The sequence below is a fragment of the Wasmannia auropunctata genome, unplaced genomic scaffold (assembly GCF_000956235.1).
Source record: "Wasmannia auropunctata unplaced genomic scaffold, wasmannia.A_1.0 LD335888.1, whole genome shotgun sequence".
NCBI lineage: Eukaryota > Metazoa > Arthropoda > Insecta > Hymenoptera > Formicidae > Wasmannia > Wasmannia auropunctata.
In genome coordinates this window covers 1,075,700-1,147,788 of record NW_012027002.1, presented here as the reverse complement: position 1 = coordinate 1,147,788, position 72,089 = coordinate 1,075,700, and the positions used below count along the sequence as shown (strand labels likewise).

The window sequence follows — 72,089 nt, the reverse complement described above, 5'->3', positions numbered from 1 at the left end:
AAAGAGATTTCGGGACGTAACTATAACATTACGAAGTGTATTGTTACAATTACATTTACAATTTGCATTAACACAAGTTCGCGCGCGGCCACAGTAGAAGAACAAACACAGTTTTATTATTGCGTAGTATTATTTCCCATTATGTTGTACTGAGTAATAATTACGATTGTTATTACAGCTTATAATAAATGGTAAGATTGATTGTTGAAGTAATAATTATATATAATCAATCGCTTTTAAACGCCTTAAACAAAGTACGTCATTTTAAGAAGACATATTTTCGTATAAAAAACTTTAATTGTATAAGTATGGACTGATAGTAATTAACTTCATATATACGTGTTGCCAAGCTGGAAGATGTAAACTCCACCCCAGTCAGTAATTTTCTGCGCGGAAGGGGAAGGCTTCTGTGAAATCAGCGTATTTACGACGTGTAAAAAAAGGTGCTTAATCTGTTTTTAATCTCTTTCCATCGATTTGAGTTTTTTTCCGGCTTTCTATCAATTTTCAACATAATATTTTATACATTTTGACATATTTGACATTTTTTTACTAACTGGGGTGGAGCCTAACAATTGAAGTTCGATACTTCGACCAACTTCAGCTCGGCGACTCCGGGCATATGTCTTTTACATAGTAAAAGTGGAGGGACTAGCAGTCCATATTTATATAGTCAAAGATAAAAAGCACATATTGCGTATAAACGTGTAAATAAGTGTACAGTTAATAAAGTTAAAGCTAACCTAATGTCTTTAAAGTACACACACACACACACGCGCGCACATACACACACATGTATAATTTACCTCTTATTGTATATCTTCTCTATAACTTCACAATTAGTTATAGAGTACTTTGCGCTTCGAAGAATATATATGAACATTAAACATGTATTCGCATACATGTATTTTAACCTTCTTAGCACTTATGGTAGTATAAACATTACTGTGTTTCAAAATTCGCGGCTTAAATCATCAAAAAAGGTTTTTAAAAATGCATAAAAAGTCGTTGTGTAATTTCAATGATTGTATATGTATATTTCAATGATTGTATAGTAAATTTAAACTTCCAGTTTATAAAATTTTAATTAGAAATTAGAAGCCTAAGAAAGACAAAAAATGCGAGATATAAAAATAAAAATAATATGACAATAATAGAAAATTCTCAGAACCGATTAGACGAGATGACTTATAATTTTCATCTATTTTTAATCTAATAGTACATTCGCTACGATGATTAGCAGATAGATCACTACTATTGATAATACTACCGCGTCCGTTTCATTTTATGACAGCACTTGAATACTTTCTATAAGCGGCAATTGCGTCGTCATTTTGTACGCCGATCGAACTTTTTAGAAGAGTAAATTAAGTCTATAAACAGTTACGTAACAACTGAAAATATCTACCGTTGTTATCACATGCACATTTTTTTTCTATTCGTCGTGTCTACTTCTAGAAACTATTTTCTGATTACAATAAAATACCTCAGTGCTTTTCTTTATCGTAATCCAAGCTAATTATCAGTTGGACATTATAAATCAACCAAATTATAATTGGATTATATCCAAGCTGATTGATCAATGTTCCAATCTAACGAACTATACAGTAGTGTTCTAACATCCCGCTAGGACTAATTGCACCACATGATTGTATACTACACGTTCGTCTCTTGGGGCTCGGTACAGTCAGTGGGCTTGATCTCCAGCCACCAGTCATTGGGATAATGATACTTCTGCAATTCTATGCCTTCTCGCGGCACCGGCATCAGCCGGCCGCCGAATTGTTTCGCCGGTAGGGGTGGTATCACTAATTGCGGTGGAAAACACTGTAGACTCGGTGAGAATTCGCAATCCGGAGGCAGGACTCTTCTGGTCCAGCCGACTCTCCTGACCATCTGCGTCTGCAAGTGTCAACACCGTTGAACCTTTCTGAGACGTTGTAACGACGTTTGTATTTAATATCTCTACATTACTTTCTTCTGTTTTGAATAATTATTTTTAAGGATTTTCATCATAAATCAGATCTTTTTAAAGACGATACGATTCTCAGCGAAATCAAACTACTGATATGCTTCATAAATCCAAGAAATCTAAGATTTAGTACATATATATGACGTACTATTAAATAGCCTTGCCGGCGAATCCGGCAATTTACGGATCGTAATGCCTACAAATGAGGGGCAATAAAACGTCTGCATCGCTGGTTTATAGACAAACCGACGCTACCAAAGGAAGTCGTCTTCGTTTGTCCTACATACGGGATGCGCTGTTAAAGCGCACAGAAATCGTATATATTTCCTGCAGTTTCCTTCAGTGCTCCATAAAAGCGTAAAGCCAACAAGACACAAAGCGTCGAATTTGCATTTGCGTGCTGGATACATAAAACGCAAACCTTACTGAATACAAATACTGCTCTTGATATAAAAGCAAGGAAGAGCCGAAGTTATATCAGCAATTATAGAGTGACAATAAAACTGACATAAATGCGAAGCGTCTAAAGCAAATATTGACAAAACTGTGGTTTTATCTTCTTGATTTTTTACGTTTTACGGAAAAACATATTCTTTAAGAATTGTTATTTATTAAAACTTTACAGCTATGAATTTAAAAAAATTCTCGTTAATATAAAACCAATATAAATCCACTTTAAACATAATATTATTGTTTAAGAAACTTCTTACCACCGCGTCTTCCTCGAAAACAACCACCTCCACCTTGGGTGCGTCCTCGCCGACCTCGTGCTCCTGTATCCTGTAAATTCCCGCCGCGTGAAGATAGGTTGCACTCAAACCGACCTCCCGGAAGGCTTTCGTGATTAAGACATCGTCGCGGAGCGTGTCGACCAAGCATAGCTCCACTTTACGAGCCCACGGCAGTGCGCGGCCTATTCGAACTTGACCCCAAAGGCCGCCCAAGCAGAGAAAGTGAACAATGCCCAATTTAGTGAGAACCAAATGAGCCCTAGTAAAATTTATATATAATTATGTATGTTTTAATATAGTAAATGCTTTAATAATACATTAATAATAAAGCTTTACGTATTTAAAATTAAAGAGAGATATATCCTCTAAAATTTAACTTAAAACTAATAATTGAGAAAGCAACGTTTTATTAATTACATGTTTTTTTATAACTTAAAATCTAAAGCTTGTGATTGAGAGAAAAAATATCGAACATCTAATGTCTATTTAATTTTTATTAGAACGCTATTAAAATATCACGAACACTGACCTGTAAGCGAGATCATGTAATTTTTCGGTAAATTCTTCGGGCACGCTACACGGCTGCTGCGGAATTTCTTGCCGACTGAGGCTATACCAGAATAGCACCACCATCAGGAAGAATGCCGCCAGAGCTCGCATAGGAGTGATGCGAAAGCGTCTCCGTGGGCAGAGACTCATGCTGATATCCTGGAAATCAAGGAGCGATTTAGTGGGAAACCTTACTGGATGTTTTAGAGGTTAATCTTTATATAATTGCAGCGTATTCTCTTATTTCAAAACTTCAGGATATTTAATGTATTAAAAAAAAACAATGAAAAAATGTTAACTAAATTCTTCTAGATAGACCTGCAAAATTTTTATTTTTCGTTTTTTCTTCTGAAATTTTTATGAAATGTTTGCTTCTAATGATCATTGTATTCTAAATTTTCTTATTTATACCATTTTTGACATTTTTAAAGTATCATTTTAACTTAAACATCAATATTTTTTATCTTCAAAATCAATAGATATTTATTATCTTTATTTCTTCAGTTTTAAGTTTTCTTCAATGATTTAATTTTATCAGATTATTTTGAACTTTAATTCTTTAAACCTTTAAGTTTCGCTTTAATATGTTTTTTTAGCCTTAAATTTTAGCATAATAATAAAGTTCACTAAAAATGAAGTCCACATTTGTTACTTCACTGTTTAATTACAGTTATTTAAATATCCGTTAACTAATTTGTCTATGTTTAATGTAAATTCTAAAAAGTTCTCAGGAAAGACTCACATTCCCTGAGGAGCATGCATGACATTAACAACCCTCGTCTCTCGGACGACACTCCATCACATGCAACCCTGAGTATAATTAAGGAACGAAAAACTAACGACACTCGTGTTACGTACTCGCGATGTACGATGTAGTCATGACCCACGTGTAATCAAACTTTCCTGAATTTTTCCTTTGCTTTTTTCTCACCCCCCGCGACGAAAACCACTTTCCCATAAAGACTCTGACACTCAACCCTTGACATGTTCGACATGGCAACGTTGCATAATATTGATCTTTCTGCTCTACCGACAGTTTCCTCGGAGATGGTTTTTTGTCAAAATAAATATAAGATAAGAAGAAATAGATTATTTTATTAAATCTTATATTTCTTGTTTCTATTTATAACTATATATATATAGAATCGGTTTTTAATTCTTAATTCTTAATTTCTAAAATTAAAAAGTAATTATTTAAAAAAAACCTTGTAATATTGATTTTTTTACAATCTCATCAATATAGTTTTTTTAAGAATGTTCTTTTCAAGATAAGATTACTGATGATTCCGTAGATGATAAGAATAGATAAAAAAAAATTTACTTTTATTTAACATCTATTATAAGTTTACACATAATTGATAAAAATTGATTATCAATTATGAGGAATGATTAATATTTTACAATAAATACGATTTAACAATATCATTTACAGATTCCTATATTATTAACTATAGATTTCTCGTAGATGATAATATCCCTATTCGATATAATACGTTGCATTGATAAAATGTTAGCAGTTAAAATATTTATTTTTTATAATCAAAAGATGTTTTAATTTTTTATTATAATAGAAAGTTTATAAAAATCTAGCAATTAAAAGAATAAATTATATATTATATTGTGATACTAACCTGTCGTATCAATTTATGGTACAATGGTAATTCTAGTTATATAAATGCAATCGATTGTCAGTAGTAGTCAAATTTGCCAAAAAGTTTTAAAAAAACTTTAAAGGAATTCTAAATGGATATATTTATAAATCTATAAAAATAAAATTAAAAATGATACATATAATGGCTCATATGTTTTTTATATATTGTAATATTTCATTTTTATTATGAGTTAAGATAATAATTTTCCTGTTAACTCTGTGTTACATAAATTTGTTCTTGTTTGAGAAGTTCTGTTATCTATAATAAATTTCACTATACGACGAAATTATTATTGATATTAAATTTATATTTGAAAGAATCTTAGAATCTTAATTAATCTTCGAGTAAAAAAAATTGATATTGTTTATATAAATTTTACAATAAAGCTTCTTTCATTATAGATATAAATTAAAGATAAAAAAAACTACTAACAAATAAATAACTACTACGTAAAATACAATAAGTAAGCATGATAAATCAATATTGATAATATTAAATTAACAGAATAATTATAAATAGCATTATCAATCTATTATCAACAACTATTATCAACAAATTTTACAAAAGTTCTGCTACTTTATTTATTGTTATAAATCTTCCAAATTTAGATTAAACTTCTACACAAGGTTTATATTGTATTAATTATCGCAATGCTATGTCATTTTTTGTGATAGTAATATTTATTATTATAAGGAGAAATTTTTAAAGGAAAAAATTACGTGAACTTAAACAGATCTTGAGTTATTTTTTTCTTCAAGCTAATTCATAATAGGTAATATTGTCGTCATGACGGAAAAGATTATCCTGGAACACGAGAAGTATCCTGAGCTCAATTCGGGACCAGAAGGAACGTGTTAGATTATGAAAAGGGCGGGAGACAAACGAGCGACGGAAGCGAGACGTGAAATTAACGAGCAAAAATAAACGTTTCCTCGATAATCTCGGTCGCTCGCAGAATTCCCGGCCGGCGTACGCGCGCTTCTCCGTTTCCCGCTCTATTTACTTTTTCTCAGAGCCGAATGAGTTATCGCGTCGGAACCCCCTCGAGTTATCCTAATGAGCAGAAACGCCAATAAGCCAGTGCGTCTCGACGGGGATGGTGTGTTCTTACGTCTTATTTTTAAACGGGGTGCCTGTTGACGAATTTGCGGCCGCGCCGTAAATGAAACATCGGAAGCACCTTCGTCGGAAGCTCTTCTAGGGATGTTTAAATATAATAGAGCGTCGACATTCTTACTCGCCCGATGTCAACGATGATTAGATGTGTTTTCTTAAGGGCATCGATACATTAATATAGAAACGGATAGTTTGTCTGCAACAGTATAAAATAATCGGTATCTTTATATAAAAGATAACAAAGAGTTTATTACTTTAATTGATAACGCTTTTTATATAATTCTTTTACACAAATATCATATAAAAAAAATAAAAAAGATGTAGATATTTTCGAAGTATATTCTAACTTTACTTTATTATTGTAATAAATGCTTTATTTAAAAATAGAAACTGAAGAAAAATTAAAAAAAACTTATGATATACAATATACATGATAATTTATATTTTTCATTTAATATTTTTATTAAATATATATATTTAAGATATTACACACTTCATATTTATCGATTTCTTTATTTCACTTAAATCTTTGAATATTTAAGAATATTATCTCAATATCACAAGTAATCGCGTCGAGGCGGGCATTAATCTCTCGCCAGCGCGGGGTCGACAGGTCGCGAGCCTTCTCCGGAATAAAGGAACGCTTGGGCGAGGCACCAGAAACGGGGGGAGGACGAAGACGACGAAGAAGAGGAGGCAGCAAGAAAAATTGCGCTCGATGTCGTAGAAACGGGCGAAGCCGTAAAACAAACGGTCGGACGTCGCGCCTCTTTCTCCGCGTCTAATTCTGTCTTGTCGCCCTCCTCGCCGTTTCTTCGTCGTGTATTTTCGTAGCGCGTGTCACCTAAGTGCCTTATCTACGCGCACTTCAGATCGCTGGATCCTGAGATTTGTCCTCGAGTCACGTGCTACGTACCTGAACTTTCATACTTATTCGCCGTTCTTAACGGCACACACGTTCTAAGATAACAATAGAGTTGTATTGAATATAAAGATGATTTTTGAACCAATCAAAAGTTCATTGAATCAAAATTTTTTAAGTATATAATAAAATTAAATAAAAATGATTAATAGTTTACATAGTTATCATTTTCCTCGACAATATATCGTTGCGTTAATAGAAAAGTAACACATCTCAAAATTAGTGAGTTTTTAGTAGAGTATTTTTAAATTTAATTAAAAAAATTAATTAACTTAATTAGAACGTATATGTTCTAACTGGAGGGAGGGAGAGGAGGTAATAACAAATGTGCGTAATGAAAATATGCTTCCTATTACTTTCTGTTCACATAATATTTTCAATTATAAAGTATTTTTTAAAATTATGTCATGATGAGTTTTCAAAATTCAGACATTGCAAACTTAGTATAGTGTAAATTTCATCCCTTAACAGAGTTGTGATACTTTCCTTATAAGCAGTGAGTTATATTCTTTTAATATATTATTTTTCCATAAAAATATATATAAAATATATAATATATTATATCTTTAGACTCAATTTCCTTTTATTATCTCAAAAATGCTAATTTTCTATTTGTGCCACTTTTCTATCAAATGAAGCGATTTATTTTCAACGCAATTTATTACCCACGTAAAAGCTACCAGCGACAGTACTGCCAGTAGCTTTTCGGTATTCTTCGGTACTCTTCGGTATTAAAATCTATACTAAAATTTACTTTTTATCAAAAGTAATGCATCGAGTGTCAATATCGAAACGGTACCATTGCAATATTAAGAATTGATATTGATATTTGGTATAGCATAAATACTGTTATAGTATTCAAAATTAGTATCGGTATTTGATACTGTTGCAATACAGGGAATCAATATTAATATTTGGTACTATTGCAATATTCGGAATCGGTATCGATTTTTTACTGATTTTTGGTACTGTTTGATAATATAATTTCGTATCGTATATATGTATATAGTAGTATTGTATCTCAATTAGGTCTCGGCCCATTGCTATCATCCCAGTATTCCATTAGTACTGTATCAGTACTGGTATCCAGTATTGCATCGGTACTCAGTACTAAAAATTAGTACCGGGCCAGTATCTTACCGGTATAAAATTCTCACTTAGAAATTAATAAAATAAAATAATTTAATATTTATTTTAAAACTTTATTATGCGATTATTTTATTCAATACGACGACAAGCACTTTTTTATAGTAATTCTAATCGTCATATCAATTATTTTATATATTGATAAAGATTTGATTTGAGATCAAGATAACAGTTTAGGTTTTTATTTCGGACTTTCAATGCTGCAGACCACTATACACACAAATTATACCACAGAAGATTCTATTTTCTACATTCTAAATATCATAAATCATTCTAGATCCGTGGATTCCAAATAACTTTTGATCGTGCCCGGAGCCGAAAAGTCAACGCGATGATCCAAGCATTCCACAAGACTCGCTTGCTATCGCGAAAACACCGTCCGCCTTTGAGGCCCTTCCTCGCCGACGATCGCCATTGAGAGGGTTTTTACCCTCGTGGAATCCACGAAACGCTTTTACGTACGCGTTGGTCACATTGAAATGCAACTCGCGTTCTTCGATCTGGTCCATCAGCCCTTCGCGTCCTATCCTTCCTCCCCGCCCACTCCTCATCGCTAGATTGCCCTTCGATAAACCACCAATCTGCTCCCCCGATCGTCCCTCTCCACCACTTCCTCTACTTGCGATCAATCTTTGCTGGCTCTTCTCGTTTTGTAACGAATGTAAGCGGAAACGTTTACCGCGCACCAATGTGACAATAATCATTCCATGTCGAAATAGAAATCTGAAAAGGAACAAGCGGGATATTGAATGAAAGGCATCTAAATGGGGAACGAGAATAAGAGATTATAAAGTCTGCAAATCCAAATAATGTTGAGAACTTAGATTGTATCAGAGTACTTACTTAGATTCCATTCGAGCATTCAATACGGGTGTAATTAAATACATGGGAAGTGCATGGACATAATTTCCAATCGTGTCTACAATGCACGGAAACAGCGTTGTGAAAATATCGCGCGCATGTAGCTTCCGAGCAGAGGAGAGAAGCGATAACGACCGGCAGCGCGAACCACGTCGGATCGACTGTTGACAACGTAAAGGCGAACCATGTGGTCAATGCGCGTTAAACGTCTGCCGCGTAAACGTTTAACGTTCCGCCGGAATATATGGACATTCCGCGGTTATTTCGAATACGTTCCGCCGGCCGTTTTTACGTCGGCGTAAATCACGCCCGAGTTCAACTTCGCGCGCTCGCAAGCGCACGAGTCGCTCCGTGGACGCTCGATCTCTTCTCTCTTGGGGATCCTTTGATTCTGAACTACGATCCTAGAATAATTGGTCGTTTTTAAATTACATTATGTCAATTATGTCACTCTAGCAGAAAAAACTTACTAATAGCTGTATGACAAAATTGCATATCGTTACAAGGAAACTATCGGAATTATATCTATCACGCATTTTGATGTGGCTTTAGATTTGTAGATAGAACATTAGAAAATATTAGACCCATTTTTTATATTTGTTTATTTTAAGGAAACTGAATCAACCCATCGAAAATAATGGAATTTTTTATTTTCAGTGAATCTTCGAAACTATGAAGTATATGAAAAAATGTTTTTATATAAAAGTTTTATGGTATTTTATACACTTTGTAACGGTATGTATTCACATTTTTCGAAAATATCAAATTTTTCAATTTATATAGCTAACAATAAGATAAGAAATGCCAAATACAGTCAAAATTGGATCTTTTTAATTTACCCCTATTCCTTAAACTTTATTTCAATCCCTAAATCTTGAGATAAACAGATTAAAAAAAAATGTGTCTAATATCTTTTTAATGATATACTTATACATATAATATATTCAAAACACAGTCAAAATCGGAAAAAGACAGTTTTGACGGTTTGGCTTGTTATAAGTATTGTTCTTAATTAAAGTAAATTTAGAAAAGATAATAGAGATCAGAAATATCGTAATAGATGTCGGAATAAATTTATTCAGAGATATTTAAATTCGACGATTATACGCGAAGATACGTACATGGTATTACGTTACAACGTCGAATATTGAGGATAGAAGCCTCGACGGTTTTTGCACTACGAGTAATGGTACAGAGGTAAAAAGTTAATTTATGGTGAGTGCATTCTGTCGACGTGTCGCGCAGAAGGAGACAGCCTGCGCGCCGTCCACGTGTCGTTCGCCGCGCGGAAACCGCTGTGGAAACGATATTTAGTCAACTTCTTCGACGGGCCGGTGATCACCTGCCCGATCAGAGGCAGCGTGCGTTGCACGTTTGGCTGACTGCAGAACTGGAACTGTCAGCGAGTGTGAATCGCCGAAAAACGACGAGTGACGGTAATCTATGCGTACGTATGGCCATGTATCGGCCAGGAGACACCTGCGACATTCAGCCTGCGACGGGTACAAAGTGCATAACATTCGAGAAACTGATTATGCACACATGTAACTGATAACGATTACGTCTCTTTATTTTCTTACGCATCAAGAGCGTTAATTATTTCTTAAATATTTGTCGAGAGTGCTAATTATTTCCTAAATATTTGTCTTTCGCGAGCAACCAAGCCAAAAAATCGCGCAATTCCATTGCCATTGCAGAAAATGATAAATCGAGTTAAAAATAAAACATTTTCTTTATACGCACTTCAAGCTATAAAAGGTATACGCCATTTTATCTAGGAAACTCCTCTATTTTTGATAAACACTGAAACTTGATACTAAATAAATTACTTGATACTTGATACGAAATAAATTTAGTGTTTCTCCAGGAACACTTGTGTTAGAAAGCTGTGTTTATTACTTTACACACAATAAAGATTCTTCTATTAGCCTTCTTGCGATAAATAATCTGAGGTGTTTGAAAGAAGAGAAATATATTTTCGGAGATATTCACCTGAAGATTCATCTCATTATTGAGAGAGGGGGGAGGAGGGAAAGCACACAGAGGGAGAGGACGGGACGGAAACGTTCTCAGAAGGGGAAAATTTTTATTTGGCGTTTACGAGCCGATTCAGGGCTGCGGAAGGACCTTGCCCCAAGGAAGGACGCTTTAATATCCGCTTATGACGGCTATGTTTCACAGTCTGAGACACCCACTCGGCCCCATTCCGCCCCATCAACCCCCATAGTGCGTTTAATTTACGTGTTTTCGCGAGTTATTCGCCCTCCCCATCCCTACAGCGGCCCTCGTCGAAGAGGGTCGGTCGCCATGACGACGCCGGGCGTCCCGGCGCCCAATCGTAGGGCGCCTACACCGCGTCGACGTCGGCCCTACGAGGACGAGAAGGACGATAATAATTGATGGGGAAGGAAGGGTGCCCCTCGGGAGAGGAGGGGCGGGAGGGAGTCGAGCGCGGGGGTGTGCGAATAGGTGGTCGGCGGTTTTGAGGGGATGTAGCGGGAGGGCGGGGGGTTAAATCGACAATCGAAAAGCGCCGCGCTTCATCCGCCGCCGCCCGTCGCGCGCCGCTCGGAAGTTCATTGCGGGATAAAAATAAGAGGAAGGATTCGTCGGGAATACCCTTGCTTTCGGCAATACGAGGTCGCGAACTCGCGAGCACGCAGGAATGCGAAGGCGTGAGAAGATCGAAGCATTCAAACAATCCAAGGTGTAAAAATTTGGAAATTTAAATGCTTAAAAAATCAATAAATCTAAAGAGAGAGAAAGAGAGAAAGAAAAATACTTAAATTTTTATATTTCAAAAAATTTAGGAAAATATAAATATTAACGAATTAAAATTCTTAGTTGAAAACATGTAATTTTCTTTCTGACAGCTTCAGAATCTAGATTTAATATATTGTAAGATGTTTGTGCACATTTTATTGGAATTGATATAAGAGTGTCAACGTGCGGATTCTCTAATCTTTTATCCTCAGCGACGATAGTTGTCAGCGTCGATTTTTAAGTATGCGGATCTAAGTCTAGCGGGAAGTCCGAGGATTCACGGACGTCAGAATTCAGTTCGGAAAGAGACTCGCGGCTCGCGCGGTACCCCTGCTATGCGACGCTCAAATTCCGGTGACTTGTGGTGTCACTCGTTGAATTCCGCCGAGCCTAACGACAATTTCCTGTCCGCCGTGCCGGAGACGAAGAGTATTTCAGATACGTACGTACCAGGCGGCGTACAACACGGACCGCCACCCTGGACCATCATGCGGTTCGGCATTCGCGAGAGATGAGCGTTCAAACGAGCGTTCGTCTCCTCCGCCTCGCTTCTTGGTGGTTAATCCCGTAAGGATCGCTTCACATCGCAGGCATGGCTTCATTCATGCTCCAGTTACGAGTCACGACGAAGTATTCTATCGTGCGATAGCAGCGGCACGAAAACGAGAAGAAAAATACAAAAATTTATAGATTTAGAATTCTTTGCAGCGAATCTATAATTCGCTAATTAAAAAGGCCAACAATGAGCAATGTTAGGTTGTTAAAGAGTAATTTATTATATGTATGAATTACGAATACAAATAATACGACTATAAACGTTTCGACTCTCGGAGTCCTCATCAGTAGTCGGAAAAAAATGAAGTTACATGTTAATTATTACAATTGTTCCAATTATAAAGGCCAAGATCGTACAAACTCTCAACGGTCAACATTATATAAAGGTTGTATTATTTGTATTCATACATGTAATAAATTACTCTTTAACAACTTTTAACATTGTTCGTTGACCTCTTTAATTATTCTTACTCTCGCACAATACGAGCCAAAAACATCTTACTTACAATTCGCTAACTTTGACGCATCATCGATTAACGCAAAGTAAAACGATGTAATTAATTGCGATTCGTCGTGCAGCGTGAAGATGTAAACGCGATCGTGTATTGAGATCGTGGTCCGGCGCGGAGACAGCGCGGTACAAGCGAAGATTTTATCTCGGGCAGCTGATCACGACGCCGAAGAAGGAGCCTCCCCGAGGCTCCCCTCTTGCCGCCTCCTTTTTTTCTCCGAATCCTCGAGGTGCTACTGCGGATTTGCATAAGATCAGTTACCGATTAAGGCCGATAGGATCGCCATCGGCTTCGGCCTCGAATCGGGATTGCTGGCTTCCTGGATCTCTTTTTTTCTCAATCACTTAACTTGCGAAAAAAGTATACTGCAAATTCGCCAATAGTTTTCGAAATTCTTTCACTCTTCTTAATTTGTCCTCGTTGCCCGGTATTTTATTAGTCTCGTAAACAATTCGTTAAACTTTATAGAGAAGAAAAAGTAAGTCAACTTTGTGGGGATTATATTTATCACAAATGGAAAGAAAAACATTGATTGTTGATCGCAACTGCGTTTGCACAGTTGCTGTCATCGGTATAAATACGTCAAAATCCGAAGTAACGTCAGAATTGTTAATCACAGACTACTGACTGTTTGAGAGAACATCACAGTGATCATGTTGATTGTAAGTAACCGTCATTATGTTCTATAATTATAGTGTTTTTTTAAAATTGTGCATCGAAAAAGAAAATTTTTGAAAGAGAAAAAGCATTGTGTGCAAATTACAAAAAAAATTTTTTCAAATATAAAACATAAATTATAAAATATAAAATTCTGAAAAAATCTGAATTTTTAAAATTCAGAAAAATTTATTTACATGTATGATTTAAAATAGACCTAACTCTATAAAGATTCAAAAATTTGACATTTTCAATAACAATTTCAGGATTTATGAATTCTGGATCTTAAAATATGAAATATTTAAATATATATTAGATTTTTACAATTATAATGACAGAAAAAGAGGGATTACATATTATTTAAATATTAGTAGATTAAATAATCTTAAAAGTTTACTTTTCTCTTAACTTTACAGAAACCTTGGGCTTTTGTGCTAATTATTGCTGCCACGCTACTATGCGTAATAGCACAAAAAGAATCGATAATTGTTACTCATCGAAGAGGAAGAAACTTAGGATTACGTGGAAAAGGTCCCATCAAAATTTAGTTAAACCTGCCTTTGTCTCTTCAGTGATGCTCCAAGAAAGTAAAGTTGTGAAATTAAAAAATAATCAAAAGGTTTACAAAATATAATATATTATATTGTAACTTTCGAAAACAAAATTTTAAATACAAAGTATCACATAATGATGTTGTAAAAAAATCTTGTATTTTATTTCCATGCAACTTATTTTTACGCTTGATTGCATAAGTATAATATTTGTATCAATGTATATTATATAAATTCCACAGTACATTTTCGGAAATGTATTTTCTCAAATTTTTTCGGATCGCTATTAATATTATAGTTGAATGTTCTTTACTTACGTGGCTGGTTATCGGCTATCAAAGCGCGCAAATCAACGTCAACGCGAACTTATCCACTACACCGAAATTTCACAAAGGGACAAACATACGGCGATCGTGACATTGTATGCATATCAGACAGCTGGGCAATGTGGAAACTTGCATTTGTATCCACATGATTTATGCGCACTTCCGATGCATTTGTTAGACAAATTTCCGACTGTCGACTTCCTCAGTATATTAATAATTATATACATATATACGGTATAGAATATATTAGATTATATGAATATACATTTTTCTTGCGTATATCTCCATTTTATTTTATGCCAACATGTTTATAAAAAAATGTTATTTTACCTTCTAAAAATAATTATTATAAATTTTGACTAATAAATTACTATATTATGTAAATATACAAAATATCTTAATTAGTTCGCAGACTTATATGTACTGTTTTTATACGTAAATTTTGTCATAAGTACGTAAATTCATTTCGTACAGCTGTAACGGCAAATGAAGGATCCGGAAGTTGTTCAAAGGCCGCCGACGACGGCCTCAAGCTACCGCGGTTTCTCGTGAGACCCCCAAAATAAGGTGCGGGAGAGATAGAGAAGAAGGGGGAAAGAGCGAGCCGGCAAGTAGGACTAGTGAAATGCGTGAGAGGAAACGGAAAGAGAATCAGAGAAAGAAGAGAGAGAGAGAGAGAGAGAGAGAGAGAGAGAAAGAAAAGAGAGAAGAAAGAATCGATGATATCGATGAGAAGGAGGACGCCTTGTAGTCGCGTATTCGGGACATCGTACGTCAGAGGGGTCCCCGAGCCCGTGGGAACACAAGATGCCTGTGGGCCCGAGACGACGGGGCCCTGCCCGGAGCATCTCCTACCCCTCCTTGGACCCGTGCTGCAGGTAGATAACGAGAAGCTGCCTAGACGAGTCGCGCGGGCAAGAGAAGAGAACACAGATTTACAGAGGGAGAGACAAAACGAACGTACGAGCACACGTACACATGGAGACGTGAGAGGAAAGAGAGGGGCCAGAGTGGTGGAAGAGGGAGCGCATCGATCCTCTCTTCTCTGAGGTGACACCGCCGAAAAATGTCCGCCGACATTCCTAGAGATTTTTTCGGCCTTTGTCGAGCGCGCGACTGTATACGACTGTCGCGTCATCGATTGGAGGTTTGATCTTGTATCGTAACTCAATACAGGTTCGTATCGAACTTACACATCAGCATATTTTCTTATCAACCTGGAAGCCATGAAAATTTAAATTTAGATTTAAAAACGTAATTATTAATTTAATAACAAACATTGTTATTTATATCAAATATTAGGAGCTATTCAATAACGTAGTCGATTTCGCGCGAATCAACATGCACCTGCCTCCCCGCGGGGGGATTTTAATGGACGACGAACCCCAGCGCGACACGCTGAATGTGCCAAATGAGACGTGACTGGAACACGAGTAGGGATGCTTGGTACTTGCCCATAGTCGAACTCTTAAATGAAATCCACGTGCACCCTGACGATGCACCCGCGTGACTATTGTTATGCCGATGCGCTTTGAACAATCGTCGAAAAGATAAATCACTCTGATGCTCTAAATTTTTTTTTTAGATCAATAATAGCACTCAATGATATTTACCCTCAAACGATTTTTTATTCTCATTTTTATGAAACGTAAAAATTATACAGAATTAACTACGAATAATTCATTATAAGTTGCATTATGGTATTATAAGCGAATTAAATTTATTTGTATAAATATATAAGTATAAAATTTTGAAGAGCTGAAATTTGAATTTGCTTTTTTTACTTACAAATAAATATGCAGAAAAAGTGGAGATTAATAAAATTTCTGACGAAATAAAGTAAGATAATAAAGCTCCATGAATTTATTTAAAAGAAAAAAAACTTGTAAATTTATGCTGCCCTCGTTTAATAAAACAAAAGCGTCTTTTCCATATCTGTCGTTAGAACGATGGAAAGCGAAATTGAAGGAAACTATTCGCCGTGCGAATCTCGTTGATGTTCGACTCGTTCGACGCTCACCTCGTTGCGTTTTTGCTCTGCATAAATGATGAGCCTGAGTATTTTAATGAAGACATTCCGCAGCTGCTTTGCCGGCTCCTTGGCGCACGACGACGGGAGAAAGAGGAAGGACGACCTCCTTGACTTAGATTTTATTCCTCATCGCTTCAACGTCGTATCTCAATGACGCAGCGAACAATAGGATTGTGAGAGCTACTCTCGCAAATTGTCGATTAAGTTCAATTGTTTTCATAATCAGAAAAGAAAAGAAATGGACTAAATGTTAAAATTAAATTGATATCGACGAAGTCAGAAAGCAAATTAAACACGGAGAAAAAGTTAGGGTCGCTACAACAGAATAATAATGTTATTTTTTCTCATCTATACAAAATGATTATAGGAATCATAATACTCTGGAAGTAGATTATATTTGCCCCAATCTTATGTTAATGAGAATAGCTGTTGTATAGATGTTATTACAACCGTAATAATTCCTCTACCATTCCTGCAACCATAGTTATATACATGTTATCCTATTGTAAGCTTAAATGACACTTACAATCTTTATCTATATGAAAACCTATATCAAAATGAAGTTTAGTGGATTCAGTCTTGACTTTGACATATGTTATCAAGGTATCATGATCCTAAATAACATTCAAAAGGTTTTAGCCATCAGTCGTCCTAAAAAGTTATTAACAAGAAGATTTGTGATATAAGTGGTATAAATTTGCTTTATACAGCTAATTCCAAGTGATTTTTGACTGATCTTAATGTTTCACATAGGTTTTCAACTTTTCACGCGAAGCGAGATCTACCCACTCCCCCCCTCCCCTCCTGCTTCTGGGATGATACGAGTCTACAATTGTACTGTTTTTTCACTTTGCATAAAAAAAATACATCGGGCGGGAGGACGGAGGGAATAGACACGCTTCGCGGAAAAGTGGAAAGTCGAAAATCCATATGTCAAAATTAATCAAAAATTATATATGAAATTAGCTGTATAAAGTAAGAAATTTATCATTTATATTATACAAATATCATTTTTTGTTAATAACTTTTTAATGAATCATGACCGACGACTAAAAATAGATCACGGAAGGTCATCCGGACTGAATTCTCTAAACTTCATTTTTACCTGAAAACTATTATACATATTATGAATAGAATTATCTTTTTCTCTTGATAAGATATCTATAAAAATTTGAAAGTGTATCTGTTGGATATTCATAAAATTCAATTTGGAAAAGTGCGCTTCTCAGACAATTATCATAGTTGATCTCCGTTACTTTCTTACCACTTATTTCTCAAACAGCGAGCTATCTAATTGTAAGACAAGGACGTATATCTTAGATTGTTCAGTTACCAGTTGCTAAAGTGATTATAATGACGAAGAAAAGCGATAGACATTATCAAAGTCGACCGAAAAGTATACTTGATTTGAGCACTAATGTAGAAAGGGAAAGTAAAAAGAGAATAAAAAAAATATCAATTACAAAATGATAAATGATAGCTTTTTCCTATTAACATAAATAAATATATAAATATACACATATACATTAAAGAAATATGTTTTTATAGTTAATTTACTTACAAATCATGAGTTTGAACATGTTTGATATTACAAAATTAATGTTATATAAAGAAGTGGCAAAATGCTTAAAACAGAGAGTTTAAAAATCGTATCCACAGTAACAAGAATCGCAACATATACACACTTTATCTTATTCTTTGAGAGTAGAAGCAATATCGATAATACTGTTGCAATTGATCTGAACTCTCAGTGTTGTACCATGCAACTATATCCTGTAGATCTCTCAATACTATTCTCTCACACTATTTGTTCCTCAAACCATACAGTTAACAATAATCTTTCGGTTGAAGCAATCAATATATGAATGTATTCTATAAAATATTATTTATCCTAAAAATTACGATTGCGAAAACCGTACTGATAGGCATATCTTAACAGATAATCAATAATATCATAATATAAGTATAAATTAAATTCACATACATTTCTTTTCCAAACATAAAGAATATTGTTGTAACAACCGTAGCAATTTTTCCGTGAAAGTAAATCTTTTTCAACGGCTACGAATTTTCTTACTGAATAGTTTACTACGATTTGCTACAATTTCTTAGAATATATTCTCTTTGTTTATGTGTCTCTAATTTATTAATTGGCTTATCTGATATATTTTTATTTCGAGAAATTCGTATTTTCGTGAAATTCGTTGTAAGATAACTCTATCGTGGTGTGTAACATGCTTAATGAGGTACACCAGCGGCTTCCGGACTTCCGTCTTTGGAAAAGATGTCCCCGCCGATCGTAGTTGACCGGCGGCGGTCCATTCCTCCGAGGACCCGAGGATCGCGACACCGTGGAATGCTCGAATCATGCTCCCTAATTCCCCAATGATCCAAGCCGGCTGTACGAAGATCCACCGCGATCGTCTTCGATCTATCTTGAAGGGGCCTCCCGCGGGGCAGGTGGCCCCTTGCGCGAGAGCGGGAGGAGGAGGAGGAGGAGGAGAAGCGGAGAGACTTCTGTCAGCATGACCACGATTATATCTATGCGTTTATCTACGCCTATGTCAGCCACGAGAGATAGCCGAATGTTCCCTGTCTATTCTATGTACGAGAGGACATGCGGCTCGTTTATGTAATGGGGGATTCCTACCGTGGACAGCGCGCGCTGGTGGCAGGAGAATGAGGGAGGAAGGGAGGGGAGAAGCTTAGGACGACGAGAGTTCCTACTATTTCCCTGATCATAAATTTACCTCGTGGGAGACGACGCTAATATCACGTGGGGTCTAGGGTGAAGATGAAGGTATAATATTGTGGCCGATGGTAATTTTGGGTAAACCAGGAATTTCGATAAATTCGAAAGGAGACGCTTCCGATACTTTTTATTTCTTCATTCCCGTCCTCGCCACACGTGTGAATTCTTATTTACGTTCGACACATTTAATATACCTATGCAGACAAAAAATATTTAGAAAAATTCGCGTAACGCAAAAAGCTATTCAAAGGAAGAAAAGGAATTATATAAACGAAACTATTTCAAGATAATTAATTAAATGTAGAATTAGAATCAATTTGTGCAGCTGCCGGGAAATTCGGACGTTGACGCGTGACAAATGATCGAGAAATTCAAAAAGTACAATTAATATTCATATTCACGGTCGGGCTATTTATTGCGTTGGTGCAATATCCACTCGATCCTTTCCCCCATATCATCCCAGTAGGTTACGACAAAAGGGGGAGCCCGTGTATTCGGTATTTAATTACCGAGAACTGAGGGGTGATTCGCGCGCAAGTGTTTGATTATTTATTGCGCAAATATCTAATGCTCTTTCAATATTTCTATTATATAAAAGTTTAATTTAATTAAATTATTTCTACGCTACAATATTCACATTCAGATGTAAATTCTTCAACAAATATATACAGTATATTCAGTATAAATGTTTACGAGTAAAGGGACTGGATAGAGAAAGCCATTTTACATCTCCCGTTTTAATATTCTAATTTCTACGTTAATTGCGCTAATAAATTCGCAAATGCGATTTCATCACTGGCATAATGGGAACAGTGAATAAACTATCGACCAAACTTACCAAACAAAGGCCAGCTAATTACAACAGCATAATATATTTTAGAGACTGGCAATAAATTTCACTTCTCTCTCCTTCCCTTTTTCTATCTTTCTTTATAGCCTTCTCTTTCATATATACACGGTGTTTCTATGCTATTACTTTTATATTAAACTTTATAAAGAATATGACATCGGCATTCATTTCTATTATCAGAATTTGTGTTATAAGCAGTTTAAATATGCAGTTTAATCGATCGTAATCAATTTTTTAATTTTATTTTTGCTAATAAAGAATTAATTTTTATTTTGTGAAGAAAACAGTCACCTTATGTATCACCGTATGTCGGCTGTTTTCTTCTTATCCGAGAATCGAGAAATTCTAGACCCTCGGTTGCCGTACGAGAATTTATTTTATTATATACTGGATTTATTGGCGGCTACCGTTTATTGAAATAGGAACCCGATCGGAGATTATGAGGCAACAACGGAGCAACATTTTGCCGTTATTACCGAGGCACTTAATTACCGCTCATAAAGTAAGAGAAGCCCGACAAGACCGACACGTTACAAAGGATACTTCTTCGGCGGGCGAAAAGTTATCTCGCGCGCGATAGGCTCGGCGAAGTTTAAATGCATTCCGAAAATCACGTTTCGGAATTTAAACGCCACATAAATTCTGCACACACACACACACATACACATACACACACACACACACACACACACACGAGTAGATAAGGCTTATTATTGATCACAGCAAATTAAATGTTTTCTTGAACAGTATAGACTTAAATAATTTTTAATAATTTTAAACTAATTTCCATTAATGTGATGAATTAAATAAAAATTAAAAATATCATATTGCTATGTATATTAATAAAAAATTTAATGATTCTATATAGAAAATTTATTTTATACATTTAATAAAACAAATTAAAGGTTACTTTATTTAAAAGAATCTTTGATGTAGTAAAATTTTAATTTAATATTATTCTAGCCTTCTTTACCATTATAAAAATAAATATTTTTGGCTAAATAATATTTACAAAAAAAATGAAAACCAGGAAGCTCGCGGTATTTCGCCTTCACGTGGGTCTCACGTGGCTTCCTGCCGGTAGTTTTTCCGCGTCTAGCTGAGGCATATGCACGATTGCGTAAGAAAACACGGGGATCATACGAAACGGTAGAAGAAACGGAACAGACTGATTTATGTATGCTGCCGGGGCGAAGTCCCGACCAGAGTCGACAATGTTAAATTGCCGGATAAAACGCGATCCTTTACAGAATATTTATAACGCATAAGTTAACATCACTCTGCATCGTATATGTGCCAGTAAAAAAATCACGAGTTATTCGCTAGAAAATATTATTAATTGCATTTATGCATTCAAATCTCGATGTAGTGCGTTTAATACATTGCACAATAAAAATCGTGGAATTCTGATTTTTTTAATTTATTGCTTCTGTTGAAATAAGTACAATATATCTTACTTAAAACGTAGATAAAGAATTCCATTTTTCCTTTTCTTGGAGGACAAATCACTCATTTTTATGTTGAAGAAAAAAATGATTGATATATATTTTCTGGAAGGTTACGGTTGACTGGCTCTTTGTAGCAAAAGTTGCTGCCTGTTTTGACGCAATCTCATATCGCCGCGTCAAGTAATGCACGTTAAAAACTCGCGGCAGTAATAATAACTTACTAAACGCCATTTATCTTGGAGCCGACTACGACCAACATATGCTTTACACGTGATAACGCGCGCGTCGATCATCTGCGCGTTTCCTCCTCGGCCGAAGTGACGAAGTTAATTGCTCGTTTTCTCATCTCGTTAGCGTTACTTCCGCCTGCGTCCGGGAAAACAAATGCGCAAGTCCCACGTGTTACGAGCTCAAATTAATACCCGCAAGTTATTACGCTGTATGCAGAACATCAAGTTTTCTTGTAAAATCTCTGGCAAAGTGTCTCCTTGCATGTTCTCTGTTAATCAAACATTATTTCTTCATGGAATAGATGCAAAGTAGATGAGAAAAATGATAATTGATTCCCCGTGTCAAAATTTTAATGTAAAATATTTAATGTTATAATTTGCAACACTTCGCTTACCTGCATTTTTCAAAAGAAGAAACTTGGAAACTTGCGGTTAGACAGAAAGTAGATTAAACTTCCTGTTCTTATTACGTGCTCCATTAACTTTCTCATCTGAAGCACTACTAAATTTAACGATGTGTAATTAACTCGTGTGAACGTAACGAACCGTAGAAATATAAAATTTTCTATGATAAAAATTGCTTTTAAGAATTAATTGGTTTAAGCTGAAATTACAACTGTAAAAATAAGGTTAATTAAAAAGTGAGTAAATTTATAAATTAAAAAATATATCATTAATTAAAAAATATATGTATTACACTATATACATATAGATATTAAAATATATAATCAGAAAAATAATCAAATATCTCGCTTTTGTTTTATGTAACATTAATTCGCAGAAATAGAAAAATCAAGAAAATAAAAAATCCATAGAAATTCAAGGAGTGTGAAAAATTGGGACATCGATTACAATCGAAGAAAAATAAATATAAATATTGACGGTAAATAGAAAAAGCGAATGTGATATGCGAATTATTTATTTAACAATTAGACAGGCGATAACATGAGATGGATACGATGTGCTTAATGTAGGCAATACGATGGTGATTATACCGAACAGATACTAAACGGTGGAGTAGCAGGTGGAAAAGATTTGAGAGATGAAGAGATAAGATATGCGAGGGGTGCAGCCAGGGGTGCAAAGAATAATAGTTGACTCGTCGGATAATAACTATTTTAATTCGCTAACTCGGGAAGATTTCAGAATATTTGCGGCGCCTATTGTTTATGATACATTAATAATAATAATAATAATTAATAATAATAATATATTTATATATATGGCAAGATCATTGGTCAATAAATACTTCACTTAAGTCGGCAGCTAAATTTGCCAAATAATTATTTCCTAATTTTGATTAGCGATACACCGATATAAATTTTTAAAAAATTTTGCTCTTTGAATTCAAACTTGCTCCTAGCAAATTTTCGTAGATTGTTATTATTTAACCATTACATTTTTAATGAAATATCAAATTCACAGACTTAATGTTTTAGAGAGAAATAGAAAAAATCGGAGATACATGTTAATTATTTGGAAAATTTAGATGTGCCTTGACGGTCTAGATCGCGCTACGCTATTGTATCAGCTGAAGACAATTCTCGGTCGCATTCTCACGGCCAATTTCTCTCTTCGGCGCCAGACACAGCATGTCACTATAAAGGTAATAGTGCGCGCAAGTATTCGTCTAATACTATCTGTTTTACGCTAATAGTAGATCCTTAAAAGATGTAGGTAACATTATGTACATGACAACGACGGACATCTCAGTCGTTATTTTTCCTTAACAAAGTCCTCCGTTCCTGTCACATTCGCGTCTATCCACATCGTCAGATCGCATTATTAAATTTTCTTATTAATCGAAACACAATCCTTCAGTCGTCCTCTGAATTTAAGGAAACCGCATGCCTCCTGCCGATCTCCAACGCTCGATCCTAGAACCAGTAGAGGTCCTTGGAATCCTGAACTTGAGACTCGAGTCCTGCAACAGCGAAGAGTGAAATTGTTGAATATACAATTCATTGAATCCATATCAATATATTTCAGCTTTTTATTTAAAGTGTAAATTCTGTTATATATATTACATACAGAAAGATATTATACATATGGTTTTGCTAAATATTTAAAATTTTAATTAGATACAGATTTGAAAATAATTTTGTTTGGACCATCAAAATAATTATGTAGGACGCTCAAACTATAGTTGTTAAAATGTTAAACTTCTTGCAACATTGTCATCAACGTTTAAGCGTTCTACATAATTAGGTGTTTTGATGATTCAACAAAATTATTTTCAGAGATGTATCTAAATTTTTAGACACTTGAGCAAAACTGTTCTTTCCATGTATGTATATATTAAAGACTTTGCTACTTTTTTAAAACAGCTGCTATAAGTCTCGCGGTTGTCTGAAAGCAGTATTACCAAGTAAAACATCAATCTTATATACAAAAAGGCTTCTAGCACTCCAGTGAGAGATCTCTAAACGTTATACAAGCAATCAGCTGTTTCAAACTGCTTTTCGATCTGAAAGACGTCTCTTGTCATTGCTCAAAATTATTTATCGGTAGTAATAAAAGGAGAGACAACGTTATGACGGATGCGAGGGTGCAGAACTGGTGATGGCACCCGCTGAGCAACACGGACAAACCGACGGACGGACGAACGAATGGACAGATGGGGCCTGATGTCACGAGACCGACCAGTTAAGATCTCATGTCCCTTGTGGTCGAATTTATCTCATATCTCGTTATATACCGAAGAGTGAATCGACAGATCATTGTTGTCGATACAACATTCTTAAGTTTAGGAAGGCGCGATAATCTGCTGTATAATCGTCGAATAGTTCCGCAGGACGAATATTATTTCGTACTGTGACGACATCGGGTATCGTATAATATTGCATGGAAAAAATGATTTTGTTAAAAGATCTAAAATTTAGAGCTGGATACAGATCTAAAAATAATTTCTGTTGGACCGCCAAAAAATTATGTTAGAAACGCAAAATTATTAAAAATTTTTTGATATTTCAACATAATTTTTTTGATAGTCCAATATTTCCAAATCTGTACTAAAATTTTAGATCTTTCAGTAAAATTGTTCTTTCCGTGCACATATTATATATAATACTACATTATACATATATGTATAATACTACACGGAGAGAATTTTTTTTTAATTTACCCTGCAAATCATGTTAATTGTGGAACAATATAGTATTTAGGAAAATTTTATTGTGCACTACAATAAATTTGACAGTAGTAAAATACAGTAAAATTTCTTGTAGTGCACAGTAAAATTTGCCTAAATACTATATTGTTCCACAATTAACATGATTTGCAGGATAAATAAAAAAAAAAATTCTCTCCGTACGTATTATACGATATTCTATATAAAAAATTTCTGCATATAATTTAATAATTATTTCGGAAGATTAAATGAAACAAAAAATGATAAAAATGTCGTCGTTGTGAAACGCGTAACTGAATTAAATCACTACAACGATCAAAGGATATCTCTAAAACTGTAGATATCTCTTTTCAATATTTCTTCATCGGATCACGAGCGAGCCGCGCGTTCGATTATCGTGCAACAGATCGACGTTTCGACATCGTGAATTGCCAGCACCGATACGGGGGAGATTGAGTTTGTATCCATCGATACACACGTGTCGGCACGTGGACGTATCTACCTGCTTCAAAGTCAGCAACGTGCTATGGTGCGACCCATGATATACACGTCGCCATATTGGCGCACGCACGCATATATAGGTATATACGTGCGCGCGGGTGCGAACACAAAGGGCTCCGAGCGTGTGAGTGGCGTCGCGTGGAACGCAAAGTATTATTTGATCGAGAGAGTCACTGAACTGGAAAATGATCAAGGAAAGTGCCGGCGGATAGAAAGGAAAACACACTCTAAAAATTATCGTGACAGATCGATTACATCAGAAATGTATATGATGATGAATTACTTGAAATCAAAATTTTTTTATACAATCTATTATTGAATTAATTTATAAGTTATTTACACATTATTGAAAATTATTGTAAATTAACTGTTGCTCAATGTACTCGTGATGGTGAACATATCCAATTTGAAAGTACAGTATATAAAAAAAGAGCATTATATATAGGAAGAGTGTTAATTAACGATATTGGAGATACATAATGTTTTCAGCAATAAATCCGATAAAGTAAAATTATTTGCTTATTATTTTATACTCAATTAAAGTAATTACTTTCTATTCTATACATTATATTTATTATTCCTAGTTATTATATTCTAATTTATCTGCAAAAGAATAGTCGAGAATATAAGAGTCGGTTGTGATTGATTATACAATATAAGTTGAAAGCAGATATAATTTTTTCTAAAAACGGATGAAAGGTGAAAGTGCAAGAAATGTACGCTTTTTCCGCTTAAATTGTAGATTATTCGTGGCCTTGACTCCGTTAGTTTATTTAGAATGTTATGTTGCGTGATTGAAATTTTAAGTAAGCGTCGCGTAACGGAGAAATTCTTGGCAATTTCTGACAGAACGTTTCGTTTCGCCGCGCCGGTTTCCTTGGAGTTTGTATACGCCTCACTTCTTTGTCGGTAGGACTAAAAGGGAATTCCTTCGCGCGGGATCTCGCAGTGCTCTTTGATATCGCGATATTGAATGCTGGAACATTCATAACAGGTGCGTCCGTCTGTAACTTCGTATTCGCTGATCTGTGTGCGTTTGAGGTTTCAAACGGAAACATCCCGTTCTGCATTGCTTAAGAATATGATAAACGCGGCGCGCGATTCCTTCGCGAAACGCAATCTTTATCCCGAAGTTCATACGAAAATTGTCGATTACGCTAAATGGTATAAATTAATGTTACTTTAGCTTTTTATCGTACACTTGAAATTAATTTACTAATTACGTGTACATAAACAAAAATAATAATTCATAAGTAAATTACTAATAAATAAATAACATTAATAATTAATAAGTAAATCATTATTAATAAAATAATTAGATAAAACTGAGAATAATTATATCGATGTTGAATCAAATTTCTTTCAAAATCATAGCTCTTCCTCGCAATTATTTTACTACACGGAAAGAATGATTTTGTTGAAAGGTCTAAAAATATTGCTAAAAACAGATCTGAAAATAATTTTTCGTTGAATCATTAAAATAATTTGTTGGAATGTTGAAACTGATAAGCATTGCTATAAAACGTTTTGATATTTTAGCAATCATTTTGACTTTCGCACAAAATTATTTTGATTATTGAACACAAATTATTTTCAGATCTGGATTCAGCAAAATTGTTCTTTCCGTGTAATGATATAGAAACTTATTGAGAAATGCAATAATCTAGCATGGTCATCGTGGTAATCCTTGTAACGTCGTTAATCGTTCACACAGAAATCCCGAGCAGAAACGCCGACGTATAATCATCGTGGGAGGACATCCTAATTCAATATATCCAGCAACTACTGTGAATACCGAGTAATGCGCCATAAGTGTCACCGGCTGAGACGATTTATGCGAGTCGCGTATACATACGCATATTCGCCGTACGTATGCGAAACCGATATAGCCCATGCTAGCCCATACCAGGAAAATGGCGAGAGACAAGGGGCAGTTTGGTGAATAGTGTGTCGAATAACCCCGGACAATATTGCCCGATGTTTGCCATATTATCACGAAGTCACCCTCTGTGTTTGCGGCAAGAAGCGGCACGAGGAATGCCGCACGCAACTAATTCCAACAGGGTAAAATTTCAATGACCGAATGTGTGTCCGAAATATCAATTTCAGTCATACTTAATTATACTTACGTATAATCATCGAATTTTAGTCTCTCTCTTTTTCTCTCTCATCAAATAAATAGTTCTAATAAATTTTATTAAATCATCAAAAAATATATGTTAGAGTATCGACAAATTTTCATATTCTAGCAACCATTTTTTGTCAACATAATTTGTTTGATGATTCAACGAAATTTATTTTCTCAATTTTGTATTCAGCAAAATTTTAGATCTTTTAGAGCAAAATCGTTCTTTTTGTGGGCTTTTAAAATTTGATAATTAATATTCTTATACATATACTTCTATTATGATAAACAACGATCTCTTTTGATCTTGTCAGAATAAGATAAATATGAGATTTTGAACGCTCTAATCTTAGAAATTTTAAACAAATCTTTTGTCTTTATTATACAAGCGACTGGACGTTTGTTCTCGTGTAAGCTGATTTAGGGGAGGAAGAAGGCGCAGTTTCGACGTGTGCAATATTGCGTCCGACACACGTCGATGATCCTGGAGATTTGGGAGGTTTAATTTGTAATTAATAGTCGCTCATCGGTGCATACGAGTTCAAGAGGGGCGTCAGTCGACCAGGCTTACAACGAGTTCAAGTATATTGGATTCCGGACGGTGAGGGGTCTGACCCTTCCCCCCATTGATAAGGGTCATCACAATGCTTCGTCCCTTGCGCGCATCTCTCGCCGGTGAAGGGATAGTAAGGGTCGAGTCCTCACTTTTTGCAGAGCGAGGGTGTTCGATTTAATTTAATCTCGATGCCCTTGTTTCTGAACGTCGGGCGCGCTTTTCAAGCGGTCGCAGGTCGAAAGGTGATCATCTTCGTTTTACATTCTGTATAACGAGAGGCGCGAGGAGATCAAAGAACGCAAGAAGAAACTGATAATTTCGGGATACCCTAGTCTTGACGATTATAAACCATAAGAATTTTACGTTTCTTAATGTCAAAGCGCGAAGAGTTTTAAAGTTTTTAAGAGTTTTAAAGACATCTACTGTACGTATCGTACATAAAATAATAACTTCAATTTAGGAACTTGTATATCTCGTACGGTTCACACATTCTTCATACAGAAATATATGAAAAATAATGCAAAAGTATCGGGAATTCCAAGATTTCAGATTGAAAGATTAAAAAAAGATAAAGGACGGCTAAAAGGACGAAGAGGACACGATGAATCTCGCGTGTTCGCCAATGCGGCGACCTGTCTGGTTCGCTTCGTTCGTAGAGAAGCTAGCAGAGTTCCAGAGATCGATATAACCAGCAGCCGCTCGACCACTCCCTCCGTTCGCAGGCTGACCAATCGAGGATGACTGGCCATCCCCGGCTGGCCCGAGTCTCTCTTTCCCTTCTTCTGCAACGGTGAATTACGTGACGTCATTGTACGACGCCATTTTCGAGGCGCGTGCCAGAAAGCCCAGAAAGCGTACGGGAGCGCCGACGGATTACGCCGCGCGAGAATGTTCCATGAAGAATGTCTTAGATCCGAAAAGAAATTTATATGTATATACATTGTCTTGCACCCCAAGTTGGACCTTAAGTGTTTTCTGGATTCTAAATTAATTGGATTCTGGATTTCGTAGTGATCCTAGATTTTTTTTATTCCCGATTTCAAGTCCCTTAAATTCTGTATTAATTGGTGTTTATTTTGAATCCTACGTCAATTGTTTGTTTTTTTTAGATAAATATGCGATTTTTCTAGCTTGAAAAATCACTTTAAAACTGCCTGAATCCGGATTTTACAGTCTAGTTTTGATAAATCCATGATATTCTTTGAACTTGCATACCTTAGAATCTGGTATCTTAGTTGCTAAATGGTTTAAACCATAGCATCTTTAGATCCTGCCTCGGGTTCGCTGCATTCCGAACACAGTTCATTTATCAGAACGGTAAGAATGTTGAGCTTGTTTATCTAAAACCAGACACCACAGATTAAAATCGTACGCGTGTCTGTACAGCGAATAAATTATTCATTTCTTTATCGCATGTTCTCAAGCTAATCAGTAGCAACGCATGTTCAACACTATTTTTATTCAAAAAGGCAATTAATCTTTAGAGAAATTAATTTATTTAAAATAAAATTCTAAAGATTAAATTGCGTATGTAGGAGAATAAATAATTACGTCGATGGCTTATCGAATAATTGTCGATTTATTCTCTGAAAGTAAATTAATGTCTTCCCAGAAATCTCTTAAATTTAAATACAATGTTTAGATCCTTCCCTTAGATTTTCCAGACATAGATTTTTTCAAATTTATTTTAATTCAGTACAAGAGACAATATTTATTATAATCAATCAGACATGACATAATCCATTTTAGCAAGATTTTTCAAGACAAAACTTAAATCGCGCGTTTTTGAGACTAAACGATTCAAGTAATTTGCTTTACGATATCGACAACATCGAATCGTTTATGTTCTCCAATTGGCGAAGCTAACGTGACAGCTTCCCACGGGAAACAGCGGGCAAATCGCAAAATAAAAGCGGCATGATGCATGTGAGCGAAGACATCGCCATGTTAAGACGCGGACGCGCGACATCCGGTAATTGCGATTTATTTCTCTTAATCACAGCGTAAACGGCAGCCAATTTATGCGGTTCGAGTTAATTTTGCGCAATTATATAATTACCGAGAACGCGCGGCGGCCATCGCGCAGGCAGCGAACCTAATCGGTTTGCCGAGCCGAGCGCCGTAATGGCGGCACTTAAATTTAAAGATACTTCGGAGACTTTGCGCACCAATTCACCCTCTGCCGAACCCAGCGCTTGTTTCACCCTCTATTACTCTTTTGCGAGTCCCTTGATCAGAACACTAGTTTCCGTTAAGTTCTCCACAAACAAACTCACAGTCGTGAGTTTATTTCAACATATTAATAATTATGTTTTACACTTTTCACAATAAAATTTCATGTTTTATTTAATTTTCTTATATTTAATTGTTTCAATTAATTAATTCTAAGGAACCAACAATTGTAAAATTTAATTTATAAATATTAATGATAGAAAAAAGGACTTGGTAACACAAGTTTTTATTCTCTTGACTTACAAAATGTTGTATCTCTTATAAATTTTTTTCTTATATATGTAACTCTTCTCCTTTTACAGACACAGAACGTTAGATTCATGGTATTTATTTTTATCCCAAATGTTCCGCTGCTCGAATGAAAGGGAACTGTAAGAGGGATGGCAGAGGGTTGGGATTCATTTTGCGGCACGATGCTTGGTCTCGGCGTATAGCAAAGTGAGGGTACAAAATCGATACTAGACCTCCTCTCCCTTCTTGGGATGGATGTCACTGTTCCCGTGCCTGGCAGCCATGCCTTTCGTCTAAGGGAAACGGAATTCAAGCAGCCTAGGATCCTTGGCAGCCGTGGAAGTTAGATGGGATTCGGACGATCTAAGAATTTGTGCGAAATGCATTGTGTGTGCATAGATAGTGTGCACTTCCGGATTTCATTATAAGTAAAGTTCGCAGGAATGTAAAATTGGATCAGGAAGTTGAGAAGTTTAAAATTCGAAGAAACCGTGCACCACCGAGAAATGTGAAAACTGTAGGAACGTAAAGTCGAAATGAAGTAACGGAAGATATATTTAGACGCGGTATATACATATAATCCTAATTGGCAGTACGAAGCCGAAGAAGGTGGAAATATAGAGGAACAAAGTAATAAAAATAAAAGTGACGAGAATTCCAACACGTCGCTCGCAGAAGAGTGTGTCTCAGAAAATTCCGAAGACCATATGCGAAATTGTGCGACTGCATCGAGGTGAGGGGAAGGCGTGTATAAGCGTGCATCAGGGTGCAGACAGATGGGAGTGGTCTCTGTAATCACAATGGGCGTGGTTTTTCACGGTTTACTGCAGCTGCATCACATGGGGTACACAACTGTGCGCGGTCGGATTTTGTCGCTTTTACAGGGTGAAAATAAAATATTCGATTCGATTCAAAATAAGAAATCAAAACAAATATCTCTCCCTTTTCCCTCTTCTCTTCAAATATATTATAGAAAATACAAACGTTTTAATAACTACATCACATTCAGTTATTATTTAATTGTATTTAACGTATTTTAAACAAATTGCTCTTTAATTATTGTTGTCGTAATTTAAATTTATTTTTAAATTATCTGTTATTTACTTTTAGAATATCATACGTATTATTATCAATTCATTTTCAGAAAGTTTATAATTGCAAAAATAATTAACTTCTTATCTTAATAACGTATCAAATCTGTGCTGCGCACGCGAAGAACTGTAATTTCTTGGCGGCTTTTCCTCGCGAGAAAAACTAGATCGGAGATAGACAGAAGTACCATATTTTTCTATATGCCGCATAATTTAACGCTATTTTTCTGCCTCGCATAATTCACCGAGAGAGAAGCGGCGCCGTTCAAGGAACGAGGATACGAGCGACGGGGATCCTGGCGGCGCGGCAGAAGCGAGATGTTTTGCGGATGCGTCCGCGGCTTTTTGTCCTGCGGACGATTTTGGTGCAGGGTGAACGCCGAGCCGAAGGGGAGGAGATGCCGTATGGATCGCGGCTCCCATTAAGCCCTTATTAATTGCGAGCATCTGAGGGACCGACCGATCTTTCTTGCGATACCTGCGCGCACCATTCCGAGCAAAGCTCCATCCTGCTGTCGCTCGACACACAGTCAGGACACGGCAGGATCTTTGATACGCCGTCGATATGCCGACGATTCGTACGCGAGTATATCAGATGAAGCGATGGGAATCGCGACGGCGCGATAAATCAGGCACAAGTATCAGGAATCCGAGAGTAAGTGCTTAATAACAAAAGTCTTTCTCTTTTATATATATATACATATATATATATAATTTCATTAATTATTATATAGCTCCATTATAGATCCTAAATCATTACGATATTGAACCATAAATGTTATTTAAGGGAAATTTTGATTCGCAATATATTGTTTGAGCAATAACTCCATTGTAGACACTAAAAATAATTATGATATTGAACTATAAATGTTAAGGGAAATTTTGATTCGCAATGTATTGTTTCACATTTAATTTGATCATTTATAACTTGGCAAAGATTTTCTTTTTTCTTCTTCGTTAAAATTATAATATTAAAAATCCAAAGCTTTTTATTTTTATGAAACTAAAGGAAAACGCGATAATTAGCGATTAGCTTCACCAACGACGAACGTTACTGCTACTTATTAAAACTGCACAATATTTTCTTTCTGAATGAATTTCACAGAAGCGAAATTCACGTCTCACAATCAGATATTCACGATATTCCTATATACGATATGCATTCTCTCGAAAGAGAGTTTACCTCAATGTCCATTCGCCGTTGATGAAACCAAATCATGGAAAAGTCTACTTACTTACCGGAGAGGGGTGCGTAGTGGCCGTGAGGATAGGGTGGCGCCGAAGAAGCGTCGACGAGGGACTGCGACGGCGTCGTCGACGTCCACTCCTTGTAGGTCGCCGCGGCGTGCGCGTGATGCGCCGCGTGGTGAGACGTGTGGTGGCCGAGGCCGCGTGCACCACCCAGCAGAAGGCCACTGTAGCTCGCCGCCGCTGCCATATTGTGGTGATGGTACTCGTGCACGGCCCTAGAAAAAAGAAAACCACGGGAAAATTCGCGACGTGAGAATTGTGAAGAAAATGATTCGTGTCTACAAAATGGAATACGATTTTCGGATTAAATATGAATAAAATTAATTATTAACGTAGTGGCTACAAAATGCAATATGATTTTCGGATCAAATATATGAATAAAATTAATTATTAACGTATAGTGTTTTGGCGTACAGAGATACACAAAGATATATTGCGCCAAGCCAGCGCATAAAAATAGCATCACGGTTCTCAGTATGTCGACATTATCGCCTTGATTACAGTGTGTCGCGATCGATGAGACATAAAATAATACGTGTGTCATCAGTCCGATGCCAATCTTAAAGGGGTAAGGTAAAAGAGGAAAATAAAGAAGTGAAAGAGGGACAGCGACGTGGTTTTAAAAGCGAAAACGAAGAGGCATGTGAAAAATACTGAAAACCGTCGGGAGCAGGTAACTCCGAGATCTTTAGCACTGATTCGACTACACCTATAAATTACAAATCTGTCGTCGTTGCCGTAGAAAGGGGACAGAAGCTATATCGACTTTCTTTCCCTTTCGTTTTAATTTTCCTTGTTCCACTCCCATAACGCATGTAACGCATATAACTCTTTTGTGATTTCTTTTTCTTCAGTCTCTTTTATTTTAACGACAGCTGCCGCTCCAAAATCACATGTTACAGGGGAAATCTGTTTGTTCGATATCGAATTACATCTAATACGGTGATCATATTCACATAATAGTGATGACACTCAACGTATCGTGCTTTGAATGTATAGAACGGAAATACGAATCAACGCGCAGTTATGAGAAAGGAAGAAAGAAGAAATAACGAGAGTTATCGAATAGTTAATTCACCGTAAAGACCGCGTTTGGAAAATTCTCGTCTCACTAATTAACGAGCTATGTAGAATTTAATAGCGCGCTCACTGGGAAAAATTCCCAGCATGTTGCCCACGGTTTTACGTCTCTACGGTGTGATGAGATGCTGGAGTTACACGCAATTACTCGATGCGCGCGCGATCAAGAATCAATGGGACGTGGACGTACGGCGCCGATATTCCGTAGTGCAATATTGTAAAGAATGCCTATTAAAAAAACAGGAGAAAAAGGAAGCTGTGTCATTTATGTAAAACGGAGAAAAGATAGAAACGGAGATAGATGAAAAGAGAGAAAAGACAAGAAGAGATAGAAAAAATAGAGGACAACAACAACAGCGATCGGTAGCACTGACCTGTGATGGTACTGCGGGTAATGCGGATGCCACGGATCCGTCGGGTACTCGTAGACATCACTGGGATGCTGACTATTCCAAAAGGAAGGGGGAAAGTTCCTCATGGACATGGGGGAGATATTTTCTGCAATAAAAAAAGAAAACACAGTTTCACAAATGGCAGCGCTTTTAATGGCTTGCGCGAGAAAACGTCTATACGAAAAGATTCTCGAAGAGAAAAAAAAAGAGAGAAGGAGCGAAAGAAATCTTTAATTTTCTTATAAAACCTTCTTGTTTTGGCCCTATAGAAAATATCTAAGAGATCGATCGGAAGGTCCTACCGGTTGTTTATGTAATCCTTATCCGAGCGCGTGCTTCGTCTCGACGCCTCTCCGTCGGAATCTGATCGAGGAACATTCTCTATTCTGCGCTGCTAAATATCGCGCCATTCTTATTTTTCCCGTTTAGAAGCGCGAGTCGTACATTGTTGAGAGAAAAAAAAGAACGATTTTCAGGGCAGGCAACGCCATAAATATACATAGTACCAAAGCGATGATCCTTAAGTGATGAACACCACCGATAACTCGTTGTTTCTTTCACCGCGGGGGGAGAAAGTGTTCTGTCTCTCTCTCTCTCTCTTTCCCTCCCTCCCGGAAAAACGGGTTCCACAAGCGCTTCCACCAGAAACCACTTGTCCCAACTAGCGGGAATAAATAACGTCGCTGGCCGGCTAAATCATCGTAGTTTGTAACGGCGGAGTAAATTAGCAGCCGGTATGCCTCTCCTAGCAGATAATCGAAGCGACTTAGCCGGGAGATGAAATCGCGCGCGGGCGCGCGCGAGGGGGGGGAGGAATTAGAGGGCATAAATCGTGGACCGGCGCGGTCGACCTCGCGTTGGTCCACAACCTTCGGGCGCGCGTTCCGATTGGCCGGGGATGGATTAAAAACAAAAAAAAAGGAAGAGAAGGAAAGAAAGAGAGGAATCCAACGTGAGCGAGGACCGCGCGAGAGAGGATCGCGGGAGGATACACGACAAGCTTCTGGCTTCGGAGTGGCCGCTTGTAAAACAACCGAGCGGTGCCCTTCTGCCTTCCGCCGATTTGATCCCGTGGGATTCTGCCTGCCCGTTTAGCGAAGCCCTTCGAAATCCGTGGGAACGACACCGAATATATTTTAATAAAGCTCGGTCGAAAAGAATTGATCGACTATTATTATCATTATTACATTAATTATTCGCACAAAGTGATGCTAATATGTAATTAATAATAGTGTCACATAATATATATTAATAATGGTAAAAATAGTATCGAAATATGTTATAATTTACAGATATTACACATTATTGATTTAATTATTGTGTGCAATAAAAATTTCGATATGTTATTTATCATTAAATTACCGTTAAGAGAGAGAGAGAGACTAATCGTATATTTGTGGAATAATTTTTCATTAAAGAAATTCTCCGGCCTGATGTCGCGATACCTTGCATTTTTATGGATTACCGCGACGGATAAACAGACGAGTGGACATCTTTTATTATATAGATTTTGACACGAGAGAGCGACGTTTTACGACAACGGTGGCCTAACCGGTAAATCGACGTTGAAATACCGGGTCTTACATAAACGGTCATAACGCATGGTTACGATCCTCGATAGCGTGGTAATAACACCGTACGATTAATTAATCGCACGGGTCCGAAGTATCTACAAATGAGCTATAAATTAAATTGATTCCTGCTTGTCGATGAATTTCTATTAAGTATGTACGAATAGCGACAATCAGCATTGTATCTCGATCAATAGGCATAATCTTTTTTTTTTATACCTAGTACGACATTCATTTGAAAGAAATGAGAAAATTAAGCAAACTGCTACGCTATCAAAAATTCTACTTTCAAAATTAATAAGAAATTTTTAATTTTTGTGACTCAATTATAACACTGAAGATGATTGTTATTCAAGGTTGAAACTGTGAATTGTATTATGTGGCATTATTTAATATATTGATATATATTGGCTCAATAGTCCTTTTTCATTAACTTATAAATTGTTATTCTTACACAAAAAGAACAATTTTGTTGAGGTCTAAAAAATTTTGCTAAAAACAGATCTGAAAATAATTTTTTATTGAATTATCAAAATAATTTATTGAAATGTTAAAACTGATAAGCACTGCTATAAAACGTTTTGATATTCTATCATTCAATTATCATTTTGACTTTTGCGGAAAATTATTTTGATTATTGAACAAAAATTATTTTCAGATCTGGATTCAGCAAAATTGTTCTTTCCGTGTACGAGACGGACAAATCTCTGTTTTTAATTATTAATAAGAAAATTTTATTCAAAAATATTGAGAAAAATGTTTTATCGTAATGTGGAAAATCAAGTACCAATTAAATATAGAAACTTTAAGAATATTCGCCATTAACAGTTTAATATGTGCAGGACAATATGTTACGCATATGTTGTACATTTAATAAAGTATAATTAAAGAGCTAATTAAAAAAATATTATATTGCATTGTCATGTATTGTCACTACAAGTATGATCCTTTAATCCTCGAGATAGACAGGAATACGGCTGAAAACCTCGTGGGACCCGTTCGCGGCCCTTCTCTCTCCTTTCCCGTCTAGTATCTACCTCGGCCTCGGTCCGCCGACTGTCCTTTATTTATTAACGCAATTAAAGAAACAGAGTGTCGACCGTCTGCAGCCGGCTTTATTCTTTGCCGATGCCGCGACCGAAGAGAGAAAGGATATCGCTCTACGTGCATGAGAGCCGGGGGAAGGGGGAGGGGGGGAGAGAACCGGGTAGAAAGGGTTGTCGAAGCCTGGTTCGCCAATAAGTACCCGCGTGTTCCTCAGAACTTCAGAAAACGCCGACGTTTTAATCGACGACTTGCGAATCTCGATACCGCTTTCGCAATCGCGTGCACCCTTTCGTCCTTAAATAGCGAACGGCGAAATATTTTTAGAATAGTAATAATAATATATGTAATTGAGATATTACTTCTTATTACCAATCTATGATAAATTAATTAATTGTGCAATTTAATAAAATTTAATTTCTTTCTATATAATATAAAGAACGTTGATTCATGCTTTTATAATGACCTAAAAATTCAAGATTAGTATACTTTTGAAGTATTTTACTAGCACATTACATTTTTATAAATTAAATTTATTTAATCACTAGATAAGTATGTAAAATTTGTCTCATTTCGTATACACAGTCCCAAAAATAACTATCTTTCCACGCAACAAAACAATTTCTGTTTGTTTCAAACCGGAACCCTACCGTATTTTTTCAAGCCAATTACTCGAATTCCTTTTTAATTCCGAAAGTAACCCTTCTCCTCTTTGTATCTCTCTTCCTCCATTGAGCCATCCCTTCCTCCGGTTTCCTCTTTGTTTTCGCAGCGTGCGCGTTTAGGCTCAAAGTCGTTCGGTCCTTGTACGTACGTTACCCGGCATTCCGCGGCTAAAACTGTCTGCCGCGATGTCGCCTCTCCGCGCTCTCCACTCCCCTCGCCCCCCACCTTTCCCTCACAATGTCTTTCCTCAGCGCTCCTCCGCCACATCCCTCTTTTCCCGGAGCAGAAGCTCTTAATTTACCATTCGTACGAGCACGCGGTACGCGGGAAGTTAGCGGCGCGAGCAGAAGAGAGGGAACGACGAGAGTGAGGAAAGAGGGGACGAAAGAGAAAGAGGGAGGGAAGTGGTGAGGCGTAACAATTAGGTCGTGTTGTCTTGAATTCTAAGCAGGCTACTGAACTGATCCTCGGGAGCATCGTGGTCGGGGGATAAATGCGGCCTTAAACGACACCGATATAGACGAGCTTGCCGATCGCTTGCCAAACCCGCTCGCGTGCTGACAATCTTCCCTCCTGCCTCTCTTCGACCCCTGCGTTCTCTCTCTCTCGCGGCCGAGATGTTCCCTCTGCTCTTTTCTCCTCCACTGGCCCTACCCTGCCCTGCCCGCGTTTTAAGTCGGCGCGCGCGAGTACGAGCAGCGAGCTACAATTGTCACGAGGCTTGTTAGCCTTGTCGCCGCCTAATGGCGTACTTTATTATACCCGCTTCGGAAACGTTTCGACTTCATTGAGATCGGAAAGTGGATGGAGCCCAAAATTCAAACGTCATGACGATCGGTACAATGAACAAAGCGGATTTAAATCCATTTAGGGATTCGCAGAACAAAATTATATTCTTGAATATAATTGTATATATTTTTTAATTAAGTTATTTTTCTATAAATGTGTGTACGTGGAATAGAAAAGAAAGATAATTTTTTTAGCATCTTACCCTTTAACTTGTCGTGTGCGAGGGCCCTCTGAAAGTGTTCCTCCACCTCGGACGCCGCGTCGCCCCGATAATGCGTGAACACGACGCAATTCGCATTAACATACTGCGCTCTGCTCTCGCCGTCGTCGGAGTCCTCGGTCGTGCCGGCACCCACGCCTGCGAGCCGGTGTATTAATACGCAGGTGTTCACGTGACGAAACACACGTTGCTGTAAACCGAGACAATTAATCGTCTCACCGTCTGTCGATCTGTCGTCGTCCAACGTTCGCGAGGGTTGCGAGGTGGTGGTTGCGAGGGGCGGCCGCGATTGCGGCGTTGGCCTTGGGGACGCAGGACTCGGCGCGGACCCTACGGAACCCGCGCTGCTCGGCTGACCTTGAGGGACACTTCCGCCGGCGCCGCAAAGCTCGATACCGGCCGCTTCTAGGGACCTTTGGTGAACATTCAGCTGTAATGGTAAGCAATTAGTCTCGTATGCAACATCGTCTCGATTCTTAGAATCTTATTCTGTACAGATTTCAAAAGTCATAATCTATGATTCTGATAAATCTAGCAAATTTTCTTGATTTATACGTAAACCTACATATATAAAAAAAATTATTTTATGTCTAATAAAGATTCTGCCGAGATTCTTTAGGCAACGTGATTTAACAAATGATTAATTATTTTTGCAGTAAGAATAAACTAACCCTAAATATCGCAATAGCTCTTCGAGTACTGTTAAATATGTGATGCGTTGATAACGTTTACATTCTTAAATTTTTACAGTCTTGCTTTCAAATTTCTACTTCCTTATGGATGCGTAGATTGTTGTAAAATCTGTCGCGGTATTTCGATTAATAACTTTGATTTCACGCTGTAAACTAGTAGTGGCAGCTATCTCTTTGGTGAAATGTGCAACGGTCGACGACAAGAGTGAAATAAAAGTGACTGGTTAAGGTGAATGAGCCGCTGCGAGAGAGGTTTTTCGTTGGGAAGAATCGTAATTGCTTTTATGCGAACGTCGCACGCGATCGTGTTGTTTATCGGTTAACAGGTTAACGATGCCAGTTAACCGGTTGTTCGTTTAGCACTTGGCCAATTGTTAATGATCGCCGGTTAACCGGTTTAATTGATAGATTGATATATATACAGTTTGCATGGAGCACAATCGGTATGCGGGATCGTTATGACGAATCACGATGAATCGTCATGGCGAGCCGTACGAACGACAGTTAAAGAGCAAAAGCGGGGAAAAGCGCTGGGAAATCCCCGCAAATTCCAGATCTTGAATTCCGAGAAACTATAAAGACTGCTGTAGAATAGTGTAGAATATAATCTGTCATTTTCAATCTTTTCAAACGCTTCTTTAATTCTAATTTTAACTTTCGATTTCTCGATTAAGGGGTTTGCTGCAACAATTAAGGGCTACACATTTTGTAAAAAACGGAAACGATAAAATTAAATTCTAAAGTTAAAATGATAGGAAAGTATATGCATTTATTTCTACCAACACCACCATTTCTACCAATATTCGACTGTACATTGTACGTGTTATCTCATTGCTGCAAGCCCTTCAGTTATAAACACTTTTGAAATTTAATACATAATTTGATCTGTAAAAACATCGAGATCTCGAATTTCGATAGATAGGGTACGTTCATTCAACGAAACATTCTGTAATGTTTACTCGTGCGATCGTCGTTCTAGAATCTAGATTTTCATCGTGCGACTTCTCGATCATCCTCTGTCCTCTAGAACGTCGGGCACCCCGTCGTTGTCGTCGATCGACGAAATTCTCGAGCGGCAAATCGTGCGAGCCAAGGAGAAGCGTGGATCCCCGACGATCGCATTGCTCACGTGGCGCAGTGATCGTGATGATGGGACGACAAGAGAAATACGAGCGCGTAAATACCGGCGCGTTTTAACGGCGATAGCCGGGATTTTCCGCGTGACATCGGGGCCATGCGTTTTCTCGCGCGCGCTATAAAGAGAATGTCGACGACGGGAACGGAGCGGCGGACGGCCCATTGACTTTCACGTTGTCCGCGCGCCAGAATTCGACACCGTGGTGGCCCATTAATTCAACCCTTTCGGTAGTCGCACGCTCTTCAGAACATGCGAACATCATTCGTAACAATTATTATTAAATAATGGCATATAAAAATGATTCGATATTTCTCAAACAACTTTTGCTTAGCAAAAGTTTAATAATTTTAATTAGTAAAGACATTTATTATTAGAAGATAAAAAGCGAGTTAAACTCGAATGCTCAAATATATCATCGAAATCTCGTCTGTCATTTAATTTTACAATTAGTCATTGAATAACTTAAGCAAAAATGAATTATATTATTATTTAAAATAGCCCAACACAGTTATTTCATTAAAGACAGGTTTCCCAGTTAGTTCCTCGATTCTGCGGGAGCAAAAATGCGTGTCGATGTCCAACAAATCACTGCGAATCGTGCTTTCCCTGCTTGCCGGTCTGTCGGTGGGAGAACGACGAGCCGAGCGTTTCGTTTGCTACCCCGCCTAACCAATTACGTGCATGCATCAGCGGTGCACGGAAATAAGCTGACGGTGATGTATGCGCCGGCCGGCGGAAGGATGCGCGGGTATACGGAGGGCGGGAGGAAGAGGGGGGAGGGGGATACGATGAAGAGGAGAAAAAAGACGAACGACTACGCCCGCGAGAGATGCTATCGTTATCTACGCCAATAAACTCGGCCCCGGTCGTTTCACGGTGCAGTACATCACCGCCATGATGCACAAAGTGATGACGAGCGATGACCCGGTGGTAGGCGTCGTCGTCGAATGAAGGTATATCCGCTTGTCATCGCGGCCTTTGCGACTGCTGATTGGTAGGCGGTTCGCGATGAAAGCCGGGGGGAGAGCTTTAAGCTCTCGGCGCGTCGCATACGCGCCGTCTTGTAACGACTTGTGCAGTTTGCTTTGCGCGATTACGTCAGAAGTACCAGCTTGAGAACTATGTAGAGATCATGTATGTGGAGATTATGTATAGGGACTATAAACTACGTAAAGATACAAGTGTGCTTGTGTAATTATTAAAATAGCCCACAACGCGCGCACAAATAAAACGCGCTCCGTTTGGATTGACAGTACAGTACGTGGATGTGTGGAAGAATCTAGTATAATTGGGATCACTATTTAATCTATTGAAAATTTCAAAATTAACAGTTTTAAAATTATTAGTGGGTATTTCTACATTATTATACATTTAGAACTTTGCTTGATTCTGAAGAATTAACGTAAAAAAAACGGGAAAAAAGTTATAAAGGGCATAAGAATATCAGTAAGGAGGACATGTAGAAAAACCGAAAGATTATTATCTTCCGATAATTTATTGGAGGCTCTGTTTTTCTTTTTTTTTTTTTATTTAACACCCGTTCGATGCCCGTTCGATTGCGCCGCGCGAAATTCGCCGCTCGCGCGGTCGAGAGAGCGCGTAGGAGATTAAATCAAGGAGCAGCGGGTCTTCCATAGATTACCACGGTGGAACATCCAGCGCCGGTTGGCCGCACGACAATGTGGTAATTAATTGAAGCAAGACCGTCCCCGACAGCCTCTCTTCCTCTTTTGCTTTTTCTCCCCTACGCTCCGCGGCCAACGAGCAGCTCTAGCCGAGAGAGAGCTGCTCGCGGCCTTTCAAAGCATTCCAAAGCGCGAGTCCGCCCGTTCCTCTCCACGGCCACCGCTCGCTTCTTCTTCTTCTTTACCTCCTCCTTCTCCCGCCCGCCCGTCCGCCCGTCCGTCCGTCCGTCTCACCCTTCCTGCCGGTGTCGAGTCATTTCACGAAAGACCCGAGGCCGCATCTTTATTTCTTTCCCTTTTGTCTTATAGATCTCTACGAGGACTACAATATATCGTATGGATCGTAACTACCACAGATCGTAACTCCTGATTCTAGGCTTATTGGCTTCTATTGGATTAGACTCTATATTCGAAGTTCATTGAACTGAATTTGATAATGCGATAGTAAAGGAGAGTAACAAATTTACAGTAATTGTATTAAAATATGACATATGGCATTTTCTTCCATTATGAACGTAATCCAAGTAAAAGAAAGAAGAAAAGACAATATAAAAGTAAATATTTCAATTTAAAGAAGAAGAAATTTGTCGTACTGTGATTTATAGTATATATTCGGATCCTAAATTCTAAAAGTTCTTTAAACTTTAAGATTCTCCAAAATTTGATTCTTTTGCATCAAATTTTTTTTAATTCTCTTAATTATTGATTTGTCAGTCTCCAAGTTCAACAGGCATTCGATTCCCACGAACTCTTAATCGCGTTCAGTTAGCCGTTCTTCGGTTTTTAAGTCCGCCGTCGCATTGGCGCAAACTGACACTATTTATCGCCTCGTGCGAGCAGCCATGCAGCAGCACGCCGAAGCAGCGGGGTAACCCTTTAGTCAAACCTGGACCGCGCGTATACGCGTTTGCATTTATATCGCGGGCCGGCGATATTATTCACGGTGTATCCTCGCGCGTTCGCCGCGGAGCGCATTAAGCGGATACCGACACGCGCGATTCTTTCTTGCGGCGGAATACCCTTATCAGCGGGTGGCGCACCGTTTACTCATTTGTGGACGTCTGTGGTAGCACTTAGCTGTTATTATGAAGCAGAGTCCAGCGGGAGATAAAGCGGGTGGTTACACGCTAAAGCGGACGATTAGCTGGAACTGTGAGGCAGGAATAGCGAGCTGACGAGGAAAGGAAGAGATGTGGAAGAAGGAACGCATAGAGAATTCCCGCGTGAGTCTGAAAAATATCAAGGATATTGGAGATCTAAAACAATTGGCGTTTAATGAACACAATTCTAAATCGCCCAGCATGCAAAAACCGTTCAAGAAACTTAGAATATAAAACAAAAGTCGAAAAATATAGAAGATATGATTTAATATTCGAGGAATCTATATACATTATATATCGTGTGCGGGATATCATCCAAGATAGTTAACAATTAGGATCAAAAAGGAAGAACCTTTGGTAACCGAAACGGTAACATAAAAAAATCTTCTCGTTACTCTCGCACAGCATCTTTAGGATCCACCGCAGTGACGATCGATCAAATCAGGAATTCCAGGCATCTAGCGACATGGCGTTTATCGCGAGATGCATTTGCAACCGTGGAGACGCGTGGAGGACACCTCGGTGATACCGAAAAGGAGGTTGCCGAAAGTATCGCAGCGAGGAGGGCGTTACACGCGTTTCTGCGTGCTATCTCCGTGAATGATCGGCCGGCATTTTTCGCATTCGCGTAAAGTGCTAATTGAGACGAGCGATGGCTGAGCCCTCGGTGGAATCTTTCCCTTCCCCCCTTGGTTGATGCGTTCACCATCTTCGCCGACGCAACATTAGCTGATAATGACCATCCGCGAGAGTTCGTGTAAATCGTTTAATTAATTAGTACGAGGCGTAAGTATGATTGAAATGAGGCGTTAGGCCCCGGTTGGAATCCGGCTCTATTTATCGGCTTTACGATTATGCCACATCGGGTGAAATTCATATAGTGGACTTATTCGGAGAGTGTCGGAATTCCCGTACACGATGTTTTCCGATGTAAATCCAGATCTTTGTTACTTATCGCAATAATTGTTGCGATTCTAATGGCTAATCTTTACCATCGAATACAGTTTAATTAGAGTGGACTAGTAACTATTAAAAGAATCGATAAAACAACTAAAATCTGTAAAATTTAATTGTAAATAGAAATTTAAAGAAATGAGATTTCTTGCAGTAGCATAATTGGAGAAATCAATAAATTTCTCAAAATTAAATTAAATCTTAAAAAGGAGCGTTTAATTCTCTCTTTTTTTTTTAAGAGAATGAGGAACAGTAACGATGGGAATTACACGGTAAGATCAACATATCGCGACATTTGGCACGATCTCATTGTAATTTGTCGGCAAGATCGCGGCATCGTCCACCTGGCGAGGCCGCTAATGAACTAAGCTTAAAAGCGAAGGCAGCCCGTTCGCTCGGCGGCGTGGCTTATCGATAGACGCGATCCCCGCAGTCGGACTCTTCTCATCTTCGCGAAGATAGGAGAATCGCGTCGATGAATGGCCGTGTCTGGCAAACAAATTGCAAGATACGCCACGGCCGCATGGCAGCTTGTTACCGGCTCCCTGCTCCGCACCCCTCCGCATCTCGTCCTTCATCCCCCCTCACCTGGAATACTCTCTTTCAATCCTTTTGGATTATCCTCTTTTTTTCCGATCAAGGAATCGATCGACAATATAAAATACAAGAAATTGAAATTCCACGAATCTTAGATGTAGCTTATAAATCGTGTATGTAAGAATCTAAGATTGATTGATTTATTTAAGACATCTTAGACATCTAAAAATTCAAAGGAAATTCTAACAATACATAAAAACTATGAACTCTATATGATGTTAAAAATATCTACTACAAACAAATCGAACACATTCAATACAAGGATATTTAAAATTCTAGAAATAGTCGATTTTCGGCTTCAAATATCCAAAACATCTAGGGATACTGAAGGGTTTCATCGGAATAACGTTGAAGAGTGCAGCAAGAGTTTCGCGGCAACAGAGGGTCGCAGCTGGGCGTAAATATCGCGTTTTTATTGGACAACATGCTCGACCGCGAACTTTCAATAACCTGGCGAGGTACATAGTAATAAGTCGGTAATGGTCCCGGTCGGCGAGAGTATAACCCAAGGACGCTGCGGTAGGTAGCCGTCGTTACTGGACACCGTATCGGATCAGACCTGATAAGAGAGCGCTAAAAGCGCTTCGCGTTGCCGCCGCATCTCGGAGCCTTCTCACCGTTTCTGGTATCTCCTTCTTTTTTTTTTTTTCTTAACCGGAGGTCGACCTTCGACTCGGTGTTACTCACGTTTTTATCTATCCCGGAATCACCGACGCAGCAGCTGAAAGCATGGTTCTTAAACGAGAGCTTTTAAGCGAGGTCGTACGAACGAGAACAAATCCATTAATCTTCATTGTCCTAAAAAATTTTAGATAACGCTTAACTTTGATTCAATTAGAATGAAGGATAATAAATCTTGACTTAGTATCCCATATGTTATGAAAGACGAGCATGCATGACGGCGTCACTTCCTTCTTATGTTGTTCGATAAACAATGTATTTTTCAAGTCACGATAACCGACGATAACTTGATAATTTTTTTGAAAATTTTTAGAAGGAATGCATGATATAGCTTTCGCTTAGAAGTGAATGACGGCGTGGCAAAGATTCTGAAAAACGTCGAGAAATTACGACTATGCGCGGTATAATAAACTTGCGAGATACTAAGACGTAACCGTTCAGATTTCACGAATAATTCCCGTCGATCGTGTCGGCACTCGCGCTTTTTCTGATTCATTAAGTATAGCCGCGGCGAGCGAACCGGCACGGGAGATCGAGGAACGCGATCCAGCGGCTACCGCGGCTCGATTAATATTGAACGCGCTCGACGACGGACGGCGACGGGCGCGAGGCTACTACCAATCGACCGATCCTAACTTTTCTCGCATAACTCGGAAACTTCTTCATCGCATGCAGCAGATCAATCACTTTTTTTCCGTGCATCCGATTACCCCCGATGCAAAGATATCGGGGACGCTCGTTTGACGTATCGTCTTGACATATCGAGGTCTCTTATTGTCTCGAAAAATGGAGAACTCTCTTTAACAGCTGACTATATCTCTTCAATTAATCTCGTTGCAAAATAAAAATGATGCAGCAATCACATTTTCTTGTTTTTCTCAAGAGAAATTTTAGGAAAATCTAATAGCACGCAATATGTAGTTTGAAATCTGTGGAACTTTGACCACCTCTTCGTTGATTCTATCTTCTGTTGTCGGGAAATCGAGGCTAAACGATGGATACCAAGAGTAACTAAGGACAAAGTTTATCATTAGCACTTTTAGATCCAACGTCTCAATGCGGAATGCGTGTCGCCTGAAAGCGGGCGCGTGCGCGCGGAATAGCGGACACGGGGCGTAGCAATGCGCGTGTCGCAAAGAATGGCGATCCTAGACTAAAAACAGAACAGCGCCAAGGAATGCAACGCGTTGCGGCACACCTTGCCGCCGGCAGCTGACGGGCGAGCTACTGTCCCCGGCATGGCTCGCGCACGGCGATGGACTTACGACTCGATCGTCACGTGACGCGCGTGAGATATGGCAAAGTCGCGCCGATAATTGTCGCATATCCCGACAATTCCGACGGCTACCTTGTCGGCCGCTGTAACGTGTTACTTTCCGCGAAATTCCTCGTAGCGAACTTGCAACGCCGAGCATTGAAGGATTTTAAATCATTAATGCACATTTCTACCAATGTAGATTAACTTTAATTTCGATTTAACTTACTTTTTATCTTTCTCTATTTCTAAGAATTATAAAAAAATAAAGAGTAAATTAAATCAAGGTTAAAATAATTTTAAAGTATTAATTGATCGAAATGGGCATAAGTTTATTATTTAAAAGTTCGATCGATTGGTAACTTCATAGACTGCCATGTTTATTTTAAAGTTAAATTTGCAAAATATATTGAAATAATGCGCCTTTGTTCAATGATACTGATAATAATTTTAATTTTATTTCTTATTAACTCTTTCCTTAAATAAATATTTAAAACTTTTGTCACACACATTCGTGTAATTTTTACCAAAGTTTGCCGTTACGTTTTACGCTATAGTACGCCAATGTGTGACAATGTAGGGGCAACTAGAGAGCTTGAGAAATCTGCGACGAGTAATGACGAATCCAGTTGCCAATCATAAATAACAGCAGGTCGCGTGGCTTCCGTGATTCTACGAAGCGTCGGCGCCAATTTCGCTGCATAAAGGCGTGCGAGGAACGGTGATTAATTTTCACGGACACAAATCACGCTCGCCGATCAATCGAACGATCGATCGATTGATCGCTAGTGAGGTAAAACGAAGGTAGCGGATCATTGGTGCCGACGCGACAGCTCGAAGCTGCTGTCCGAGCAAATGTTTAAAAAAAAACGATACGTTTAATGTTTTTTTAAATTCTTTATTTAATATATTATTATCATCATGTTTTGATATTTGTTTATATTTAACCAAATTGTTATAATAAAAATTATTATATGCAAATTGTTGTAGAAAAATTATATTCGAGTTTTCTTTGTAATAATAAATTATTAATTATTTATGTAATATATAAAAGAAACATTATTATTAAATACTTTTTATTTCATTGGTTTGTAGTTTTATTAAAGAAATAAATAATTTATTAGTAAATTTGTTAATATTAAACATCCCCAGGAACTGTAAACCGTATTCATTTCGACTTCAAACATTTTTATCTAAAAAATTCCGTTATTCTCGCAAAAATGTTTAAGAGTCGACGCCCATGCTTCTGAAGGGAAGGAAAAAAGGCAAAAGGCGTCTCAATGGCGACACGAGCCCACTCCGTGGAAACTGGCTCTCGAGGAAAACCTCATTCAATTCAATTCTAATGCCGCGACAGAGCCGAGCACTCGATCTCGAGATCGCGGCCGCGGGGAAGCTATTGCCCGGCATTTACGACCATTCCGAATGATGAGAGTATTCTCACTACATTGAAGATCGACGACGAATTGTGACTTTCCAAAAGAAATTAGGTACCGAGAAGTCGGGAAATATTTATGAATAAAATCCGCATGGAATGTGTAGCGAATACGAGGTATAATGTACTCGTAAGAATCCGAATGTAAAAATCCGACTCAAGCATTCAAAAAATCTTGGATTAAATTTCGGGACAAATATAGCTTCCGGCGAAATAGCTTCTACCTTAAAACATTCGCGAAGTTTGGTGTATCATTTCGGGTAGCCTACGTCAAATTTGACATTTTCAAATTGCGCGACCGCGTGTTCGTGCCGGCGGCGCGTCTCATCGCTTTTATTGACATTAACGTACATTCATTACACCCACCGGCGCTGCCGGCCGGTAACATTGAGGCTCGTCGACGTGTTAGCGGATCTTGCGGAATGCTTATGATTTTACGAGCCTCTTTAATATGCGTTTAGCTTCCACCGGTAGCTCGGGCTTGCGATGCCTCCGGGGCTCCTTCTCTCTCTCATCCCGACTATCTTCACCGACCGCCGCCGCCGCCGCCTCCTCGGCATGCCTCCGTACGACATTTTCTGCTTAACCTTTGAACTCTCGCGGCCGTCTCGAGCCCGAAGCGGCAAGTGCATTCCAGCCAGAAGCGGCGATCGTTGAAAAATCCGATCCACGGGCCCGGAAACATCTATATCGATCCGAGACGGCAAAGGGCGACCCAATCGTAGTCACCGAGGTGTAGACACACAAAACAAAATATTGGAGAGGAATATATTCGAGGCTGATCTTTGAAATTTTTGGACTCTCTTAATTATTAAAGATTATATCTCACATTAAAAATTCTAAAAAATCATAACATACGCAAATTTTTAATTTTCTAAATGTTTATATCCTTGAATGTTTGTAGTCTGATTTTCTGAAACTATATTTGCTTTCTCTTAAAATTTAAACTGTAGATATAGTGTTTAAAACTGAAGGCACATTAGTTTCTCGTTTATATAGTAATATGTAGACGAACATGGTCCACCAAAAGGAATTGTGGACGAAATGCCGAGACTTTTCGCGGATCATTTTTCACTCTCATAATCGCTCGTCTCATCTCGGCACTCGTGACATTGCACTAGCTGACAGTGACGAATCGACAGTCCTCGAGTCAATCCTTGAGTCATCGGACAGTGCCAGTGTCTCTCTGTCCCGGCGCGTCTCGTGACTAATGAAAATGTCCCGCCGGATCGGAAATGAAATAAGAGAACCATTCGCGAATTATCTTTCGCGCGATTGCACATCGATTAACGATTAGTGATACATCCAGATAAATTTACTAGATAATAACCGGTTTAGTAGATGAAAAAATAAAATCGCATATAATTAATGTTATGCTTGATTCTTAGAAATTCTTCAAAATCTTACAACGATATCGAGAACATTTATTTAAATTGACAACAAAATGACGAATTTTTTTATATTTATAATTATTTTACATAGAAAAAATCAGTAAAAATAATGTTATTAAAATAAATTATATATACTACACGGAAAAAACGATTTTGTTGAAAAGTCTAAAAATTTTGCTAAATACAGATGATACAACAAAATTATTTTAATTATTGAACAAAAATTATTTTCTGATCTGGATCTAGCAAAATTGTTCCTTCCGTGTAGCATTTATATCTTTAAATTTTTTCGGAAGATTAAATTTCCGCTGTTTTTCTGACAAATAAACCAACTGCGGCAAATAATTTATTTCAAACCAGAAAAAATGGACGTTTTCGAGCTTCCGTGTTTCAATTCGATAAACGCTACCAGCGACAGATTTACGTCCCGTGCGCAAATGATTCAGTCAAAAACGCGTGCAGACGTCCGGCGGCATCGCGGCGCGACCGCCATGCTTCTTGGAGCGCGCAGACGCGACGCGGTAATTGCGAGGCATAATTGCACGGCCCCCTTTGTTTCTTCAATTACTCGTCTAGACTGACGGTCGGTGTGCGTGGGTGGAGAGAACGAAACGACTTGACGGAAAGATTAAAAAAAAAGAGAACGACATACGGCCAGTAGAAATTTATGATGGTTAGAGGAATTTTTATAAAATTAATCTCTCTCTCTCTCTTTTTCTCTTTCTCCACATCTGTGAACGATATTATTTTATACGTGGAAAAATGTTGAATTAGAAAATTACTGGGGAACGTTATTTGCGCGCGAGTAAAAGTTTATGAATTTCAAACTCCCCGTTCACTTAATCTCGTTCGAATACCGCAATTTAGCAATTTCATATTGTTATCGATTATCCGTTTTGAAACACTAGTAAAGGATTCGACTGTTTAAAATATCAGAGAGAAATTTCTATCGGCATTCAACTGGCGAATGTTCATTTTTGCACCGGACGTACAATTTGCCGGAGAGATAATTTATTTAACTAATAACTATCAACATTCGTTAATAACTTTCCAGCTTTCCGCGAAGCCCAGCGCGCCTCGGGATTCCTGGAATCCTAGCTCTTCAGAACCTTTAGATCTCCACGACTTGTTGAGTCCTTGAATTCTCCCGGATCATCGTATCCTAACGTGCGCAGTAACTCAATGAGTTAATCTCCGATCAATTAACAGTGAATTCTGTGTTTGCGCAGGTACTTAGGTAAGAATTTCAATTAGTGGACGCGGGAGACGGGGAGGAGGGAGGCTGGAGGCGGGGAGGGAGGGGGCAGGCACGATCGAAGACTAAGACAATTAACGGAGAGTTCGCCGAACGGGGTCGCGCTTCCGGGTTTTAACGAATCAACTACGGATTAATCGGGCTCGCGATTTTCCTTGCACGTGCAGTTTCTTTCTTTCGACCGAGAGCGTCACACGAGCTCGGTCGCATTAAACCGATAATTGAACCATCGCTGGCCTCTCTAATTGCATTCGTCACGAGATATGCCGGAGATACTTTCATATAGAATGCGAGAGATATGCGCTTCGTCTTTCTGCACTTGTGAGAGATATGCACTTTGTCCTTTTATATTTGCTCGATCTTTTTGTGTCGGAAATACATATTTCCTAACGCAATAAAAGTTCTCTCTCTCTTTCTCGCTTTCGGTTGCTACTTCAGTTCATCACTAGAGCGAAAGAAGGTATAAAAATTAAAATATTTTTCGACATAAATCATTCTTGTTTATCCGTTCATTTTATTGCATTGTCGACGGCTAGAATTAACGAAATCTGTGAAGCAGTATATTTTCTTACGCTTCTTGCCATAACAGTAAGCCACTCTCTAAAAGTGAATCAGTGAAATCACTAATTACCAGTGTATATCATTTTCCAGTGGCATACTTAGAACTATGATATATAGTGATTATTTCAGTGTCGTTTCAATGTAATATACTGATTTAAACAGTGAATATCACTAAAAGACAGTGAATTTCACTGTCAAACAGTCAAATTCTTTCAGTAATATTTACTGTTTAAATCAGTGTATTATCACTAAAGCGACATTGAAATAGTCACTGTTTATCACAGTTCTAAGTATGTCACTGGAAAATGATATACACTGACAATCAGTGTTGATTCCACTGATTCACTTTTAGAGAGCACTTAGACACTGCGAGCGGCAAGGATAAAGAAGGCGCGGAGGAAAGGGTGCTTTGTGGTAAGTTTTTCGGCCGTACGGCGAAAATGGGGAAATTCGCCTTGGTTGATGAAGCGCGAGCGGAAGAAAGTTTATGAGCCTTGGCGAGAGAGAAAGAGAGAGAAGAACGAGGGCGGCTAATTTTTAAACAAAGCCTAATTTCCGCAACTTCATAGCGTAGCCTCGCGGTGGTTATTACTTGCCGGGATAATAAATGATTATTACCGCCGTCAGGGGAAAGGGCGAGATAGGGGCTGTAAGAGGGGGAGGGGGAGGAGTTTCTACGAAGGTGGGTGGAACGCTTTGATGTTTTCTCGCTCGGGTGGAAGCAAGCCGAGCGACAAACTCTTCGATATTCGGACGATGAAGAGCACTTCCCTGATCCTGGGGAAGATCGGGAGGCGAGAGGCCGCACGGCGCTTGGCCGAATGCTTGGAGTCCTTTCCCCATCTTCACCCTTTAACAGCTGGTTATCCCCTCCGTGTTCCTTCGCGCGTAAAACTTTCGCGTAATACGCACAGCCCGAGATCGCGGTGCTCATCGTACTTTTCCGCTGTTTTTATAATCCTCCCGCGTTCTCTCTCTCTCTCTCTCTCTCTCTCTCTCTCTCTCTTTCTCTCTCTCTTACGGGGATTTTCGTTCCCAAAATACACGATCCTGCGTGTCGCCGCTCTTTGTCGCGGAGGATCCAGGGCTCTTTCTCTTTTTCTCGCTCTCGGCCTCGCCGACAGGTCGTCAATGAAATAGCTGCGAGCGGTGCCGCGAGACACGCGAAATTGATGAAAGTATGCGCGCCGCGCACATTCCGCTCGCGTTTGCCGTCGAGCGGAGCGGAGCGGAGACTCGCGCGCGCGCGCGCGCGCACGCGAGCACCTACGATCCTTCTGCTCTCTTTCTATCTCTCCTCTGTTCTTTATTAATGAGGGAACATTCCCGGCGAGATTCGCGTCCTCCGCTCGCTCGCTGTGGATGCGCGACGTTCGCGGAGAGACGCGAGGAATCCCCCGCGGAAATCAACACGCTCGCGCGAATGAATGAAAAACAGATGCGAGCGAGAACGCAAAATCCGTCCCTCGCTCTCTCGTCCTTTGATCCTGAAACGGGGGTGCGAGACCGGCAGAGCAGAGGCCGACCGGCGCGTTTTAATGTCGACGGCTTTCGGATACATCCAATTACCGGAGCGCGTTGCGGTTTCGCGAGCTATTCGCGTCAGCGAGAATCTGCATCGATCACGTCCGGCAAGCCGCTAATAAAGCCGAACGCCGGCCAAGTATTTTGTCAAGGGGCTTGACACGCGCGTCGCGCGCATACGTGTGTTGATTCAACACTCCCGTGTTTATTACATGAAGACTTTCGAACGAAATCCTATGATTTTAACCGAGTTGGCATGCGAATCTCGCTTCTCGACTAAAAATATTCAAAGAGGTTGAACCGAGAGAACTCGAGCATTTCCAGATTCAATTCAATTAGAAGAACACAGGAGAGAAGATTTAGATAAGTCAGAATGCAAATAATTTATTATCTAAAATTCCGCGTTCTAAAAGGTCCAAAAGCGGAGGTCGATGCGTTCGTTTCTCTCACTTAACTTCAGAAGTAAAGGGTCAAAGTGCCATGGCAAGAGACTCGACACTTCATCTTCCTGGAAGACAAACTGGAAGGTAGAAGGCGAGGACGTTGAAGAGTCAGAGAGGGAAAGAAAGAGAAAGAGAGAGAGAGAGAGAGAGAGCGGGCGCAGTTTGGGCCTTCGAGCCCCGCTGCGCGAAGATGTAGGGATAAGGGGATATAAATGGGTCCTGGTCGCGGACTCAGGGCAAATATAGACCGTCGTAGGACATTGGGAGAGGATTCCCGATGAGGCCGAACGGGACCGAATAGCACCGGTATGGAAATGCGATCGGCCTTTAAACGTCGAACCGCGCACAGCTATGTTAATTCCCGCGCGTGTTAGCCGAGGTGTAACTTCTGTTTATCTTCGTATCGGCCCCCGGCTGGATTTAACGAATACGAACGGACCACCTGCGAGAAAGCCGGTAACGTCATTCTCGGTAAAATCGCGTAATTCTTCCGTCCATCTATATACAGTTCGAGTACGCATTTCATTTGAGCAAAAATTAGGAAATCTTTTTGAAGTCGCAATGACGGTTATGGAGGATAGAAGGCAATGCTTCACTTCAGATAAATGAATTTCAGATACCAATAGATAGATATTTAATTTTGTAATGGAAAAAAGATTTTAGAATCAATTAACTTTTGCAAAATGTAAAATAAACGAAAGTTCAAATATTTGTTTTCTTAGATTTTAGATTATTTGTTCTCCTTATCTCCTCTCCAAAAGCGAATCAGTGGAATCGTCACTGATTTTCAGTGATGATATACTTACACACTATGATAAACTGAGTGATTTCAATATTGTTTTAGTGATAATATACTGATTCAAATAACGAATATCACTAAAAAAGACAGTGAATTTTAGTTCTCAATATTTGACAGTGATATTCACTATCTTTCAATGATATTCATTGTTTGAATCAGTATATTATCACTGAAACAATATTGAAATAAGTCACTGTTGTAAGTACACTGAAAATCAGTGATGATTCCACTGATTCATTTTTACAAAGTTTGTTAGACATTCTAAAATTATATTTAAAATACTTAACAAAGTTTTTTTATTATGTCTCGGACATGTGAGAGTATATTTATCTACGACACGTGAAAAATGTGAAAAACGTTTATTTGATTCTTCATGAACATGAAGAACACACGTGCTCACATTTATCGCTGCAAGCACCGTAGACGCATCTCGCCTACCGATCTGAATCCGATGTGATGGATTCACTTCGCTTCTCGTGTAGTGGAAACGCGATGGCTACGAGCGTCAAGCTAAGAACGGAAAACGAATACACGACTATCCTCCTTTTTCTCACGCGCCTCCTTCCCGGGGTACACGGCCCCGGTGAAGTATAACTTATGGCAAAACGAGCGGACTCTTCTTGTAAAGCAGATACAGTTAAGAGCCGACATTAATGACCCCATTTGTATGCCGCCTGGCGAGTACTTTGCGATAACACGAAGGTCGCCGAAATGCGTGACGAAATGATCCCGCGAGAGTCAAATTTTCTGTAGAGCTTCTTGTAATTAATCAGTGTAATTGTTCATGCGTTTGTCATTCAAAACGAGATCGTGTTTCTCTTTATCGCTTAATTCTATTATTACTTTATTAATGTACCATAATAAGTTTGGAGGATTCGCGTCTAAGAAACGGTGAGCAAGTTCCACGAAGAAGGGAATTCGAGGAGTATATAGATACCTAAATGGAGTCAAGAGCACAAAAATGGACTTTATATGAAGGCGAGTATCTGAAAGATTCGATCAGAAGTCAAGAAACTGAGAATCTCGGTATATTTAAAATGCTGATAATCTGAGGAATCTAGCTGCTTCTCGAGAATTTATATATTTCGCGGAGGTTTATATCTCTCGCGAAAGAGCATTGACAAATTGCAAAGTTTCCCGTAAGAATTAATATTGTAAAAACGGCATTCCTCCTATACGGTAGATAGTCAAAAGTGATGTACGTTATAATGTAACGTCGGGTCCGTAACGGATTTATTAAGAGAACGTAAAAAATGAAAATGCTTCGTGTGTGGAGTAGTAGGCAGCTGCTGCGACTATTTGAAAGGAATTTCGAGATTAGAGGAGATGCCGTCGCGGCCGATGAATCATTCCGGGCACGCGATTTCTGGCATTCAAAGGAGGCGTTAAGTGATTAAACGACCAGTTGTCATCGGTGACATTAACATATTACGTGCTCCGTAGCTAGAGTTAATGTCTTGTATCCATCCGAGCCGCCTGTGCCGTCGCGCGGAAAAAAAATTATATATGACAGGAGGCGACGGTTCCTCAAGAAAGCGTTGAAATGACCGACAGTGAGAAAAGGAGGTCTTGACGTGATAAAAAGCACCGTTGAACTAGTAGACACGTTTAGACCGACTCTGGCTGTGTAGATGTCTGAATAAATATACTTCTAAATGTAAAGTGCTTAATGCAATTGTCACACGTAAGTTATTACAAAATTATGATGACAAACAAGAGAGAATGTACGAGAAAATTTTTTTTATGTAGTATAGAAATCAACAGAAGTCGTATATAGGTAAAAAATTGTATAAATGTCAAGAGATGTGGTTTAACTCACAATAAATAAAAGTACGGCGGCTGATAAAGAAAAAGTTACGAATTAATATTCAGTATGTTGGGATCAAGAGTGAGTTTGCTACAAGGTTTCGGACTTAATTTGATGGGAAGCACGGTATGTGTTAGTGTAAAGTGAGTTAATATAGAGGTTCTCCTTCTATGAGGCGCGAACACGCTTCTCTAGTTTCTCAGGATAACACAGACGCCGCACGCTGCGATGCGTGCAATTAAGGGCATACGCGAGAGGCTCTCCTAGAAACTTGTGATCATAGGACGCCTAGTAAAGCTATCTGCTGAAAGTTCCAAACTCGTAGATGTACTAAATAATTTTAGATGAGATAAAATTTAGAGAATCTACAATGAGAAATCGCAATAAGAACCTGTGAGCGTGAAGCTGTTACGATATATATGTGTCGAATAAGATTTTTTGTAATATCGTGAATGTCTAATAGCATGATGTGTAAAAATATTAGAAATATCAACTACAACGAAAAAGAGAAATCATGTCTGGATAATTACGACAATCATAATCTACATTTTATATTTAACAAGCTAATATTTTGATTGCTGACGCTCCAAGAATTAAATAAGTGAATGGCACGTCACGAAAAATTATATACATATAACAAAGTGATCTGTTTAAATCAATACCCATATTTTACAATTGTGAAATATTTTAGGACAATGTGAAATATTTTAGACAATATAGGTAATACAAACTAAAGTGTTATTATTATAAAAAAAGGAAAAAAAATTTTATATTATATAGTGTAACATCAATTATTGACAATATAATACATATTATTGATAATACAATTTATAAAAAATCGAAATATTTGATAAATATACACTTTAAAATTATTGCAAAATATTATTTCATCGGTAACAAAATTCACAATTCCTTTGCACAAAAGAAATAATAAATAATAAAAAAATTGTTTGTTTTGGACATACTGCTAGAAAGATTGTTTTGACAAGTTTGTTTACACATTAACTTCGTTGTGAATAAAAAAATTAATGATTGATTATCAAATTATTAAATACCGAAAGATATTTATGCGCTAACTACCGCGCTAACTCCTAATATCTTGTCCTCTATTTTTTTTCTAGTTTGAATACTGAGAGTTCTATTTAATTTATATTTTTTATTTGTTAACAAAAAATTATTTTTATTGATAAATATTTACAAATTATCAAATTAATTATAATTATACATCTAATTAATTATAATTAACATTTATGCGAAAATTTGAGGATACGCTTACAACTATTAAAACTCATGTGATCTTTAGTTTAGAATTCAGCGTAGCTTACAGGCCTCATCGATCTTGTCCATTTATGAGTTTAAAGGAAACGAGATGACAGCCCATCTCCCAAAAGTGATTTATGTCGACATGACTACTTACCGGTTAACTTATGGTGTTTACCGATTCAATTAGGGATACAACCGGCGGCCCCTTAAAACGAGATACATTCGTTTCGGCATTAATTTACGTAAGCGGGCCGCTGTCATAACAAAACTATAATAGACCTTCGGTCGGTTGGCGCGCCGCCAGGCTTTAGTGGTCGCATAAAATGCACTGAAATATTTACCCGCCACATTGTCCTCCGCGTAACGTCGTAAATAAAATTCTCGAATCATTTTAATCGTAATCTCGCGTGTCTTAATTATGTATCGCGTAAGATTGCGCACGAGACCCTTTCTCGAAATATAAATTATGCCGGAAATAATGGCGTGACTTGTAAATGCCCGATAATCATAACGATAAAATTATTATGCAATGTATCTGTTAATAACATCTCACTGCCTTTATGAATCAGCGTTGAATTCTTGAATTTTGATAAAACATTAATAAAATATTAATAATTAATGGACATTTTAATATTCATAATTATTTTAACGATTTTTTCCGTAATCTCGCACTCAATCTATCGTCACGACTACACAGGTGGTGCTCTATTGTTCTCAGCTCTCTTGTAGCTTTAATGCTTAAAACACAATGTTGTTTGTTAGTTTAAGCTGACGGAGCTTTAGAGAACGTCACGAAAAACGAACGAAGTGTCGGCAAGCACGCGGCGGTTTTTGTAGCTAACTAAGACAATGTCTGGGTATTCTTCCTTCAGACGACGAGACCGAGACGTCGAACAACGCGTCGCCTACTATATTTACATGCCCCAAAGTCAGTGGCCCGCTCAAGTGATTCATCACGGAAACAGATGCTGAGATCCTAGACGATCCCAATGTTAAATTTTTCGGCCGATCCTGACTCGCGTAAAGTCGAAGGAGATTAACAAAGTTCTCTGCAGATCCTCTGATCTCTGGATCTCTTTCGCATCCTAAGTTTTCACGATGATATGAAATCGATTTAGCTTGCTCGCATTGCGTATTTATATTTTTCCCCCCTTCCCTCCTCACAAATCTTAAATAATTTTAAATTATAGAGATAATTTCAATTTAAAATTATAAATTTTCTGAATGCTTTGCCAGATTGGAAAACTTCTTCAACTGAAATGATTCATCTCGCTCGACAAGAACGAGAAATAAGCGGCAAACGGATAAAAATATTTTTGCCAGGCTAAACGTTCATCGAAAAGTCTGCGGCACACGAGGACAGCAGCTGGTCGACGATGCAACAAATCATACCCTATTGGACAGCCTGCACGTCGACATCCCGCGCAAAACCGAGCGAGCACGTGCAAGCCGAACGAAGCAACGTGACCGGTGGCGAATCCCTAAACTCCTCTTCGTCTCTCTTCCTTTCTCGCCAATCCTTTGAACGAATCGCCCGTAAATTTATGAGGCGCCATTCTGATCTTACGCTCATCTACTTAACAACCGGAATATCTCGATATTCTGTGCACACATCGTCGAAAATTCTCTAAACGTACAAAAAGCAAATATAGAGTATTGCACACTGCTTGGAAATAGTACAATGACAAATTCGGCGAATTTGATGTCTAACTTGAATTCCCTGAATAAACAAATACTTGCCGAGTAACTAGAATCGCGAGCCTCTCATGAATAAACGGACGCTGCTGCAGTTTGATCGGTGAGTTCGAGTTCTAAGCAGGGGACGAAGGGCAATTAATTAGAAATTGTTCGGCATCGGATATCTAAGCGAGTGATCGAGTTGCGGACGAGCGACACAATCGTCGGTATCTCTTTGATGTTAGCTGGTTCCGATCGGACCAGTTCTGCTTGCCATCCAGTCCAAATAATATTTGACTCAACACGTGTCACATGGTAATCAGTCGGAAAGAATCAGCAGAATGCCTGCCGATGCGTTAGATAATCGAGGATTCGATCATTCTTTTTTATTAAATGTAGATATTTTGACCAAAAATTAAATCTATAAAATCATTATAATAATTTTTATTTAAAATAGCTAAAATATTTAGACGGTACTGAGCATAGAAAAATTTTTTAATAAAAATTACAGTTTTAAGGTGTAAATTTAAAACGTATGGGTATACAACATTTTCCAGATCTTCGATTTAATCTTTAAACCACTATATCGGTCTCACAGACTGCTAGTGAAACGTTACTTGTCAACAATTTTCTTATTTATCACCATTTAAATATATTTTATTTCTATTGTATACAAGATTTTTTTGTTAACCCTCACATTAAAACGTAATTTTCCTTTTTCCCATCAACAAATATTCAGAAAACATACATTTTTATTAACATAATTAACTTATAAAATTAGCGGAAGTAAAATAGCGGTCTGTTAGACCGACAGTGTGATTTTTTTGGGTGGTGGTTTAAAAGTTAACAAAAATCAGTTCCTAGCTCTCTCTTGAAAGAAGAAGTTTTCCACGAATTCTCACTTTTCCCAGGGGACGCGCTGTATATTAGTTTCCCGAATGCGGCGAGTTAATGCAATCACATTCCATTAGCATCCTGTTAAATGAAATTGCCCACCTGGGAGGAGGGGAGGGGAAGTGCCGTGGAACAGAGTTCGCGGGTCGAAGCGAGCGAAAATAGACAACTCCGCCGACGCAGGCAGGCGGCGGCGTCGGGAGAAGTAAAAGGGAGAAATCCTCGGGAGGGAGGCGAGAGAGAGTTCCGCGGGGTTAAACAGCCGGTATTTCAGTAATGGAGCCTTATCGCCCGCTACTGCAGAAGTCCGAGTTCTCGTACTCCGACGGCGTGGCGACAAAGTCGGCGGCTCGGATACTCGAAGTCTCCGGTCTCTTCCCATAGTCGAGTCAAGTCGATTCGACGGCGTTTATTAATTCGCCACTTACCGCGCATACCCGCGGCTCGTTTCTTCCGATAGAGATGAGGAATTAGCCGCGTTTATCCCCTTAACTCACGTGCCCGCGCTAATCGCCGTTAGAAAGATCGCGACGGAATCGCCATCAAAACCGCCGATGTCGTAAATATATATATGTCCCAGCCGTTTCATCGTGACGCGATTAACTGGTGATCCGATTTGCCGCTAATAATATGATTGTGTGAATTTTAAGAGGTCGTTAAACCTTTCCGGCACCGTCGGATAAGCATACATGTTCAATTGCTATTGGCAAATTTTGAAGAATTTGTGACATGTTTATACGTTCGCATTTCTTGTGACATAATAATTATATTTTTCACAATTTCTGTCATTATAGTAGATATTATAAATCTGTTCGTATTGCTTGCATTCTTGCGCTCAGAATCTTCTCTCTCTCTCTCTCTCTCTCTCTCTCTCTCTCTAATACCCGAATTATATATATATCTATCTCGTTTAAAATGCAAAAATTGTCACAGATTTCGAACAACACGAACAAATCTTATATTGCATGCTCGCAAAAACGACAGATTTCAGATCTCTCGCGGATACTCAGAGATCTTTGGAGCTAACAGCCAGCCAGACGATGACGTCATCATTTCATTTCAAACGCGCAGGATGAAATCGAGAATCGCGCTTTTAAGTTATAATAACGTACTCGGAGAGATACCCGGCGTCTGGATTCCAGACTTCTGGCTTATGCCTGCGTTCGTATAGCAGTTAATCTCGCGGCGATGCGTGTGTTTCGGCGGGATTACCGGGCGGTCGCTTGTCGTAATTGCGTTTAAATATACTCGAAGGGTAGGTAGTCGCCGCGAAATGCGCTCGCGCACGCGCGATGTAGAGTTCGCGAGTACGAGGACACGCGGAGGTGCAGCGGCCGTGTGATTTGTGGCTTCGGCTCCGTAACAAATAGACGCGCGGGCATTTTCTCGGACACCGGGTGCGCAAAGTGAACAAAGACAAATGGCTACGCCGCGCGACGCACGTGACTAACGACGAGCGGGCTGATAGCTGACGCGGGATTTTTTTCACCAAAAGATTCGATCGCCGGCCGATCCTTCACCGTGATGAGCCGATATCTCGCGGGATAAGGATATTTTAACTCCTTCGCGTTTCACAAATACGACAAGGTCGAGCGAGCAAAATTCGCTCGCGAATTCCAGGGTCGCAATTTGAAAAAATCAAGATATGATCTTTCCATTCCTTGGTATTTGTTCTTCATTTTTTTTTCCATTCCTCATTCAAGACATCTAGAGATCCTAGAACTCAAGGATGCGAACGGCCGTGGAATCGAGGTTACGAGGATACGAGATCGGCAAGATCGGAAGATTTCCAGGGTCTCTGGATGTTTCTTTTTTTCTTTTTCGCTGTCGCAACGAGCGGCCGCGAGTTCGTCCATGGACGAATGTCCATCTGTCCGCGCGCGATCTGCAATTCAATGCAACCGCCTCGAGCAGAAAACGTATCCGCGCTTTCTGACGAGGAAGGCACCACTCCGACGGCACAAAAGAAACGGCTGCCGCTTCCACGCGCGACACTTCCTTCTCCCTGCTCTCGTCTCTTCCGCCTCTTTACTCGATCTTAAATATTATTCCCATTCGCTAACGAGCGTAGAACTGTCGATTAATATCTTTATTTACCTTACACAAAAATCTTTAGATGAATCCATATTATCGAGCTAGGTAAATCTCGAGTTGAACCTAAAGACGAGCTTCGAGCTATCCTGCTTCAAAGGTGCCGACCGAATTTCTTCACAAGATTTGAATCGATAATGAAGACACATACTCGATTCCCGATCGAGAGCTGTTTCGTCGAGGTTTAACGTGATAATGTGGATCCACTTTTATGTAGACGTTATGTATTATACGATCGTTAACATCCCTATGACTGCGCTATTAATGGCTATTATTGCATTCTAGATTTATATAGAACAATGGTAAAAGATTTTAAAATATTAGATGCATTCTCTAAAGATGGAATCATCACTGACTTTCAGTGTACTTACAACTGTGATAAACAGTGAGTGTGATTTCGATATGTTTTTAGTGATAATATATTGACTCAAACAATGAATATCACTGAAAGACAGTGTACACTTCTTAATATTGTTTAGCTTCAGTATACAGTTCTTAATATTGTTTGATAGTGAAATTCATTGTGTTTCAGTGATATTCACTGTTTGAATCAATAAATTATCACTGAAATCACTAACTGTTTATCACAGTTGTACACGGAAAGAACAATTTTGCTGGATCCAGATTTGAAAATAATTTTTGTTCAATAATCAATATAATTTTGTGCGTAAGTCAAAATGATTGCTATAGAATATCAAAATGTTTTATAGCAATACTTATCAGTTTTAACATTCAAACAAATTATTTTGATGATTCAACAAAAAATTATTTTCAGATCTGTATTTAGCAAAATTTTTAGACCTTTCACAAACTCGTTCTTTCCGTGTATAAGTACACTGAAAATCAGTGATAATTCAACTGATTCAGTTTTAGAGAGCAAGTATATTATGTCAATATAAAATTGCTAATTCTATGGTGATTTGAGAATGATTTGAGAATCGTTCGAATGCTGTATATTATAGTGAAGAGTCCCGGGAAACAGACAGTATTCGCGAGCGGTTACGACAGAATCATCACCATTCCAGTCTTTGGGCAGTCGGATCAGGCCTTATACCAGGAGCAACCGATCGCTTTTTGTGCCTTCCGATGATTGTCCACCGTGCGTGTGTTGTCTTTACCTGGCACTCATGGCACCCCGATTCCCGATACCGAGACGCCCCGTTTTATCTCAGCCACGCGGTCGCCGATCTCCGCTCTGCCGCCGCGCCTCGCCGCCGGGTCACGTATTAATTTTTTCGTTTAAACCGGTAAGGCGAGTTCACCTCGATTTCGCGACGATTCGGTGAAAGTTTTGCACGTCCCTTTTTAGCAGTTGCTGTGCCACTGCGACACTGACCGCCGGCCGTCGCCGATCGAAGGATACGAGTGTTCGATATCGCAAGACTAGAGTAAATCATTCAGCACTTTCGAATATATTGTATATCACATGGTTTATTTCGCGAAAATATATACTAGGTAAAAAATAATTATCTTTACAAAATTTAAAATCATTTTGTTTTCACGCCAGAGAATTAAAGATTTCCGACAATTGCAATTTACCTGAAAGCTCGTTATCTCTCATAGATAAAAATATTTCTTTATGTGCATTACACCGTGTTTTGTTCATTAAGGATCTATTCGAGAAGCTCGTTTGTTCCCGCGATGTCAATAAGAAAAAGAATTCGCAGGAAAGCGAAATCCTCTGAAAATAGATAAACGATAAAATAATATTTATTACGTAACGTGTGTGCGCACACGGGGTCAGACCCGTTCGCCGGAGAGAACTTGGCAGAAACACCATTTTCCCGTTTAAGTGGCGATAAAAAAGTCAGCGACTCGGACTTCCAGATCCTGAATTTATCGAGACCTCGCAACACCCCTACTTACGGCTCTCTTTCTATCCGTACCGCACCGTTTGATCCTACCGCGGTCGAGAGGATGCCGTTGCTGTACCGGTCTGAAGTATCATCGTCGTCATGGCGAACGTCTCTCGATATTACCGTCGTGCGTCTTTTATTTCCAATTTTTCTTTCCTTTTACTTCTCATACATTGGCGTGCCACGGAGGAAAAGTCCGTGCGCAAAACCACACACCATTCCATCAGTTTGAGCTACCAAAGAGAGAGAGAGAGAGTAGAATTCATTTAAAGAATAAACGTATACCCACCGAAATGTCCGTCGTCACGACAGATTATCAGTAGTTTAATGAACTCGGAATTTGTGTAACTTGGAATATACCTAAGATGTGCATAAGATATCTGGAATTAAAGACACTTAAGTCATCCTTAAGAGATCTTGAAATATCAAACGCTCTTATAGAATTCAGATACTCCAAAACATAAAATCGTCATCGACGAAAGGAGACACTGCGTTTCACAAAGTTAAGATTTAAAGCATTCAGAATTCTTGATGTACAAAAAGTTGAAGTATTTTGAAATCTAAAGTGTTTAGATTAACGTTGTAAGTGCATGTAGAATCCACGCCACTCGATTAGCCAACAATCTAAACATCTAAGGACCCGATAATGCAATTCCTTCAACATCTCCAAAACAGCAAATGATATCGATTTTTGCGGCCGGCTGGTGAGAAAAATCGTGAGAGAAAGAAAGAGGAGAAGCTTTTGCTGTCGATGTCGATGCTCCCTGCTCGGCTGAGCACAACGGAGACGGTGGTAGCTCATGGCAGGCATAGCCTAGTGCAGTAACAGCGCCTCCTCGACTTCGACAGGGTCAGCCGGCCGGCCGGCCTGGCTGGCTTTTACGACGCGCGCTTCCATCGACGCGCGGATTGATCGTAATTAATTCGTTTTTCCTTCTTCAACCACACGCTGCGGGCACCGTGTAGCGAGATATCGAAACACGCCGCGTCGGTCGGCACCGGGGTACTCGCGTGACCGCGCCGGCGAATGTCGGAAGCGATTCGTGCGAGGAGGGAGGAACGGGGCGGCAGGGGAAGAAACTCCCTACGGTCGGCCGCGTCGGAAAAATGTTGTTCATCGCATGGTCAAGGGGTTAAGTAAAGACGTAGCGTAAGGTCTTGCGTGCCTCTCTGGGAACTCCCGATACACCGCGTGAGCCGGCCGCGGCGGCGGCGCGGGGAGCGTTTAAATGTACCGCTCGCCTCGCTTCTTCTTTCTTTTACGGGCGAGCGCGCGATCGTTCCGCGCCGCTTTATGGGCGAATTTTCTGCGTGGTTCGCACAGTGGCGTAGAGCCCCAAATCTCGAAATGCCCGCGCGGGAAGGGATTGCTTGGGAATCGGTGGTAAAGAGGTGGCAAGGATGATGGTCGAAATTTGAATTCCGTTTCACGGAATGAGAGGGCTTAAAATATGCGGAAAGAAGATATGAGGGAAGATATGAAAAGAGATATTATAACGGTTATTCATATCAGCATGTAACATATTTATTAAAACTTGTCTACGTTATATCGGTACGTATCTTGCGATATGTAATATATTATATATATTATCCCGAACCTATCCAACATCGCGAGGTTTCGATGAAATTTTCGATTTTTACATTCATTATTTAATTCGGCATATATCCTACAAAGTTATTAATTAATTCATAAAAAGTACAAATTATTACCAAAATCTCCGAGTAATGCGTCAAATTGTATAATCGCTCCGCCTCACTTTTCTTCCTCATTAATACGCGCGGTCGTCAATCTTTATTCATGGCCGATTTGAAATATACGATTGTAATTCCGCTTCATCGGCTCATTACGATTTCATGGAATTTCATGGAATCCGCACGATCGGCTTCCCGCTTTGCGATATCAACCGGCCGAGTTCCATTCAGGCTGCCGGGATCGCGTTGGTTCCGCAGTTTTAGAAATCGGCGTCGCATTCTGCGGCGATTTTCCAGCGACAGGTTGTATAAGCGTTTGCGACAGTGATACTCATGGATGGAATGCAAAGACGAATGCAGGCGAAAGGTCTCGCGCGCTTTAAGAGCGCGCACAGGGAGTCTGGCCGAGAAACTAGTCCTGGTGGAAATTTATTCCGGTGAAGCGAGAACAACAAATTACACACACCGGCCGGCAGTAGTCGATCTCTCCTAATACGATGCGACGGGAATGCCGGGGCTTGAAACGCGGGGCACACGGTATCGACACTACGGAAGATTGACGACATATTGACAGTCCGCTGGAAAGTAAATCGATTGTTCCGATGGTGACTTCGCAATTAATTGACTCGGAAAAAAATGGAAGAAAACGGCGTCAAGTGAATCGTCGGAATGTAACGCATGAAAATGTGACACTTACAGTTAGCCTGACAAGGATAACTCGCAATATCGAGACTGCTGAGGTATAAATACTTAAACGTTCGATCCGCGTATATTTGATTGGCGAATTGTATAATTCTTCTTGAATTATACAATTCACTTCTCCAATCGCTTATTATTCCAATTGCTTCTTCACGCAATATGAATAAACATAGAAAATAGATGTAATATTCCTTGCCTTATCACTATTGCCGTAATCCTTCTTCTCCAGAATACCAATACCGATCAAATTGATGACCGCGCTGATTGCAGATCACAAAGTAGTTGTGTTGTTCGTTCGTTAATCGCGAGGAGATGCACAGCGCCAGCAGGGAGGAAGAAGAGACACGCAAGAAGAAGAAGGCAAGAGGGGAGGAAAGAGAAATATAATAAAAGAAGCCATGGCAGGAGCCTGCTTTAGCCAGGACAGATCCCGCCGGGACGATAACACGAGGACACATCGCCACCTCGGCGCGACGATCGTAAAACTTGGTCAGGTAAAGGCGCGGCCCGTTTGAGACCTGCTGCTAGGAGGACGGACAGGAGCTGGTTATAGGCTAGGTATTATAGTCCTGGACTCCGCTGTCGGTCTATCTCGCGAGGGATGCGCGTCCCGTACGCGTATCCTTCGGGGTGGTCCTGGCGACGACATCGGTTCATTAATCGGCCAGATACCCGAGAAAAATGCGCTTTTACGACTACTCTCCCTTCCTTACTCTATCTTACCTTCGCTCTCTCTCTCTCTCTCTCTCTTTCTCTTTCGATCCCGCTGCCGAACACGGTGTCTCTCTGCCAAGTTTCGTGAGGGAGGCCGGCCGATGGCTTATTATCGTTGTGGAGAGACTTCAAGAAAGGGAACTGGATAATTATACGTATATAGGGTTCTATTAACGCGACACTTAACGACGTTGTTTCGGTTTCGTCAATGGCCGGAAGTCTACGAATGCGATTACGAATTGCACGAGTTCGAGGTACCCCGTATCTAAATGCCCCAGATTCGGAACGCTTCGAATTCTAATCGTTCGTAATATATAGATTCCTTGAACCCTGGATATCTTGAATCCTCCTCGGGAACTGAGTTCCTCGGATACCAAATTCCATCGATTCTAAAGCCTATCGAGACTATATAGATCTGAAATTTTTTTACATTGCAAATTTCGCAGAAACAAGCAGATGAACGTCAAGCCTAAGCCTCTATAAAGTAAATGTACTATGCTATGTATTGAATTCTCGCATTTGCTATAGTCCTATTTTCGTTAATCGACTGCAATCGACGTGCAACCTGCGTGACATAACTTGCGGTGATGGTGCAAGACTATACGACGGTGCGGTCACCGCATGTGTGCGTTCGCCACGCGTAGAAGAAACATCAAGTCAGGTAACAAGAGTGCTAATGAAGGATAGCCGAGTTCTTACGAGCCTCTCCTGAGACCAGCACCTGTCCCTCCCTTGGCACACGTGTTTTTCCGATGAATCGTACGCACTCCGGTCTCTGGACTTCTTTTCATCGTCTAATTTTTATATATACCTTCGTATTGTGCGAAATGATAACAATCAGCGGACTCTAGGGTTATTTCTAATAAAATACATCTCGTTTTATAACAAAGACTATATTTTTCTAAAAAAGTACCAAGTAGTAATCGCTAAATCTTTGTCACTCTCGATTGCCGGTGAATCTGAAGCTACCGATATCTGCACCATACTTAGGCCCCGGAAATTTTTCTCAGTCTTTTTAATGCCTGCGATTCGAAGGAATCGTGCAGTTTCTGCGATGCCTCGTGTATATCATCCGTCGCGAGTTTGTGCCACGAGCTCTTAGTCGGCCAAGCGAGTGGGAACGATAAAGCACGGCGGTTTCGGTGCGTCTCGTGAGAAAACGACGCGCATTTTTAACGCGCGTCACGTCGGTACGCGCTTTCGTACGCGCGTGCACGCGGCACGCACGGCACGCATACACGCGCGCAGGACGCGGCGGCCGACACACTGCGAAAAACACTAGCGCGGCTATTAATTCAGAGACCGAGGGGGAACAGAGAGCGGAGGCCGGCAAAGGAGCAAAATGAGCGACGCTCCTCCCGGTTCCTTGGGGCCCTAAATAAAAGGAAGAAAAGAGAGAGACAGAGAGAGAGAGAGAGAGAGAGAGAGGTTTAAATAAAAGTAAATTCGTGTCGCCGCGGTCGCGTGAACTACCCGGGCTCCGAGGATATGAGCCGGGGAATCCGCGGGATCCCTTCGCTTCCCTCGGGGGAACCCCCTCGCGGAGAACCTGTCCTGTCCGACTGTCGGGATCGACTTTCCTTCCTTTGCTCCTCTTTGCTCGTATCGCGCGCGCTTAACGCTTTTGCCGGGTGTTATCTCGCGATCGCTACCACGGAGAACGGAAGAGAAAGAGAAAAGAAAAGAAAAGAGAACGTCGCGTCGGGACGTTTACATTTCTACAATGTCCCCGGAAGATTGATAGATAAATGGACCAACGATACTCTACAGCTATAAGTCTTGAAGAAAGAAAAAAAGAGAGAGAGCGCCGGATTTGTTTAATTGCATAAATTCTGATTAATTTGAAATTAAATTTCAAATAAACTTGTGGGTAAAATGTGTATTTACATATTTAATTTTTTATTACATATAGAACGTTTACATATAGAATGCAAGAATTAAGATATCTTATCAAGATTTTTAATTAAAGAAAATTTCTGAACTTGTAATATTCAATAATTGCACTAAATTAAAAATATTTTAGAATAGAATTATTTATTCTATAATATATACAAATTTTTGACTTTACAAAATCCTGGGAAACTTTTACTTTCTAGAAGATATTTCTTTCTTTTCTTTTCTCTTCTCGTATTCCAGTCGATAAATTTTAGTGGCTCTCATTTACATATTGAGATTAAATGAGATACCAGAATGTAACTATCTGATTATCTTTAAATTTACTTTTGATTCCTTAGAATTTTTAAAGTAATCAACGTATAAATGACACAATAAAGTAAAAATTTTGAACCTTTAAATTGCGATAGTTCAAAACTTTTTTCTTCTTTAACTGTTTATAATTCAAATTTCGTGAATCGCAACATTTTAGCTTGTAGTGAATTTTCCCAAAAATATACTCTTATTTTTTGATACAAAACTTTTTTAAATATTGGGTCTAAAAGAGATCTAAGGATCTAAAAGAGATATTATTGAAATATTTTCAGTATTCTCTCACAGTATTCTCGTTCTCAGAATGTCTTCGTTTTCCGAGAATATGCTCGCAAGAATATTCCCGGTGCGCATCACTAGTTACAAGCGGTTTAATATTACCTAAGCGAGATTGGTGCTGGAAAAAAAGGAACATTACTTTCCCACCGGCCCGGGAAAGATGGCAAAACGGCGCTCGACACCCCACAGTGCACGGATGGGCGCACGGATGGGTGCTCGCCGAGGGCAGGAGCACGCCTGACCTCCCAGCAGACAAATTAAAATGATGCACAGGCGATTCCACGCGTTACTCACGAAAACTTCTTCCTTCTTGCCGTCTCGAAACTATTTCAGGATGCGCAAAGTTGAGCGAAATATTGTTTCGTCGGCGGTGTTTCTTGAGTTCTAGGAAAGACCACTAGACGACATATACGTAAGGGGCTGAGAAATCGAGGAATCGAGTGAATCGAGGAGACTACTTGCTATTCGACAACTCCGATCCGAGAATCTAGAGTCGGCAAGTCTAAAGACAAATTCAACTAAGGATCAAAGATCCAAGAATTCAATCTAATAATCTAAATTTCAAAAGAGTTATAATTTTTAATAAGGTTTAAAGATTCATTCATATGATAAAAATGTGGGATAAACCAAATTATAGAAAATATTTATCTTGCTCCACAACATGTATTGTAATTCGCATCAAAGTTCCATCATTTTTCGTCTGATAATAAGCTAAATAAAGAACAAATATATTTTGCTTGATAAAGTCTTCTTGATTTAATTTATGTGACAGTAAAGAGTATTCATTCGTAGTAAAAGCGAGGACAGTTGATGTAAAATACAAGCAAAACTTGTTATAAATGGCGCTGCAGTTTTCCTTTTTTGTCAAACGCGCCTAACTTAATGACTAACGCGGGTCTGTTTTTAATTGCTTCGGGCGATTTAAGTACCGGGGACAGGCGACCAGAGAATGGGGTTATAAAAATGTGTGGATGGACCACCTTTGAAATGTTGGGTGTCCTAACGCATTTTATTAGCGCCTTCGCACAATCTTTTGCTTCATCTATTAACGATAGATTTTGTGTTACAACGTCATTAGGTTAATTAATCAATCAGCGAGTATAACCAAATACAATTAACTCATTTCATTTCTTAACCTTTTGATATGTTCGAGTATTTAATTTTACCACTTTAAAGAACTTACATTTATATGCATTTTAACATGTATACATTATTACGTTACAGATTGATTGTGAATTAATTTTGTAAATTTTCATATCACTTATAATTATTATTCTTTTTTCTTATCGCTATTAATTAGAAATTTTATCGTTTATTAAAAATTTCTATTAAATTTAAATCTTCTGTCCAATAATCCTAAGAATTAACAGCGAATTTCCGATAAAAGAATCAACTGCACTTCTTCAAAATCAAAAACAATAGTTCGACTTACCCTGTCGTACTGATGCGTCGCCGTGGCCGCCGGGAAGGGTTGAAAGGGCGCCGGCCTGGCTGGGCTGTGGTGGGCCGCGTGCGGATTGGCATGGGGGTGGCTGTGCGGGGCCGCATGAGGGTGGGTCGGATGCGGCGGCGGTGGCCGATGGGTCTGGTAGAGGTAAGGATAATATTGATACATCACATCGGAGCAGCTCATCACCCCGCCCGGGCCCGGCACCCCAGAGCTGGCCTGCAGACTTGCGTACCCGAACGTCGCACCACCCTTTCGAGCAACACCACTCCTAAACTCGTCCTCCAACTCCGTCGATGGATGCAATCAGATTAAACGCTCGAGATCATCCAAGGTCACTCAAGTCGTCAGATCAACACTAAGAATAATAATTCATGCTGCGACAACCAGGTAGTTCAATGTATTATTGTCGAACAGCTTTCTTTGGATATCTTTAGTCTAGCTTCTATAGCTTAATGTAATCGATTAAAAATTTCTAAATCACTTAGATATATTATAATTAACAGTGTAGCTAATAGTACACTGTTTATAAAGAAAATGAAATAGTTTGTATTCTTGCCAACAGTCTTATTATTATTTTTTTAATTTTTGCGCCGCTTGTGATAATTTAAAATCCAAGATTTATCGAGCAATACGTATTAACTCACGAAGATGCGTGTTTTAATCTTTATAATCATTTAAGATTCCTCGTTCTTCCAAGTGCAATTTATTAATTACCTAAATATATATTATTATTAAAAAAAGGATGGAAATTGCAAAAGAAGTAACAGAGATAATTATGAAAGATATTTGCAAGTCAATCACAATAAGATATTCTTGTCAGTCTCGTAGATATAATAATGACTGTTTCTACTAAAATGTGAAATGTATCGTTTTCTGACAACAAGCAATTTAGTAAAAAATAAATAATTTCATTTGTTCTTTCTCAAAAATCACTAAAACCACAGCGAATCACGAAACTACACGTTGATAATTTCTTCAAGTAGTTAAGATGATAGAAAAAGTTGCACAAATCGATAGCTCTTCTTCTTTTTTCCTCGATAAGCGTGTCGGTTGAATGCAAAAAGACTCAAGTAATCATCAGTTGGATATGTCAAATTATCGAACATATCTTCAATTCAAAATTTCACGAAAAAATGAGTAAGACATGAAGATGTCATCCTTGTATGACACTTCTTTTTCTATTGCTTATATTTATATCTTACTTTCCAAAATTTTCTTCTTCAATCTTTCTCCAGGCAATTAACTTTCATAACGTTATCTTTTCTTTCAAATGTCTCTCTTTAAAATCTCTCTTTTCCAATTTGGAGATCAATTGTCACTGATTTCAATACTCGACCACTTACGATGACTCGCACAATTTGACACCATGACTCCTAGTTCTAAACTTCAACAAATTCCAATTGTTCACAATTAAACAGTTCGTTGATGAAGCTTAATGTCTCAATTAA

At 38.9% G+C, this 72,089-nt stretch overlaps 2 protein-coding genes across 6 annotated transcripts in view; both read right to left on the bottom strand.

Annotated features, from left to right (window-relative positions):
* LOC105455649 overlaps nt 1-4,250 on the bottom strand; it is a 5,727-nt gene extending 1,477 nt beyond the window's left edge. For 3 of the 5 annotated variants that reach the window (XR_975140.1, XR_975142.1, XR_975141.1), the window contains exons 1-4: nt 4,111-4,250; nt 3,233-3,411; nt 2,683-2,962; nt 340-1,902 (exon numbers count right to left, since the gene is read on the bottom strand). Coding sequence is in view for 2 of the 5 variants with exons in the window: in XM_011699128.1 (XP_011697430.1) it covers nt 1,657-1,902; nt 2,683-2,962; nt 3,233-3,402 (696 nt within the window). In the remaining 3 variants the exon portion in view is untranslated. Of the gene's footprint in view, nt 1,903-2,682; nt 2,963-3,232; nt 3,412-3,994 lie in introns of all 5 variants that reach the window. The other 2 variants (XM_011699128.1, XM_011699127.1) reach the window with 2 other exon arrangements.
* A 19,157-nt stretch (nt 4,251-23,407) lies between these two features.
* LOC105455647 (protein vestigial) lies at nt 23,408-70,824 on the bottom strand. The gene is made up of 6 exons (XM_011699124.1): nt 70,624-70,824; nt 38,724-38,934; nt 38,487-38,642; nt 34,197-34,320; nt 32,731-32,957; nt 23,408-23,549 (listed from the first exon to the last, which is right to left on the bottom strand). The coding sequence occupies exons 1-6, from the start codon at nt 70,822-70,824 to the stop codon at nt 23,503-23,505; spliced, it is 966 nt and encodes a 321-aa protein (XP_011697426.1). The 3' UTR covers nt 23,408-23,502.
* Nucleotides 70,825-72,089: the final 1,265 nt, after the last annotated feature.

Excerpts from the sequence above, each read along its gene's own strand:
- LOC105455647 (XM_011699124.1), bottom strand. The coding sequence starts at position 70,824 with ATGAGCTGCTCCGATGTGATGTATCAATATTATCCTTACCTCTACCAG. Across the intron at positions 38,643-38,723 it reads CGACGACAGATCGACAGACG|GCGTGGGTGCCGGCACGACC; the intron begins GTGAGACGATTA and ends ACCGGCTCGCAG. Across the intron at positions 23,550-32,730 it reads CCACTACGCACCCCTCTCCG|GACTCGAGTCTCAAGTTCAG; the intron begins GTAAGTAAGTAG and ends TCGCTGTTGCAG.